The sequence below is a fragment of the Tamandua tetradactyla genome, chromosome 16 (assembly GCF_023851605.1).
Source record: "Tamandua tetradactyla isolate mTamTet1 chromosome 16, mTamTet1.pri, whole genome shotgun sequence".
Taxonomy (NCBI): domain Eukaryota; kingdom Metazoa; phylum Chordata; class Mammalia; order Pilosa; family Myrmecophagidae; genus Tamandua; species Tamandua tetradactyla.
Window position 1 is genome coordinate 83,095,173 of NC_135342.1, and position 66,057 is coordinate 83,161,229.

General features: G+C 64.6%; 5 protein-coding genes across 9 annotated transcripts; 2 read left to right on the forward strand and 3 right to left on the reverse strand.

The window, feature by feature from the left end:
* Positions 1-7,149: 7,149 nt before the first annotated feature.
* On the forward strand, positions 7,150-16,617 carry CDT1 (chromatin licensing and DNA replication factor 1). Its single transcript, XM_077130497.1, has 15 exons — positions 7,150-7,280; positions 7,654-7,717; positions 8,319-8,470; positions 10,940-11,084; positions 11,787-12,137; positions 12,181-12,379; positions 12,578-12,807; positions 12,881-13,035; positions 13,159-13,356; positions 13,444-13,589; positions 13,753-13,853; positions 14,303-14,491; positions 14,659-14,793; positions 14,879-15,080; positions 15,735-16,617. Exons 1-15 carry the CDS (start codon positions 7,150-7,152, stop codon positions 15,896-15,898), a joined length of 2,562 nt encoding a protein of 853 aa, XP_076986612.1. The 3' UTR covers positions 15,899-16,617.
* Positions 16,618-16,772: 155 nt separating this feature from the next.
* On the reverse strand, positions 16,773-19,381 carry APRT (adenine phosphoribosyltransferase). 2 transcript variants are annotated; one of them, XM_077133671.1, is made up of 5 exons: positions 19,222-19,381; positions 18,769-18,875; positions 17,584-17,717; positions 17,309-17,387; positions 16,773-17,170 (listed from the first exon to the last, which is right to left on the reverse strand). In XM_077133671.1, the coding sequence occupies exons 1-5, from the start codon at positions 19,299-19,301 to the stop codon at positions 17,028-17,030; spliced, it is 543 nt and encodes a 180-aa protein (XP_076989786.1). In that variant the 5' UTR covers positions 19,302-19,381; the 3' UTR covers positions 16,773-17,027. The 2 variants fall into 2 exon arrangements, with proteins under 2 accessions (XP_076989786.1, XP_076989787.1); XM_077133672.1 differs by having other exon boundaries at positions 16,773-17,036; positions 19,222-19,380.
* Positions 19,382-20,187: 806 nt separating this feature from the next.
* On the reverse strand, positions 20,188-41,677 carry GALNS (galactosamine (N-acetyl)-6-sulfatase). Of its 4 annotated transcripts, none has more exons than XM_077133281.1 (14): positions 41,514-41,675; positions 33,751-33,874; positions 33,426-33,500; positions 32,753-32,855; positions 29,927-30,070; positions 29,417-29,483; positions 29,212-29,339; positions 28,973-29,112; positions 28,518-28,621; positions 27,102-27,118; positions 26,159-26,261; positions 23,130-23,251; positions 21,513-21,630; positions 20,188-20,675 (listed from the first exon to the last, which is right to left on the reverse strand). In XM_077133281.1, the coding sequence occupies exons 1-14, from the start codon at positions 41,628-41,630 to the stop codon at positions 20,589-20,591; spliced, it is 1,449 nt and encodes a 482-aa protein (XP_076989396.1). In that variant the 5' UTR covers positions 41,631-41,675; the 3' UTR covers positions 20,188-20,588. The 4 variants fall into 4 exon arrangements, with proteins under 4 accessions (XP_076989396.1, XP_076989395.1, XP_076989397.1 ...); XM_077133280.1 differs by having other exon boundaries at positions 27,102-27,238; XM_077133282.1 differs by lacking the exon at positions 29,927-30,070 and having other exon boundaries at positions 27,102-27,238; positions 41,514-41,676.
* A 58-nt stretch (positions 41,678-41,735) lies between these two features.
* On the forward strand, positions 41,736-46,017 carry TRAPPC2L (trafficking protein particle complex subunit 2L). The gene is made up of 5 exons (XM_077133284.1): positions 41,736-41,826; positions 43,538-43,710; positions 44,666-44,753; positions 44,899-44,978; positions 45,868-46,017. Exons 1-5 carry the CDS (start codon positions 41,794-41,796, stop codon positions 45,911-45,913), a joined length of 420 nt encoding a protein of 139 aa, XP_076989399.1. The 5' UTR covers positions 41,736-41,793; the 3' UTR covers positions 45,914-46,017.
* Positions 46,018-47,048: 1,031 nt separating this feature from the next.
* PABPN1L (PABPN1 like, cytoplasmic) lies at positions 47,049-49,758 on the reverse strand. The gene is made up of 7 exons (XM_077133673.1): positions 49,455-49,758; positions 49,088-49,223; positions 48,869-48,933; positions 48,363-48,469; positions 48,145-48,232; positions 47,477-47,625; positions 47,049-47,149 (listed from the first exon to the last, which is right to left on the reverse strand). Exons 1-7 carry the CDS (start codon positions 49,683-49,685, stop codon positions 47,110-47,112), a joined length of 816 nt encoding a protein of 271 aa, XP_076989788.1. The 5' UTR covers positions 49,686-49,758; the 3' UTR covers positions 47,049-47,109.
* Between the last annotated feature and the right edge of the window lie 16,299 nt (positions 49,759-66,057).

The window sequence follows — 66,057 nt, forward strand, 5'->3', positions numbered from 1 at the left end:
GCCTCCAGGCCGGGTCACTTGGGCTTTTCACCCACCCTTGAAGTGGGCTCTGAGGGAGGCAGAGGAGCTCCCCAGGTGGACGCAGGGACCCCACCCAGGGGGCAGACGGGAGGTGTGAGCCTGGCGGGGAGGGAAGACACCACCCCAGGTCCAGGTGCCAAACGGCCCGTCCAGCCCTCCGCCCTCCTGCTGCACGGGTCCCTGGTTAACATCTGGTCCCCCTAGAAGTCTACGCCCCCCAGGACAGGCAGCCCAGGCTTCCTCCCGGACGGCAGACGGCGGAAGGAGCCCAGGGACCCTGGGCAAGCTGACTTGGGGTGCTGGCGCAGAGACAGCTGGAGGCAGCGTCCAGGTGAGGCCGGGTCTGCTGTCCTTGGACCACTCCTTGGAAGCAGCAGGCCCAGGGTCCCCAGCATCCTGGCCATGCTGGGCGGCACCCAGGGGCCATCTCCCCTCGCTGAGCCTCGGCCCACACGGTGCCATGGAGTGGCACCCCTACGCTGTGGGGGCCCAGGACCCAGAGGGGGCTGCCCCCGCCCCCAGGGGCTCCCCTGGTCCTTTCCTGACTCAGGCCATGGGCCGGGTGGGGAGGGAGGAAAGCCTCAGCAGTGGGAAGACGGCAGATAGGGCCAGTCCTGAGGGCCCCTCCCCTCCCCGGCTGTGCCTGCCCTCGGGGTCGCCCGCGGCACCTTCTCAGGGGCTCCCCTCTGGGGAGGGGACACCCCGCCGTACTGGGACCTGTGAAAGAACAGTGCCCGGGGCCCAAAACCCCAGTCCCAACCCCAACCTCCCCCTCACCTGCCCAGGACGGTGCCTCACCCTACCCCAGGGACAAAGCACCCAAGGGCAGCCGGGGAGCAGGCACCTCTGCTGGAGGAGCTCCAGAGAATCCCTGCCCTCGGGGGGGAACGGGGGTGCTGGCCTCAGTGACCTCCACACTGACATTAGAGGCTTCTATGGGAATTTCAAATCGGGTACAGGGGAGAAGGAAAACCAAGAGTTCCCACCCCCAGCAGCTCCAGCATCAGGGTTGTTTAAATAAAGTTCCCCAGGCAAGAAAGTTTGAAAAACGTTTGTAGCAGGCTGGACAGTGGCCCCAAAAGACATGTCCACATCCGACCCTCAGGCTGGCTGCGGCCTTATTTGGGAAAAGGGTCTTTGCAGATGGAATTGAGTGAAAATCCCATGATTCAAGAGAGGGGATCGGAGACCCTGAGGCCCACAGTGGGGAGGCCATGCAACCTGGAGGCAGACCCTGGGGCAGGGGTCCACAGGCAAGGGACGCCAAGGACAGGGCCACCGGAGGCTGGATCAGGCAGGGTGAAGATTCCAGGCCCTGCCCTGCCCACACCGGGCTTCCCTTCCTGACTTCCAGACGCCAAGAGGGGCCCCGGCTGCTGTGGGAAGCGGTCTAGGAAAACCCACCCTTCCTTTCAGCTAAGTCCTTCCATGCGTGGGGAGGGAAAAGCCCCCCAAGTGTGCAGGCCCTCTCCAAAGAGCAGGGTACAAGAGGGAAAAAGCAAGATGACTCAGGGCCTGAGTTGGCAGGCGGGTCCCAAAGCGGGCAGCCCGCGGGAACCCGCTAGCTTACAGTCAAGGCACCACTAAGAGATGGGGACGCCTTCTCGGGACTTGCTGACAGGTGAGATGTGTGTCCAGGAGTCGTTAGAGTAGCAGAAGACCTGGAGAGAAAACTGCGGGTGGGTTAAATAAGCCACTGTACCCCCGGGCGAGGGAACGCCTTGCGGCCGAGGGAAAGGCCACCCTGGGTCAGCGTGGACAGCCTTAGAGATCCATTGTCCCGACTGGACAGAGGCAGCAGCACGCCTGGCCGCCTGGGGCCTGAGCCCACTCCCAAGGCTGGGACAGGCCCTGGGCGGACAAAAGACCCTGTCACAGGGACTGCTGGCCCGAGCGCAGCAGAGAAACATGTTCACTGAAATACCGTTTTGTGCTGTGTGAGGTTTTTACTGTATGCATGTATCACTTACTTATAAAATAAACTAGAACCTAGCACAATGGGGGCGGAGCCTCCGAGAAAGAACTCCCTGCGCGGTTGGGGAGGGGCAGCCCTGCCAGCGCCCAGGTAAGGACTCCCACAGGCGGGGCGGGGGGCACTTTCCCAGAGGCCAGGCCCCCCTGGGCCCCGCGGCTCAGCCTGTGCTTTGAAACTTGCATTGGGGACACGGTGACCGGGTGTCAGGGGGGCAGGCTTTGGGGGGGGGGGGCCCAGACACTGCTGCGGCCTGTGCAATGCCCGTGTTCTCCCCAAGGCCACACAGTCACCCTTACTTGTGGGTACTTAAAATGTAAGACGTGTGCATGTAGTTCAAGGCCTTTCAACCTATTTCCGGAAAGTCTCCCTCCCCCAAGCCCCGAGGCACCCACGGACGCCCGCTCATCTGTTTCTCCGGCGCAGTTTCTTGACTCCTGGCCAGACACTCTGAGATTCAGGGGCGCTCCTGTTTATGTCACTGAGCCCCTCCTTTTGAGTTTCCCAGGCCCCTTTCCTGGAAACGAAGAACAGGAATGGAACCAGGGGAGGATGAGTGGGCCCAGTGTTTTCCTGGGTGCTCCACCCAGCCCCTGCGGGCACAAACCCCTTCCTCTCAGGCTGGGGGAAGGCTGCCCCCCACCCCCAACAGTGTCCTTCCTTCCTTCCTCCATCCTCAGGAAGCAGCCCGGGGCCCCAGAGGCCTGAGCGCACCCCAGCAGGCAGGGGAGGGGGCGGCCGGCAGGTCATCGGCCCTGCCCCCAGCTGCCCCCCGGGAGCAGGCCCTGGCAGGACTCAGGCAGAAGGGGTGCCCACTGTGCCCTCCAGAGTCCTGGCACAGCCCCTGCTATGCAGACTTTGTCTGGAAAACAGGGAACCCACGACAGAGTGGTTGGGAGAACGCATCTGCTCGCTGCGGCTCATCCGTCAAGGGCCACCCACGTGACAGCGTCCCCATGCAAGGTCCCGGCAGACGCAGCAAGCTAGCAAGCGGCACACGATTCCAGGACCATCCTCCCTCGTGCAGCTGGCCCGTGTGGGCCGGGGACCTCTGTCCTCTCCAGCCCTCTGCCCACCTGAGGCTGGCCCAGGCCCAGCTTCCCTGCTGACCGAAGCCGGCACGCGACACATGTGTGCTCAAGACGGCACTGGCGAGTCGCAAGTGGCTCCTGGCTCAGCACCCTCGGTTCAAAGCTGGGCTGAAATGGCCTGCAGCCTCGCTGGCTGGTTGGGAGTCAGCCGGTCAGCAGGTCGGGCCCCCCCAAACTGCCACCAGGAGCCAGTGGGCACTGCCCCCAGGCCCGAGGCCCGAGAAGTCCCCGGCGTTTCCCAAACGAACCAGGCCTACACGCGCGTGTGTGACTGCCTGCCCCATCTGGCCCTGAAACTGGAGCCCGGCCAGTGGGGTCGGGGGCAGAAGGGGGCTGGACCCCAAGTCCCACTGTCCGCATGAGCGATGTCCCCTCTGCATAGTGCTGGCACCCAGCAGACCAACGGGACACCGAGCCTCTGAGAGACTGCTGCCCCCGGGCCCTGACCAGCATCTCCTGAAGCCCCCCTCCCCGGGACGATGCAGGGGGCCTGGCTGGCGGTCAGGGGCTGCCCTGCAGCGGGACCTGGCGTTGCTCAGCTCGATGGCTGCAGCGCCTCTCTGGCAAAGCGCTGTCGTCTCTGTCACTCAGGTCATTTTCACGATTATCTGGTGAAAAACTGGAGAATGTCCAGCACCGAAACCTGTACAAAGCAGGTGAATGAAAGAACAGAGGAGACAGGCCGAGTTTGGAGGTAGGGCACAGGGTCCCCTCGTCCTGGGAGAGCGGGGAGTGGCTTCTCCCCCATGGCTGTTTCCCGGGCAGGCTGGCTTCCGGTCACCTCCGCCGCAGGACAGGGCCCAGTGCATGAGGAAGGACAGCTGCCCTCGGGGAGGAGGCAGGCCCTGTGGCAGGGGCCGGGGGCGAGAACTCCTGGGATGGCTCTGTGGAAAGACCATTCGCAGCCCAGGCGGCACTGACCAGCCCAGCGTGCCAGGCTCCTGGGGACGAGACGCAGCTGTGTTTGTCCCCTGGGCACTCAACGGCTGGGCCTAGCTGCCCGTCTCATCTGGTGGATTCAGGGAACTCTGGGGTCTCACCCACCCGGCGACACACTGGAAGGGCCCCACCTCAAGGACCATAGCTCCCCGGAGGCCCCTCCTCCTGCCCGGACAGCAGCAGGCTCCAGGGCAGGCCTGCGAGGCGAGGACATGGCAGGCACCCTCTCAGGATGCAGGAGGAAGTGGCGCCCACAGCACACTCTCGGCCCACCCACCCCAGTCTGGCCTGAGCCCACCCTCCGCTGAGCTGCCCGCCCGCCGGTCAGGGCTGGACAGGGGAGTGGCCTGGCTGTGTGCCAGCGCTCCTGAGTACCGCCCTCTCCCACCCACATGGCTGGCCCGACTGACCAGGTCAGCTCCAGGGTGGAGCAGCGTGACCTTGCGCATTCCTCCCCAGGCGGGAATTTGTTTACCAAACACATCAGGGAGCTGATGTGCCCAGTGGAACCAGTGACCTCCAGCCAGGCCCTTTTCAGGTCCCCACTTGTCACACATCCTGGCCCTGAATGCTCCTGGGCACATCAGCTCCCCTGACTCCTGCCCCTCAAAGGGAGCCCTGCTGAAAGGGGGGCATGTGGCCTCCGGGGGGAGGGCGCAGCGAGCAGGGTGCTGCTGGAAGAGGGCGGCCATCTTCAAAGACCACGCTGGGGGGTGCAGTGTCCTTGGGCCCTGGACTTTGGCCTGGGATGGAGGCGGCAGATGGAGGGGGTTTGCGAGCCAACCAGACTCAAGAGCAAACAAGAAGCCGCCTCACTCCTCTCCTGGCCCCCTCCCACCCCAGCTGAAGCCCTCCTCTGCCTCCTGGCCCCCAGGACTGCAGGATTACTGAGATTCCCCAGATCCCTGGCCCCAGCCACACCTCTGCTTGGAATGCTGAGGCCCCGGGCTGGCAGGTCCTCCTCCACTTCCAGGGCCCTGAGAGACCACGTCTGGCTGACCACGTCCCTCCCAGCCCTGACCGCCCTGGTGTGGTCACCTGCAGCCACGCACCGGGGGGGCTCTCTGGGGCTCTGTCCCGGCGGGGTTCGCACCCCGGGGCAGCACAGCGCCGGCACAGAGAAGGGTCCCACGTGTCTGGGTTTGATGCGTGGCGGTTGCCCAGATCAGCGCCCCCCACTGACCACGCCCGCTGAAGCCGCCGCTTGGCCTGGTAGGCATCTGGGCATCCTGCACAGGCACCCCAACGCCAGCCACCCCTCTCGGGCCCTGGCCCACGCTCCTACCTCCCGCCTCCCGCCCGAAGCCTCAGCGTGGGACGCCTCGTGCCCCTCCCCCGCCCACACATGCAAACCAGAAGGGTAGCGTGGCTGACCTTTGGCCTCAGGGACAAATTCTTCTCTCCCCCCCCCCCCCACCCCGGACTAACTATTCTGAGATGCCGTTTGTGTGGCCTTTGGAGGGCAGTCATGTGCGACAGGGCGGTCAGCCAGGCGCAAAGGCCAGCTCAGGCGCTCCTGCCCCCCACCCTTCTCGCCCCTTGTCACTCACACCTTCCCCCCCCCGGGAGACCCCACAGCCGGCACAGAGGCTTCCTGTGCACCCAGGGGAGGGCCCGGGTCCTGTGTCCCTGCGGTCCGGCGGCAGCTGCTTAGGGAAGGCTGGGAGGCTGCAGCTGGACCTGGGCCACCGCCGCCCCTCCCCCCAGGAAGGGCGGCCTTCCCCCATTCGGGGCCAACAGTGCTCCCTGGCCCCTGCCCACAGGTTCGGATCTAGACCGGGAGGAAGGAGCTGAGAGCAGGGGCTCCTGACGGCTTCCTGCAGGGGAGCGTTCACAGGAGCCTCTGCAGACCGGCAGGAAGGCAGAAGCAAGCGTCCCTCCGAGCTAGATGCGGCACCTCAAAACCACGGCGCCCTAGGCGTAGGAAGGACAGAGGGACCCCGGCTACGCCCAACTCTCATTAGAGAGCCCGGAGCCGGGTGGATGAAGCCGCCCACTAAAGGACCCGTGGCGTGTGGCCCCCCTTAGCCGGGGCCCCCCCAGAGCAGGCGCGCAGAGACAGAGAGAGCTCCAGGTAACGAGCACCAGGGCAGGAGCACCGGCGAGTCATTCCCTCAGGGGTGCAGAGTCTCCTTTCGGGGTCCTGAAAAACTTCTGGTAGTTAGTATCACTGGGTTGTACACTTAAAAATGGTTAAAATAGGAAATTTTGTTTTACGTTATCACTCAGGAACACCGGCTGTCTGCTTAACCCAAAGTCAGCCAACTGGCACCTGAGCTGTACCTGCAGACGGCCTCATCTCTGCCACGCACTGAGACCCAGTCCCCGGGAGACGCCCTGGCCTAGGCACCCCCTCAGGGGTAGGGGACCATACAGGGCATGCACCCTGGGGACGGGAATTCGGGGGCTCCTCCTGCAAAGACACAGGTCTGGCTGAGGCCTCAAAGGCCGAACACTCCTTCTTCCACTTTCCTTCCAGAAGCCCCTCCCCTGGGTCTGGCCTTTCTCACCTGTAGCTCTGCCCCGCTGCCAGTCCGGGCTTTGGCTCCCTCCGCTGCTGCTGTGTGCAGCCCCCTGCCCACGGGCTCAGGGCTCGGAGGAGCTGGCATCTGCCCCTGTGAGCCCACCCACCCTCTAATACAGCCCCCCCACCTAGGGCCCCCGTGGCTGCACCAGCCCCCCCTTGGCCCCCAGGCCCACCCAGGCTTCCCTCCCAGCCAGGACCATCTCCTAATGTGGGAACCCCGGCTCTCCTCTCCTGGGGCGAACGTTCCCGGCGCCCTTAGAGGACGCAAAGCCTCCACCCACTGCACCAGCCTCAGCGTCCACTCCCAGCGCCCCGGCCTGCAGCCAGCTGCCCTTCCCACACGCTGCCCTCTGCCTACAACACCGCCCCTAGGGCTTGGCGGCCAACGGCCTGCACCACCAGGTCCCAGCAGAAATGCCCCTTCCTCCGCAATGGTCCAGTGGAGCGATGCTCTCTCCCCCGCATTTCTCATGGGTCACAGGTACAAATGTGCATGCTCGTCTGCCTAACGCCTGTGCCCCCTGAAAACCTGCTGCGACGCCCTGGGCTCCGGGCGGGCAGCCGCACACAGCAGATGCTCAGTTAGCACTACTGTGGGAATGGGCACCCTGGCACTCCTAAGCACCGCGCCAGCCTTCGCCCTTGCCCAGGGATGGCCCCCTCGAAGGCAGGAGCACACTGAGTGCACCAGCCCAGCCCTGGCTCAAGGCAGGACCTCTGCAAGTGTTAGGTGAGCGCCGCTCTGCCCTGAGCAGCACCTGGTGGCAGGTGGCACATGGCCCCTGATCGGGAGGAAGCAGCAGGACCCGACTGGCTTTGGAAGAGCCCCGGGGGCAGCCTATGTCCTGGAATAAGAACAACCATTTTCAGAAGTGATCGAGGGAAGTGCCAAGCATCTTCCTTCAGTTACTCGCATACTTCCGAGCACTCTCCCTTGTGCCTTAGGAAGAATTCAGGGTACCTGGTCAAGGCCAAGGGTGACTTCTGGGGACAAACATCCCTTGTAGGCTAGGCAGGTGCCACATAGGTCGGCTTTGTGCCCTACCCTGGCCGGCCCTCTCCTCTGCGGGCTGCACTTCCCCTCGGGACGGCTGTCCTTACAGGTGGCCCCAGGACACCCCGTGCCCAGGCTCTACAGGGATCCACGCACAGGCTGAGTGCCTGCAGGTGCGGCCCTAAAGCCCTGGGGACTCCAGGCGTGGTCAGGGTCCCACTGGTAGGTGGGACAGGCCAGCAGCTGGGCCAGCCTCCTGGGTCCCTACAGGGCTTCACAGGCCGGTTGCTCCCACCAGAGCAAGAGCTGCCCCCTGGGCTGGGCCACCTGCTCCCGCCCCAGGGTTCCACTTGCCTGTTTGGGGGGCCAGGACTCCAGGGTCTGTGGAAACATCCCAGCTCCCTGTCATAGGGGTGGGACCCCCCCAAAGACCAACAGTCAGCAGACATCCAGGGCAGGCCCCACACATGAACCCGACACTCAGGTGGGCACTCAGCGCCTTGCAGGGACGCATATGGAAACCCCGTGGCCCCTGCAGACCCCCACGTGGATACCCACGCACAACATGCTTGCTTGGGCCATGGCCCAGCCGCGCTGATAGCGGCTCCCACCTAGCGCAGGGTGACACGCCCCGCCCTAGGTGTCCCGAGCCCCGCCCCCAACCCTACCCACCCCTTACACCCCACACGCAGACGCGCCTCAGCTTCCGCTAGGCCGCCCCGCTGGGGCCAAGCCCTACCCCTGCAGCACAGAGCTCCGCCCCTCCAGCTCTAGGCCCCGCCCCAGCCCTACAAAAGCCCCGCCCCGCTGCTTGCGCCCCCCTCGCGCCTCCTGGCCGCCTCCCAGGCGTCCTCCTCGGCTCCGGGCACCTGGCCTGTCTCCCCGGCAGCCCCTCCCGGGGTCAGGGCGTCCCGCAGGCACTTGCGGTGTGACAAGGACACTGGGGGAACCGGATTTTACATTTTATTTCTTTTAATTAATTTTAATTTTAAAAACCCACACAATTCAATTATTGAGAAACCTTTAAGTATGTTGCAAACAGCTTGGGGACGCAGATCCCTTCTTCCAACCGTAAATTTTATAAAATCTAAATAAACATCAAGTCTGTCTTGAAAATTTAGCATCCAAATTGAGATGTGCTGAAATTGTAAAGTACACGCAGGATTTAGAAAACTTATGAGGAGGAAAAGGTAAACGTCCCAACTTTGATATGTCGATTTGATATTGAAATGGTAACATTTTTGATATAATAAGTAAAATAAAGTATATTATTAAAACAAGCTCACCCGTTTCTTTCTACTTTTTTAACATGGTAGTTAGACAATTGAAGCTTCCTTCCTGCCAGCCAGCTGGGATGGAAGTGCCTGTGGCAGAGCTCTTGGTCTCCAGGTCAGACAGAGACCCTGCCTCCAGCCTCTGGGCCCTTCCCTCTCCTGCTCAGGGCAGCTCCCAGGGCCTTCCAGGTGGAGCTCCACCGTGGGGGCAGGCAAGGAACCCACACCATGGGGAGGGGCTGCTTGGCCTGAGGAGGAGCTGCTGGGTTGAGGAGGGGCCGGCCTGCCTGCAGCAGCAGGTTCTCAGGCCCCCCCCCCCCCCACTTCTCTCACCCCATGTGGGCTCCAGGGGGTCTGGTGGGCAGGAAGCCCCATGCACACAGGCTGAGACACAAATGAAGGTGGCTGCAGGCCTCGCCATCTAGGCTGAGACCATGTCGCCGAGCAGGGCGGTTTCCTGAAAAGGGGCCTCCTAGACTGAAATCACCCCCAAAAGATCTACTCTCCGGGAGGGATGTTTAGCCAGTGGTGGCCACATCCTGAGGTGGTCTCCCAGGATTTCCTGTGCCCCCCGGGCCTGCCTCTGACATCCGCACAGCTCTGGGAAGACTGGTGGGTGGGCAGGTGGTAGGAGGGATGACGGCCCGTGGCCCTGGGAGGCCTGCCAGCTCCAGCCCGCAGGTCAGCTTATCTGCTGAGGGCAGGGGCTTGGCCAAATGGCCAGATATTGAAGAGTCTCAGTGGTGAAGTCCCCTGCCTATTCCTGTCTCACACCAGACGTTTTCTTTTCTCTAATATGAAAGAGAGAGGGGGAGGCACCGTGTCTCTAGGTGTGGAGACCGCGCTCCCTGCAGTGTGTTCCACTGAGCCAGAGGTCCATTTACCGCAGTCACTCTTTATTTTTTTTTCTTTTACATGGGCAGGCACCGGGAATCGAACCTGGGTCCTCTGGCTACTGCAGTCACTCTTGAGAAGGGGCTCTGCTTTTGATTTATGGTCCGACGGCAGCCCTAAAAATTCTATAATTCTACAAGCTTTCCTTCTGTAATGCAATGCAGTCTGAAATTTAGAGTGTGTTCCATTCTGACCCCCAGGTCACTTTGTTATTGTTGAGAAAAGCCAGGTCGTCCCATCTTAATTAGAACACAACAATACTACAGCTGGAAGGAACCCCAAACGCTGCCCTGCAGAGCGGTGCAAGCTGAGCCCTGCACTAGGTCACCTGGCTGAGTCAGGGAGCAGGGGCTGAACACCTGCTCTGCTTGTGAGCCCTGCCTGCTGAGGGCGCTGGGTCCTTTTTCTAATTTGCACAAAGGTGCTTTACAGGCTAACTGTGCCCCGGTTTCGAACTTTCTTGTCTCTAATTCACAATAAGAAATACATTTTCCATTATTTTATTTTGAAAAAATTCAAACATACAGAAAAATCGAAAGACTTTTACAGTGAACACCCACTAACCAACTTCCCTGGCTTCCATAGCTGACGTTTTCCCACGTTGGTTTTGTCATTCATCTATCTGTATGTCAGTCTCTCCATCTGTCTTATTATTATTTTTTTTATCACATCAGCAGAGCTCACCCCTGCACGCTCTTGCATGTATATCTTGGACCAGAGCTCAGTATTTGTTTCTAATTATTTTTTTTAGATAAATTAACATGCAGCAAAATGTTCTTATCAGAAACCATAAGTTCTGATAATGTGACCCAGATGCCTGTCAAGATATAACTCATTTCCACCAGCCCCGAAAGTTCCCTCCTGCCTCTCACCCGTGGACTCCTGCTCTAAGCCCCAAAGGCAACCCGTTTTGATTAAGAAATACGTTTTACCCGAGAGCCCAGAGCACACATACCAGGGCAAGCCTTAAGGAGATGAGCCTTCAAAATGCCAGTCAGGTCGTCTACCCTGGTTTCCTCACCCACCAGAAACTTGCCCCCGGCTGTTTGCAAAACAAGCGTCCATTTACGAACCCCTTTTCACAGAAGGAAGGGCACCCCAGGGAACGCAGTGCCTTGGCCCCCACCCCCGACTTCTCACTTGGGGTTTTTGCACCAATAGCACTCAACTGATGGCCGGTCCCTATTTGGCTTTGTTTGCTGGCACACCGGATTCCGGCTCTTTCAGGAAAGGTGTAACCTTGGAAGACCAGCTGCTGCGGCCCCCCTCCTTCCTGCCCCGACCCGAGGTGGGGGGCGGCCACTGCCCGGACTGGCCTGGCCGCATTCTTCTGTGGCAGAACGTCACCTTACCCGGGTTCTCACATTTCCCAGTAACCCAGACTTGAGAGCGTGAGTGCCGCGCGCTGCCCCTTTTCTCATCCCAGCCCTTCCTTTCCATCAGGTTCAGGGAAGGAATCCCCAGGCCCTCAGCTCGGGCGGCGTGGCGTGGCCCAGACCCCTCCCCCACGGACGCCCGGCTCCCGTGTCGTTTGGAGGCCCCGGGGCCGAAGCCACCCCTCCCCGCCGCAGCTCCCCCTCCCCACGGCGCAGCTCCCCCTCCGCACGGTGCAGCTCCCCTTCCCCACGGCGCAGCTCCCCTCCCCTCGGTGCAGCTCCCCTCCCCACGGTGCAGCTCCCCCTCCGCACGGTGCAGCTCCCCTTCCCCACGGCGCAGCTCCCCCTCCGCACGGTGCAGCTCCCCTTCCCCACGGCGCAGCTCCCCTCCCCACGGTGCAGTTCCCCCTCCCCTCGGTGCAGCTCCCCCTCCCCTCGGTGCAGCTCCCCCTCCGCACGGTGCAGCTCCCCTTCCCCACGGCGCAGCTTCCCCTCCCCGACGCAGCTCCCCCTCCCCAGGGCGCAGTTCCCCCTCCCCGACGCAGCTCCCCTTCCCCACGGTGCAGTGTACCCTCCCCTCGGTGCAGTTCCTCCCCACGGGGCAGCTTCCTCCGCCTCGCCCGTTTCGCGCCGAGGCCTGGGCCGTGGCACCAGCGCGCATGCGCCCGGGCGCGTCCATTTCCCACCCCCCGTCTTAGTCCCAATGGTTCAGCCCGGCGCGGGGCGGGGCCCGGCGGGGCGCGAAAAGCGGCGGGAAGCGCGGGAAGCCTCCAGTTCCGGCCGCCATGGCGCAGCGCCGCCTCACCGACTTCTTCGCGCGCCGCCGCCTTCGCGACCCCCAAGCCGGGCCCCTGCGGGCCAAGCCGGCCTGGCGCACCCCGAGCCCCGCCAAGCCGGGCGCCGCGACCCCGACGCCCACCCGGAGTGGCAGCCGCAAGCGCGCTCGCCCGGACCCCGACCCCGACCCCGCGCGCGACGAGGCCGCGCCCCCCGCGCGCCGGAGACTGCGGCTGCCCCCCGCGTGCGGAGCCCGGGAGCCGACCGGCGCGGTGAGGGCGCGCGGGGGAAACTGAGGCCAGAAGGGGGTGGCAGGCGGGGGAGGAGCCCAGGGAGACTGAGGCTGGGCGGGAGGGGCCGGGCCGCAGGACGCTCAGCGGGGAAAGGAGGAGGGGTGCGGCCGGAGCCGAGATCACAGCCGGGGTCGGGTGCGGAGAGGAGGCCGGCGAAGATCCTGGAGCCGGGTCGGGGCCGGGGTGTGGGCCCCAGGGGGATGGGGAGAGGCCCCTGCGCGGTGCTGAGCAGGGCTGGGGCGGCCCTGCCTGCCGGAGCCCAGAGAAGGGCCTGGCCTGAGCGGGCTGGCCAAAGCCCGTCTTATCTGCAAGGCTGGGTTAGCGGCAGTGCAGCTGCCCTTCTGGTGGCTTTCCAGAGAGCATGTGCCTTTGGGCAGGCAGACCTGGAGCCGCACAACGCTAACGGACCTGGCCCTGAGGGGTTGCATGTCCAGTTAACCGAGCAAGCGGAGCATTCGGGCCCCTTTCCACAGAACCAGACGTGCTCCAGGGTCCTGTCACTTGGTCACCTTTGGTCCTTCCCACCCAGGGCACCAGCTCCAGCTGCCTGCCTGCCATTGGCCCCCTAGCCTGCTCGTCTCCAGAGAAGATAAAGAATGCTCCCCTGTCTGCAAGTCCACGGCCCCGCCTTGCCGCCCAGGAGGACAAGGTAGAGGGTGGCCTGAGGGCAGTGTGGGGGTGACCTGGGATAATGGGCTGGGCTGACAGCCTCCTCTGCCCAGGTCCCCTCGAAGGATGCCACCTCTGAGCTCAGGTCGTGCCTCAAGCGGGCCCGGGAGCTGGGGGCACGGGTCCAGGAGCTGAGGGCAAGTGCCCAGAAGAAGGATGCTGGGGATCCGGGCATGCCCAAGGCTGAGGGGCACCTGGTGGAGCCATGGTGAGTTGGTGTGTGTGTGTATGTGTGTGTGTGTCGGGGAGAGACTGGCAGTTGGCCCCCAGGAAAGAGCCTGCTGTGGTACATTGTGCGGCTTCTCTCGCTGCTCGGCCCCGTCCCTCTCAGCCGCGAGAAGGCACCTGCCTATCAGCGCTTCCACGCCCTGGCCCAGCCCGGACCCCCAGGCCTCGTCCTGCCCTACAAGTACCAGGTGCTGGCCGAGATGTTCCGCAGCATGGACACCATCGTGAGCCTGCTCTACAACCGGTCCGAGACTGTGACCTTCGCCAAGGTCAAGCAAGGTGTCCAGGACATGATGCACAAGTGAGAGGGCTGTGGCGGGGGCCCTGTCCCTGGGGTCTGCTGTGCGCCCTGCCTGCCTCTTTCTGATCTGTGCACTCTCCTCCCCAGGCGCTTTGAGACGCACAACATGGGCCAGATCAAAACCGTGTATCCCACATCCTACCGTTTCCGCCAGGAGCGCAACGTCCCTACCTTCAAAGACAACATCAAGAGGTCCGATTATCAGCTCACCATTGAGCCACTGCTGGAGCAAGGTCAGTGGCCTGGTATGGCCAAGCCCCGACTCCCTGTCCTGGGACACAGCACAGCTCCAGGGTGGACATGAGGCTGCTCCACTGCAGGGGCTGAGCTCCCTGGGGACGGAGTGGTGGGCCTGGGCAGGTCTGGCCCTGGGGCTCAAGCCTGGGCTCTCCACAGAGGCTGATGGAGCGGCCCCCCAGCTCACAGCGTCGCGTCTCCTGCAGCGGCGGCACATCTTCAGCCAGAACCTGGTGGAGCGGGTCAGGGAGCACCACAAGGTGAGGAGGTGGGTGGGGTGCAGGGGCCTGTTCTCAGCAAGGCCAAGGCCCCAGGGCAGTGTCCAGCCAGATGAGCTCAGAGCTGCTGGTGGTATTATCTCCTGCAGGCCACACAGCAACCTTGCGAGGGTGTCATCTAATCGAGCAGGACACGGGTCCAGAGAGGCTGAATGAGCCTCATCCTGGGCTGTGCAGGTGGGGGGCCTGGGCCTGGAGTCCTGGCTTCAAATTCCCAGCTGAGGGTGGGTCTCCCTGACCCTTGACCCTTGGCCTCAGGCCCTGGTGACTGCCCTAGGCGATGGACATTCTTCCAGCAAAGCCTCGGCACTCGGGGTGCTGGCTGGCTGGGGCACAGGGAGGGTTCACTGCCTTGCCTGAGGCCATGCATCTGGGGAGTCTGAGACCTGTACCCCAGGTCACCCAGTGGGACCCCTCCCCTTCTCCCTCAGGCTTTCCTGGCTGCCCTGACACCCCCCATGGTGGTACCCGAGGACCAACTGACCCGTTGGCACCCACGCTTCAATGTGGACGAAGTGCCTGACATCGAGCCAGCTGAGCTGCCCCAGCCGCCCACCCCCGAGAAGCCCAGCACAGCCCAGGAGGTGCTGGCACGGGCCCGTGGCCTGATGTCGCCCCAGGTGAGGCAGGGCTCCGGTTGGCCCCTTCTCTCCTGGGGTGGACCTGGCCAAAGAGCTGGGGAAGGCAGGGCCCAGCAGACCCCCACGTGGCTCCCCTCCTCAGGCCACAGGCGAGGCCCTGGGTGGCCCCCCTGCTGCTCTGTGACCTTTCTTGGCCTGTCCGCCAGATGGAGAAGGCTTTGAATGACCTGGCGCTGCGCACAGCTGAGCCCAGCAGCCCTGGGCCCCCCACACCCAACCTCACCCCACCAGTCTCCTTGCCCAGCGCACTGAAGGGGGTGTCCCAGGCCCTCCTGGAGAGGGTGAGTCTGCATGACCACTGTGGGTGGTGTGTGTGGGGCCCATCCCCCATCTGACCCCCTCTGACCCATCCCCTATAACCCCCAGGTGCGGGCCAAGGAGGCGCAGAAGCACCTGGTGCAGATGACTCGACGGCCGGAGCAGGAGCAGCGCCTGCAGCAGCTGGAGCAGCTGCCCGAGCTGGCCCGCGTGCTGCGCGGCATCTTCGTGTCCGAGCGGAAGCCAGCGCTGCTCCTGGAGGAGACCTGTGCCAGGATGGTGGGCAGCTGCCGCGCCTCCATGAGCACTGGTATGCACCCACGGGGGCTGACCCCGGGTTCCTGCTGAGGGTGGCCAGCCACTGATCATTCTAGGCATCTGCATGCATTGAGTACCTGCTGTGTGTGCTGGGCAGACACCTGGCAGAGATGAGGCCACATAGTTCCTGGTGGTCTCGTTTTTCCCTTGTAGTCATGGTCAGAACCAAATTCCAGTCTGCTGCCATTTGGCCATGTCCTCTGAGGTCTCTATGCACCAGGCTGCAGGACGCCTCCTACCGTTGGCTGTCCCGTCCCAAAGATGCCCTCTGCCCTTCCACAGCTTCCTCCAAGTGCCCTCCCTGATGAGGCCAGCGTTCTCACAGCCCTTGTTTGCTCTGTTGGAGGACCCATATGGGGTCCAGCCCAGGCCTGGCTCAGCCTGCACAGAGGAGGGGCACAGGGGCTGGCCCCAGGGCCTGCAGGAGACAGGAGAGCCAGGGCTGCCCAGGGCGTCTGCCCTCTGGCCGAGCCCTGAGGAAGGCGGCCAGGGAAGCTGGCAAGGTCCTCATACCCACCCTTGCAGGCAGGACCAGAGGTTCAGGTCCCCCAGCCAAGGTTACAGAACTGGCCTTGGCCCTGCGTGTGTGCGCATCCTGCTTGGCCTTTGCTGGGTGTTGGGCCCGGCCTTACGCCTCTCTCTGCAGGTGAGATGGAGAAACACGTGCGCCTCCTCTCCGAGCTGCTGCCCGACTGGCTCAGCCTGCACCGCATCCGCACCGACACCTACGTCAAGCTGGACAAGGCCGCGGACCTCACAGGCATTGCCGCCCGGCTGGTCCAGCTCGCCCGCGCTGAGGAGGGGCTGTGAGTGTGGCTGCCATTGCGGGCACCTCTAGGACAGGCTCACTGGCCTGGGCATGGCCTACTCCTGTTTATTCCTCTCTGAGCACGCACACCTGGCTGTCCGTTCTCAAGTGCCCGGGAGGCTTGGAGGCAGGACGCAGGGCCCAGGCCTCTACACCTGTGGGTGGTGGTCCCCATCAGCTTCCGCCCAGCAGTTCCTGCTGGTGGCTGTGGTCTCTGTTGCCATGAGACGGGCTGGGTCCAGCACCCAGTGGGGGCTTGAGGGAAGCAGGGCTGGGGGGAGCTGCTTTGCTGCCAGGTCAGGTTTAGGGCATGCAACTGGCAGGATGACGGCCCCTCGAGATGGCTTGTGCTGTCCCTGGAGCCATGACTGCCTTTCAGTGGCAAAAAGGCCCTGCAGTTAGGGTGGAGGGCTTTGAGGGGAGAGCACCGTGGGCCCAGCACCTGTAAGGAAAGAGGCAGGAGCCTGCAGGATGTGATGGAAGAGGTCAGCGCTGAGACTGCTGCTGGTCGAAGGTGGAGGAAGGGGCCACAAGCAGAGAGATGCAGGCCGGTCTGGAAAGGGGGTCTCCCCTGGAGCCTTCGAGGAGGAACCAGTCCTGCCGACACCTTCATTTTAGGACTGTCAGAATAAACCTGTTCGGACAGCTGCCGAGTCTGTGGTAGTCTTTTAGGGGCCCGTCCTGGCTGTGTGCGCACTTCCCCCAGCCGGCTGCCCTGCTCACCTGCCCACGTTGGCCAGGTTTTGGGGAGGGCAGATGCTGCCCAGTCAAGTCCCAGTACTGCTGTCCCCTGCTCTGGGGAGTTGTACCCCCACCCTGCTGCCACCACCCCAGGGCCCAGATGGCCTCCTGGCAACACATGACAGGAAACCATGCTTATAGCAAAAGTGTTTATTCACGTTTATCCTGAGTGTGAGGCTACCTGCAGTGGTCTGGGTGCAGCCCGGCCTGGGCCTCCAGTTTCAGGCCTTGGCACTTCCAGAACCTGCAGGAACGGCTGGGCTAGGTGGCCAGGTGGTTGCTGTACCCAAATGGTGAAAAAAGTCCCAAGTGGGCAGCCAGGAAGGAGGTTACTGCAGCACTTGAGGCAGAGACAGCGTCTCCTCGGGCTGGGGCTGCAGCAGTTGACGGTCACTCATACTGCAGGAGGGAGAAAAAGGGCACTGGCCCCAGCCTCTCGCGCCCCTTCAGCGAGGTCAGCTCCACCAGGCTCACACACTCTAGCACCTCGGCCTGCAGCTGGCCCAGCAGCTCGCAGGCAGCATGCATGGTTCCTGGGCAAAGAGGGGACGGGACGCTGGCATGGCAACCAAGGTTCCCACCTGGCCAGACACTGGCCAACTGTTGAGTGCTGGGTTCCTGCCCATCTGGTGCACAGCAAGGCACCTCCTCCCAGCCCAGCACCCCCTCACCTCCGGTGGCAAGCAAGTCGTCCACCACCACGACCTTCTGCCCGGGCTCCAGGGCATCCCTCTGGATCTCCAGCTCAGCCTGCGGGTAGAAAGTGGGCATTGGGATTCTCATGCTGCCCCTTGAAAGCCATCTGTACCTGTCCCACACCCTGCTGCAGGCGAGACCACGAGCCAAGCCATAACTCCTCCACTTGGCCCCCAAACCTTGCCTGTGAGGGAGGGTCTGCTCCCCACTAGCTCCTGGCCACAGGCCTGGCCCTGCTCCCCACCCTCACCTTTCCATACTCCAGGGCATAGGAGGTGGACACGGTAGGGCCCGGCAGCTTCCCACGCTTTCGGATGAGCACGCAGCCCAGGCCAAGCGCCTGGGCCAGGGAGGGGCCAAACAGGAAGCCACGCGAGTCTATGCCTGCGGGGGCAGAAGCCAAGCTGTGGGCAGCAGCTGTATGGCTAGCAGACAAGGTCTCCCAGGGCAGGACTGGACCATGTGACAAATGGATACCCCAAGTCCAAGGAACTGCTGGCCTTGTTGGCTCCAAAAAAGACAGGTGACACTGATCTACCTCATGACATTCCTGCAAGGACTCCCGGGTGCTGGGGAGCCAGGAGTGAGCTGCCAGGGGTCAGGGCCCAGATGGACCCCATAGGGTGGCTGTGGGAAACCATCCTGGGGCTTGTCGCTTTTTAAATGAACATCTCATGAAGGGGCTGCAGCCAGTGGGTACCAACCAGTCTGCATGGTGGTTTGTGAAAGAAGCTCAGTCCCGGAAGTATGGTCAGGGTGGGCTTCCTGTAGGAAGAATCACCAGGGCAGGGCAAGGAAGGAGGGAGGGGCTGGTCTGTGAATGGCTGGTGTGTGGTGGCTGTGCTTCCCCTGGGGTGGCAGGGCCTATGCCGGGGATGGAGTTCCTGGTCACTCATGGGGACAGAGCTGCTAGGAATGCCTGACTCTCCCCCTCGCCCTGTCTCTGGGTCTCTTCCTGCCTCTCTACTGAAAACCCCAGTTCATGCTGCCTCCCAGGTCCTGAAGTCTGGCAAAGGGCCGGGGATGCAGCAGGAACTCAAGACATGGCAGACCTGGAAGAAGACAAGCTGAGCTCAGCAGGTTCAGGTCACACCTGCCCCCGAGCTAACTGCCAACCTGGTTCGCACTCTGGCAGTGTAGCTGGGAACCTGGGGAGGGACTTTGTCTCTTGGCCCTGTGGTACCCACCCAGAGGTGGGCCGGAGAGGTCTGCCACCCTCAGGGTGCAGAGTTAGAAGTGGGCAGGGGGCACCTCCAGGCCTGCCCATTCCCTCAGGGAAGGGAGGGTGCAGGTCAGCCCTAGGCAGGCCAGGGAGGGAGGGCGCCCGGGTGGAGAGCCGAGTCAGGCCTGCAGACAGCCCAGGGTCCTCCCAGAGCGGTGTGGCAGCAGGCAGGGGGCAGGGCTCTCCTGACAGCCGCGCGGGACATGCCCTTGCCTGCGATGTAGTCCATCTTGCCGCCGTGCGCGTTTTTCAGGTGCTGGGCCAGGAGGTTGATGGAGGCACGGAAGGAGTCGGGGTCCTTCAGGACGGGCGAGATGTCCCTGCGCGCAGAGGACAGGCCTGCTGGGCCCAGGCGCTCCGGCCAGAAGCTTCCCGCGCTCCCCGACCCAGGGCGAGGCGGGGGGCGGCGGGGCCCAGTCCCGGGCCTGCGGGTGGGAGGCTGACAGGGGGCTGACACGCGGCACCGTCAGAGGCAAAGGGCTGGCGCGGCCCGGGCGGACCCGCTGTGCGCGGATGCGGGGCCCGTCGCTGCCGGCCCGGAAATCGGGGATCATGGGTGGGTCCGCGGCACAGGAGCCCCACTGGCCCGCGCACAAGGAGGTCGCGCCGGGGCCCGTCTGTCCGCGCGTCCGCACATGGCCCGCCCACCCGGGCCGCGCTGCCCACCTGAACAGTACGCCCGGGATCGGGAAGTCCGGAAAGCTGCGGATCCGCCGCGCCACCAGCTGCAGCTCCAAGTCCGCCATCTCCCGGTAGGCGCGCGCGGGGCCAGAACCACAGAACCGGCCGGGCTGGGCGACTCCGCGCCTGCGCGGGAAGGGATGGCCCTGCGCGCGGTCGGGGCGGGACTCCCGGAGGGCGAGTCTCCCGGAGGGCGGGGCTCCAATGAGGGGCGGGACTCCCGGAGGGCGGGGCTCCACGGAGGGCGGGACTCCCGGAGGGCGGGGCTCCAATGAGGGGCGGGACTCCCGGAGGGCGGGGCTCCACGGGGGGCGAGGCTCCCGGAGGGCGGGGCTCCACGGAGGGCGGGACTCCCGGAGGGCGAGGCTCCCGGAGGGCGAGGCTCCCGGAGGGCGGGACTGCCGGAGGGCGGGGCCCGCCGCTTCTTCCCTGCGGCCCGCAGTTCAGTCTGAGGTGCTGGCGCTTTTAGAGCGCTCTCTGGGTTTTGTGCCACAGAAGAGTCGCGGCCCCGCCGTCCAGCGCTGAGCGCCCCGCCTCAGGGACGTCCGGGCAGCGCCCCTCGCCCGCGCGCGGCGCCCCCCCTCTGGCCACCTCGGCCGCGCGCCCTCTGGGTGGGGTCCCCAGCGGCCCATTGGTCCTCGTGCGCGCCTCTCCGGCCCCGCCGCCGTCCCCCCCCTAGCCCGGAACCTGGACGCCCGGACCTAGGCCGATAGCCGGGGGGCGACGGCGGCCCCTCGGGCTGTCTCCGGAGAGGGGGCATCCCGCGCTGGCGCCAGCGCTGGAAGGACAGGCCGTGCGCGCTCTGCGGGCGGGGGTGGCTGGTGGGGCCACGCGGGGCCTCTGCGCCCTTCAGCCAGGCTGTAGGGAGCCTTGGGGGACGCGGGGAGGGAGGGGCTCTGGGAGGAAGCTGGTGGAAGTCCCCAAAAGTTTTAAGACACCAACACCACAAACTTAAAATGCCACAAGTGATTTTATTCTGAAACTTTTTCTTCATAATTTCCCAATTTCCTAACAATTCAACTTTGGTGGGCCAAGCCCAGCACCACGTGACAGCAGCACTTCCACCTGCCCGCAGGCTCTGCTGGGGCACCCGGCCTTGGATCCTGCCAGCCGGGCGGGGGGGAGGAAGGGGCCCATGCAATCACGGCCCGTGGGCAGAGCTGGCCGTTTGGGGAGTGACCACAGGGCCCGGGGACTGAGGGACAAGCAGGGAGGGCCGGGGTGGCCTTGAGGCTGGCGGTGGAGCCCCCTGGGGGCCTGAGGCGCCTTCTGGGGTCAGGACCAGGTCCCTGAGCCACGTGGGTCCGGTGGCTGGCCGTGGTGTCCTCCGGGCCAGGAATGCCCACGCGGTGCTAGTGGGGCCAGGAGCACTTCTCGGGGGCAGACGGTGGGGGCGGCAGGCACTTACCCAACTTTTCACAGCCCGGGGGCGCCCAGTTCTGGGAACAAGAGTTCCAAGGACATCGGGTCAGCGGAGGCCCTTCAGCCCCCACAGCTCTGAGGCCCAGTCCAGTGACAGCTGGCCACCCCAGACAGTCATGGGGACGTGAGGACCCTGAAGAGGGTGGCTTCGCCTTGGCTGGGAATTCAGACCAGTGGGGACACCCCCAGGACGAGACAAGGGTTTTCGGGGTGAAGCTGCGCCCTCCCCACCCTCCCCTCCCCTACAACCCAGCCACCCCCCCACCCCCCTGGCGCTTCCAGGAACCCAGAGCCCAGTATCCAGCCCGTACAGCCTCAGAGGTCATGGGGTTGCCAGCCTCCACCAGCCCGGGGGCCCTCCCCTCAGAGCTCCATACCCAAGCCCACTCTCCCCTCTTTTGAAATCTCCCCGCCAGGTGGGGATCAGGGAGGGCAGGGGAGGGCGCGGGCACTCGAGGCCTCCCACATACACGTGCACACACACACACATACACACACGTGCACACTCCTGCCGTGCAAATCCCTGCCCATCTCGAGCAGAGGACTGACCACTCCTTGCTGTTCCCAATCTGCAGTCAGGGCATTGGTGCCTGTCCGAGGGCAGGTGCCCAGCGCCCACTGACCCCCTGCTCACCCTGTGCCGCTGGGTGAGGCCAGGCCGGGCACCATGCCCGAAGTAGCAGGGCAAGCATAGCCCACCCACGAGGCGAAGCAGGGCAGGGCTGGACAAACCGTGGGCCCACGTGGGAGCCGCACCAGGGGCTGTCCTGGGTGGGTGGGTGGGGGGAGCAGGTTTGCCTCGCCCACGTGGCCTCCCCCCGGCCCCAGTGCCCAGGGCCCAGCTGGGCACTCACCATCACTGCCACGTTGCACACGTTGAGCTGGGGCTGTCCGGGCTGCAGGGTGGCCTGATGCTGCTGGACGGCGGGACCAAGCCTGCGCAGGGCCTCTTGGTACTCGGCACTCGCAAAGCTGGAACCAGAGATGTGGCCGTGGGCCGAGGATGGCAGGTGCTGAGTACACGCACGCTGAGACCACTGCCATCCACCCAGGCCGGAGATGGGACGCCCTGCTCCTGCCACACTCCTGCCCCAGCCCTGCCCCCACAGCCCTCGGTGCAGCATGAACGCCTTTCACACGACAGGCCACTGTTGCTGTCACCCCAGCGCAAAGCCTCTGAAAACTGCCATCTGTGCCAAAATCAAATGCTGAGAGTAATGCAAGTACTCTCAGCATTTGATTTTGATTCCTTCCATTTTTTCCTAAGACATTTTGAACGGCTCTGAGGCACGTGCTGCAGCTGACACGTTTGCGTGACCACGGTGCCGTCCCAGGGATGGGGTGATGCCTCCAGGTGGTTTCCAAGGTAGCAAATGTGCCACGGAGAGATGCTTAACATCGTTCGTCATCAAGGAAATGCACAGTAATACCGGACGAGAGGCCACCGCACCCCCCTGCGAGCCTGAGGGGCCACACAGTGAGGCCGGCTGCAGCAGGGGCTGACCCTGACCGCAGGCGAGTTTGCAAGGAAGACAGTGAGCCCCACGTGGCCTCTAGGCCCGGCGTCCTGGAGGCATGTGGCCTCTCTGCACCCTGGCTGTGCAGGCCTCAGCAGGCCCCATCCATGCCCAGCTCTGCCAGACCAGCAGGCCCTGGAACCTTCCTCACAGAGGACTTCATTGCCACCCCACCCCGGCCCAGCCCCCAGCCCCTGCCCCCCGTACCGCCCCACACCCCCACTCTACCCCCTCATGCCTCTGTGATGCGTCACAAGCAGAGACGCTGCTGTAGCCTCTCCGGACGCTGCTGGGCCCGGGCTCTGAGTGTGGGCAGGTCACGTGAGTACCCCATTTTTCAGATGAAGACACCAAGGGTCCAGGAGGCCAGGCCAGCCCAGGGAACTCCTGCTCCCTCTCGGCTCCTCCTGACACTCATCCTGCTGGCCAGTGCTGGGCTCCAGGGCACGGCCTCCCAGCTGCTGACCAGGCCTGGGGGTGGCCATGGCCTCCCTTCTGCCTGCTCCTGGAACCCCTGCTCACTCCTCTCCTGTCCCGTCCATGATCACAGCGACATGGGCTTCCCAGCCACTCCGCACGTGGACCCCTCTCCCTGCACCCCTGTGCTGTCCTGAAGGCGGCTCGGGCCATGCTGCTGGGCAGGAGGCGGACGGGAAGTGGGGAGACCCGTGAGGGCAGGCGGAGGGCACAGCCAGGAGGCCCAACCAGGAGGCCCGAGCCGAAAAAAGTGGCACAAGGGGCAGCGTGGAGGGTGACGTGGCAGAGTGGCGGGCGCGGTGTGGGAGGCCCACAGGACGCAGCCCGCTTCGCGGTTCCCATGGTGCGCGCCACCCTGGAGCCACAGGGTCTCCTCGGCCTGCTGCGCCCGTCGGCCCGGCACTACCGAGGTGCCCTGCACCCCGACTCGGCGCCCTCGGGGGCTGCTGCGCCCACGCTCAGGCGGGCCTGGCTCACCTGAGGGGGAACCTCTCCCCGGGGTCCCGTCCCAGGTGGAAGATCAGGGGCAGCGCTGTGTGCTCCTCCTGCGTGTGGGTCGTGACGCCTGAGACGTTCTGCCCGGGGCAGAAGTCCACACCCTGCGAGAGAGGCAGGCCAGGGCTGCGGGCGGCCACGTCCAGTGCTGCCCATGCCGTCCATGCCGGCATGAGACCAGACCCACACCCCGCGCTCATCTCCCACGGCATCTGCAGTGCGCCGCAGGTGCTGGGACGCTCGATAAACACGCCACAGGACATGAGCCCGGAGGGGGAGGGGCGCACACCATGGCCGTGTGTGGGGGGGAGGATGACCTCCCTCCTACCGCCAGCCCGAGCTGCTCAGGGTCGCGCTCGTGCAAACCAGTCCCCCACACCCCCTCCTCTTGGTGTGGCTGTAAATATTTTGGCAGTCCCACATCTTGACTCGCACAACCTCACAGGAAAGCTTGTCTTTAATGCTCTACTGCCGGGTAGTGGGGTGCTGGAGGATGATAATCGAAATACACAGCAGTCACTCAGGAATCTTTAGACAGGACAGAAGGGACGACAGGACTCACAGTCGAGAGCAGACAAGGACAACAAAGCAAATGCACAGACGGCGAGGACTGGAGGGCTCAGGGCCCTCACGAAGGCTCAGGTGAGTGCCTGCGGCCCCACACGCAGGACGGGGCCACGGGGCACCAGGCCCCACGACTTCCTCACCCGGCTCAGCCTCTGGGCGGGGTGAGAACAGGCTCCACGGATGCCGACGCTCTGGGCTTTCTGCCAGACCCCGGGATGGCCTGAGGCCCCATGCCACCCTTCTCCGGTCCACTTCTGGCTGGGAGCTCCCTCGAGAGGCCAGGTTGTCACAACCTGGGACTCTGCCTCCCAAGGAGTGGTGGCCGCCCCTGACCCGGCGTGACCAGAACCTGGAGAGGCAGCCGTGACAAAAGGCAATGCTCAGCGTGAGGCGGGACGGGCGTGGAGGCCGCGCTGGGCCACCTGCTCCGGACACGCCGATGGGCAGGCGCCCTGCTAGACTTCGTGTGATGCGACTGGCAAACCATTTTCCAAACTACCCTGTGTGTCTGTGGTGGGCAGTGGCTCAGCGGGGCAGTGAGCATGGGCATTTCTGTAGGCACAAAGCAAGAAGCCCAGGAACTTCTACTTCTCTGCACGGAGCTAGAGGTTCTGAGTCAGCTGGACAAATAAGGGGCTGCCAAATAAGTTGTACGGGGCAGCCCACAGTGGACACAAAAAAACTAGTAAAAAGAGAGGGAGACTCTCAAGCGCCTGGGACAGGCCTGCTGGGGAACAGACCAGGAGGAAACAGCTGGAGAGCAGGCATATCTAGCACAGGGCTGCTGAGCAGATGACAGCGTCACATCCAAACTGCACAGACAACACGGTTAGAACCTAGACGCAGACCAAACACACTGCCTGAGACCCCGCTGGGTGGCCTTGGCACGTGCCGACACCGCTGCGGCCAGGCACAGGGGCCGGGGTGAAGGATTCGGTTAGGCTGACGCAGGCCAGCAGGGGCCCCGAGACAGGCCGCTCGGCCCTCTTCCAACCTGGCTCCCGGGGCTCCTCCTAGGCCCAGGAGAGAACATCGCTGCCCGGCAACTGCAGGCATCACGCAGAGCCGTCTGTGTGTCTGTCCAGCCAAGGGGGGCCAAGTGTGGTGACTGCCCTGCCCTGCCCTGCCCCGGCCTGCTCACTCCCTCATTCCCCACCCAGCAGCAAATCACTGTGTGGGCGAAAGGGCAGACTGTGAGGGCCCCTAGAGTTACATGCAGACCCTGCCGGGCACTGGGGTGGCGAAAGGGTGGCAGGAGGAGCTGAGGCTAGACAGTGGGCCCAGTGGGGTGAGTTGACCAGGGCAGCTGAGACCCCTGAAAGGGCCCAGAAAGGGTTGCGGTGGGCTGGACTTTGACGGGGGCAAGGCCTGGGCTGAGGGGGGGGGCTGCCAGGGGGCTGCCTGAAAACAGCCAGGAGGAGTGGACCCCAAGGGCTCCATACCTGAGAGGACAGGCTTGGCAGGGCATCTGACGGCCGAGCACCCTATGGGGACAGCAGGGCTGGGCCAGGGCCAGGGGGATGGGACAGTGGGGCTAGGGGAATGGGACAACGGCCTAGAGAGAAGGGACAGCAGGGCCAGGGGGAAAGGACAACAGGGCTGGTGGGGTGTGACAGCCAGGTTGGAGGGACGGGACAGGGGTTGGCCACAGCCCAGCGCTCCCCAGGTGGTGTGGGGAAAGGGCAGGTGGGGGCTGCACAGGTCTCAGTGTCGCCTGGACAGGGGCCGGGCGTGGGCTCCTCTCAGCGCCCTCACAACTGTCCTACTGGGTCGTCAGTGTACCCTAGGAAGGGATGTGCCCCCCAGGCCGGTGTCTGGAAACAGGGGCCATGGAGGGTCGGGCGCTCGGCCTTCCTGGGATGCCCCAAAGAGCCCTCCCTGGTCCTGGGCAGCTGGGCCAGGAGGGACTGAAGTGGGAGACCACAGAGCACCTCGTGGGAGAAAGGGGGCCGCCGAGGGCTTGGGTGGTGGGCAGGGCCCACGGGGTGACGCTGGACCAGGGCAGGCATGTGGGGTGGGGGGTTCTGGGGCGCTGAGGAGGAGGATGGGGAGCCCAGGTGACACAGGCACAGTGGGGAGACGGGCCATGACCTGTGGCCCTCAGTGCCCCACAGGGCACCCCCTGCATGCCAGGCTGGTCAATGCCCTGTGGCTGTCCACGCTGGGGGGCGGGGCGGTGGGTATGACACATGGGAAGCCACAGGGTGAGGGGACAGCGGGGCAGGGACCCACCACGACAGCGTGGGGTGTGTGGTCCCGAAAGGACTGCACTGAGCCGCTTGCAGCTTCTGTTCCAGCCGCTCAGGAGCCCCTTCCCTGCTGGGTCTGCAGAGGGGCCTGGTGCTGCATCCCAGACACCCATCACCTGTCACCCCTCCAGGTGCCGCGGCCCAGACACCCATCACCCGTCACCCCTCCAGGTACTGCGGCCCGAGTGCCCTTACCTGCTGGAACTCCTCCCAGGAGTTGGTCCAGGTCCAGAAGTGAGCCTTGTGCTGCCCGGCAGTGGCAGCCATCAGCGTGTTGCCACGGTAATAGAATATTGGCCTGTGGGGGGGACGGTCAGTGTCCGAGACCCCCGAGGGGAGGACGAGGCTCTGGGCCGTGCAAGGAAGTGCAGGCAGCTGCTGTGCGCATTCTCTCGGGAGGCGGTGGGCCACCCGGCCGCTGGGCCTGTCCCTTGGGTATGGCGGCCCCGGTCCCTTGGGTGCTGGCTACGCAGGGAGGCAGCACCAGGAGGGGGCCAGACGGGAGAGAAAAGCCTCGTAACCCGCAGCCCACAGCCGGGGTCCTGTGGCTGCATGCTGGGAGCAACGGGCCCCTGTCCTCTCAGCCACTTCCTCAGGGTCCCTGGCCCCCTAGCGCCCAGCCTCTCGGTCTCTGCACGAGCAAAATGACTGCGGGCTCTCACCGTCCCACAGGAGATGCAACTCAGGACACACGAGGGCTGGGACCCCAAAGAGGGCTGGCAGGCAGGGCTGCAGCATTTGGGGGGCTGGAGACCTTCGCCTAAGCCCACCCTGATGGACAGATGACAGATGAGGCACAGACGATGAGAGTGAGAGACCGAGAAAGACAAGGGGTGCAGATGTCCAGGCCAGGGGCCCCGCTGCCCTGTGAGCTCCCACCCATCCAGCTGCAGGGATGCCTGCGGGGAGCAGCCACCCCTGACCCACCATATGGCTGTGCCCACCCTGCAGGGGCCACGCCCACTCCATGGGGGCCACCTCCTCCCTGCCTGGGGCCTGTCCTTGGAGCAAATCTTGCAGCTCCCTGATTCCCCCACCCCAGAACAGCCCTTATGTCAGGAGGTCCTGAAGAGCACCCCATACTCGCCTGCCCCGCCCCACACCTGCCTGGTGGGCAGGAGGCGTCGCCCTCACCCACCTATTGATGAGCTGGCCCTGCAGGAGGACAGGCAGGAGGTTGAGGCCGTCGATCTCCCTGTCGCTGGGCGGCTGCAAGCCTGCGAGGGCCAGGCTGGTGGTGAACAGGTCCATCACGCTGCCCAGCTGGCGGCTCACCTGCAAGGCACAAGTGGGTACATGGCTCAGGCCCTGAGGAGCGGGTATACTGGGGCTGCACAAGGGCGCACACACTGCACAACCCACACTGCACATGGTATATGTTGCACACAGGGACACAGGCTGCACATGGGCAAACCTCTTGCGCACGCTGGATGTAGGCACACAGGCTACATGCGGGCACCCACATTTGGGCACATGCTGCACACAGGCACACAGACTCGTGCACTCAGTGCACATGGGTACACGCCACACATGGGCACAAGGTTACACATGGCACACTACACATGGGGTCATGCTGACATAGGCACAGGCACAAACGAGCACACAGGCTTGTGCACACACACCCTGCACACACTCAATGCTTATACACACACTGCACACGAGCACTCACACTGCATGTGCTGCACGTGCACACCCCTGTAGGCTCTACCCCTCCCCAGCCCCCCATGCCCTGGACCTGGAGGAACTTGGCGCTGTGGGGACCCAGGTGCTTGGCACGTGTGACTTGCACACGCCTTGGGAGCCCGACCCCCCGACTCTCACAGGGAGGGCACAGGGAGGTCAGGAGCCAGTCATGGGGCCCCAGCCCACCCCAAATCCCCAAGCCCTGCTCTGCCTCCCAGGGGGACGTGTGCCTGCCTGCCGGGGCCTGTCTGGGGCTTGAGGTGGCACAGCAGGGGCCCCCTGACTGGTCAGGTGGAAGGAGGACCTGGGCTGGCGGCTCTGCAAGCCCATGCGGCTGAGGCCCAGGCACGGCTCCTACAGCACGGGGCCGGAGTGTGTGTGTGTGTGTGTGTGTGGGCGAGCCCCACGTGGCAGGAGCAGCAGGGTGAGCCATCTGGGGCAGACCAGAACCCCGTGCTGGTGGCCAGTGGTGCACTTGAGGTGCCCCCTACTCGCAGCCATGGGCACTCGGCTCTGCAGCTCCGGGGAGCCCACAGCTTCTGTACGGGCTCCTCAGGCCGGCTGCTGCATACTCACAGCTGGGGACTCGTGTCCAAGGCTCCCTCGCCTACAACAGACAGCCACGGTCAGCCTGACCCGTGCCAGGGAGGGAGGAGGAGACGCCCACAGGCCTCAGAGGCACAGAAAGCTGCAAGGCGGGGTACCGGTGGGTGGTAGGAGCAGGGGCAGGAGCAGGAGGTGACCATGGGCGGCTGAGCCCCTTCACCTTTGGTTTGCCAATTCTGAAGGCATCGAGAGTCCTGAGCATGGCAAATCATGGCCAAGCCCAGGCGTTTGCAGATCCAGCTGTGATGGGCACATGACAACATACCTGGCCTGCAGGGACATGCCCTGGCCACCACGCGATCGCTGGCTCCCGCATCCCGCCCTCAAACGTAGTCTCCTTCCCGCACAGAAAGGGGCCGTTGCTGCCACCTGCAGGGAGGGAGCACGTCACCCCATTGGCCCCTGGCTGTGAGGTCCCGTACTCCAATAGCAACACCACGGGTACCTGGGTGCAGCTCTCCTCACCAGTGATGGCTGGGGTGGGCCTGGGGCTCATCACAGGAGCTCCCCTGCCCCCCAGCCTGGCCCCCACCCCCGGGGCCTTGCCTTATGCCCTCTGATGATGAGCTCCCGGCTCCTTGGGAGCCACCTCCCCCCTCCCTGGGCAGCGCGGCACAGAGGAGCCCCGGCAGCCTCAGTGGTCCCAGAGGGGCATGGCCCTCCGAACGCAGCCTCGTTTGCGGGTGTGAGGGCCGGGGGGAAACAGCCACGGACACGCGCCTTGTTTGGGGGCAGAGATGAGGGCAGCCCCGTTATCCGAGGTGAAGAACACGAACGTGCTGTCCTGGAGGCCCAGGTCCCGGAGCAGGGCCAGGATTCTCCCCACGCTGTCGTCGATCTCCCTGACCGCGTCCCCGTACCTACCGCAGGAGGGAGGGGCCGCGTCAGGCTCGGTGTCCTGTGACCCCGGGCGCCGCGGGGCGGGTGCGGAGTGGCGGAGCGCAGGCCGCGGGACTCACCGCCCCCGCTGGCTGCTCCCCAGGAAGGGCCGCGAGGCGTACACGGGCGCGTGCGTGGCGTCCACCGCCCAGTAGAGGAAGAAGGGGCGCCGGAGGGACCGCTGCCTCCTGATGAAGTCCAGGGCTTCCTGCGGGACGGCGCGATCACCGCGGCCCCGCCCCTCCCCGCAGGCCCCGCCCTCCGCCTCGCCCCGGCCCCGCCTACCCCCAAGTAGAGCTGGGTGAGGTTGGCTTCTCCCGTCTTCAGGTTAATCGGAAATTCCTCGTAGTACCTGCACACGGCAGACGCCAGGGTTCAGGGCCCCGCGGGAGGTGTCAGCTGATGGAGCGACTCGGCCCAAGCCGGCGCTGCCCGGTGCGGGGAAGGCCTGGGCAGCGGGACCGCGAGTTCCGCCCACCCCAGCTGCTGCCCGAGCCGGCGCCTTGCGGTCAGGGGCGCCACGAGGAAGGAGCAGGCGACCAGACCGAGCCGGGGGAAGGAAGGGGAAGTGGCCCCCCCGCCCCACCTCCCCACGCGCCCAACCTCAGCCACGCGAAGGAGCCCGCGCGTGGGGGGAGCCCTCAATCCAGTTCCACAGGGACCCCACCCAGCAAAGGCCTCACCAGGCACCCACGGCTGTACACCCACGGTGTACAGGGCCTGGGCAGACAGAGGGTGGGGCCAGGAGTGGGCAGGGACGGGCCAGTGGGGGGCAGGGTGCCGGATGGGCCTCACCTGCCCACCATCTCCCAGTCCCTGTACACCGGGATGTTGGGCCTGGCTCTGTTGTCGTAAGGTCCGAAATGGCAGTTGGGCGATCCAAACCACTCGTCAAATCCGTGTCTCAGGGGGTGGAACTGGGGCCTGTGGCCCAGGTGCCTGGAGGGGAGCCCGGACACTTCAGGGTCCCCAGCACAGAACCCCCCAGCCCCGTCCCCACAGTGCATAGAGGAGAGCAAACACCTGCAAGGCGCTGGACCACCCACCTGGGCAGACCAGGGGTGCCACGTGCAAACGCTGGACCCAGCCCCACCCCACCCCCCACCCCCCCGCCCCTCCTGCCCTCCCCCAACCCCCGCCCCCTCCTGTTCTCCCCCAACCTCCAGAAAACCCCCACAGGGCGCATCTGGAGGCACCGGCACCTTCCCTCTGCATTTGGGAAGGAGGAAACTTTTCTGCCTGGTAATTCCTACGTCTCCACATTCAAGTCTGTGGTGGTTTGAAGTGCCCTGCACCCCAGAAGAGCCGCGCTCTTCAACCCCGTCGTGGGGGTGCAGACTGTGGGTGAGGCCCTTCAATGAGGCGGTTTCCACAGACACACGACCCCCGCCCCCGCATTCAAGGTGGGCCTTCATTACTTCACTGGACTCCTTAAAGGAGCTCACGTGGAAGGACTGAGCTGGCAAAGCAGAGATGAAGCCAGGACGCGGTGTGGGGAGGTGCGGGAGGCACACGCTCAGAGAAGGACCACCAGGGCGAGTCACTGGCACAGCAGGACCAGGAGCGGAGGCCAGATGTCACCGTGCCCCTCACATGCCGGGGGGGCCCCCACGCTCATGGCCGTTCCCGGTGAGGGCACCCGCTGGCTGTTGCCTTCATCTGGACCTTTTCGTGACTTAAACTTAATAAATCCTCTGTGCAGAAGCCCACCCGCTTCTGGCAGGCTGCATCCCAGCAGTTTTAGCAAACCGAAACAAAGTGCCCAAGTCTCCTCTCCCGGGAAAGCTCATCAGTGTCCAAAAGCCAGTCCTCGGGGGATAGCAGCCCAAGTGACTGCAGGACGCTGGGGCAGGCGGGACCAGCACAGGGTCCACTGACAATGCCCCTCCCCAGCGCCCCAAAGCAGGGACAGGGTCAGGTGACTAGAAGAGAATCAGCAAAGAGCTGCACTGGTGACACCCCGAAAACTCTCCTGAGAGCAAGGCTCAGCCCATGTGCCCCCCTGACCAGGCCCCCTGTCCAGCCACCACTGGATGGTCCCCTGCGTCCCACCTCCCCAAGGCCCACCTCACTGGGCTCCAGGGGTCACCCAACTTTCTCATCTGAGAGGGTGCTTCCCTGAGCCCGGAAGGGGGCGGGCCTGTCATCCTGTCCCCACTGATTGCCTTAGAGGTGGGGGACCCAGGCAGGGCTCCCCGGCAGGCCACCAGGGCCATGGCAGACCCAGGCCAGAGGAGTGGCTCAGCGGCCCCCACTCAGGCCAGCTGGGAGGAGTGGGGGGCAGGAGCAGGGGACAGGTGCTCACACCAGAGGCCTGGGTGGGCTCGACCTCCTGCGGGCCCCAGAATGCCCCAGGGGCAGTGCCTCGACCCTCTTGGCCTTCCCGAGCAAGGCTCACATACAGGGGCTTTGCGGCGACTTCAAGGGCTCCATATAAACCCACCACTCGCCAAGTCCACGTGCTGTGTGTTTCCTCTACTTCTCATGAGCTCTCTGGGCCTCTGCACAGAGCTGGTGCTTCTAAATGTCCTACAGAGGCCCCGCGTGGCAGAGGAGCAGTCCCGGCAGTCCCGGCAGCTGCCGTGCACTGAGTCCCAGGGCAAGGCTGGGAGAGCCGCAGGGCTGCTGCACTGCTGGCCAGGTTGTGGCAGTGACCCCACCAATGAGCGAGCTGCCCCCAGCTCCCAGGCCTGCCCCAACACTGCTCCCCTGGGAAGGGTCCGAGCAGAGCCCCCTGTGCAGCCTCCTTTTCCAGCTCTCTGCACCCACATGCCTATCACTAAGCCATGACAGCCTTGTCCCCTGCAGTCCACCCATCCAAGCCAAGGCTGTGACCCAGGGCGCAGCCTGCCAGGCCCCACGAACTCCGGCTACCCTCCTGAGCCCTGGGTGCACCTCTCGAAGGCCCCAGGGCCTGGTGTGTACCCCGCAGCCCAGCCCAGCCATCACCGTCCCCCCGAGCTCCTTGCAGGGCAGGGATTCCTGCGTGGCCCGAGCACACACAGCGCGGGTTGCCACGAGCCGTCAGGGGTCTCCGCCGGCATTGCCAGAACCATCTGTGCTCAGAGCTGCCGCCCTGACGAGGCGCTGGCCCCAGTAGGCGGGGCGCAGGAAGGACCCGCGGCCCTCCCCGACGCCCTAGAGGCCGCGCACCTGGCCTTCCCGACAACGAAGAGGAACAAAACGTTTAACCTGCTCAGAGCAGCGCGGATGTGGCACCAGTCGGGGCAGGTGGGCTTCCACCGCAAGCCCGTCCCCACCCCAGCAGCTGAACCTCCGCTCCCTGCTGCTTCCCACGGCTCGGAGGGAAAGTGTCCCCTCCTCGCCCCAGATAAAAACATCTGGGCCACGTGCGAGGGGCTCCTTGTGGGGGGAGGGGGGCTGCAGGGCCCGGAGCGTGGTGGGGGCGGTGCTGGGAGAGGCCCCGGGCTCAGACACCACGGCCTCGTGACCCCGACGAGCTCAAGGGAAAGCCGGGAACGCCGGGACGCCTGAGCGGATGTGAGTTAGAATGCAGACATTTCCCACGTCCTACAGGCCTGCCTGTCAGAAACACTGACTGGTGGGTCCCTGCAGAGGGGAGCAGGGCACAGGGTCCCGGGTGGGTGGCCGGAGACTCACCACTTGCCGACAATCTTGCTGGCGTAGCCGGCCTTCTTGAGAAGTGCAGGTAGGAGGCGCTCTGAGTCGGGGATGCCGCCCACGACCTCCTGGGGTGTGTAGGCTGGAAGGGGCACCCAGGGCTGAGTGCACAGGGGCCTGGGGTGGGGGGCACAGCCGAGCCCATGTTCTGCCGGCCTGGGCCCCCCAAGCCTCCTGGCCTTTCTGTCCCCGTGTCCGCCCACCCACCCCTCCGCTCCGGCGGTACTGTCCCAGCCCCTCTAGGGACTTTCCTTTCTTCAAGATACACCTGGAGCCCAGCTCCTCTTCGACCTGTCCCTGGAGATGCCCCCAAGCCCCGGGGCTCCTCTTCTGGTACATTCCTCGGGTGCGGACCCAATACCCAAGCTGACTTTTCCTTCTGGGGTTGCCTCCCCGGGGGTGTGGCTCCCCGAGAGCCTGCAGAGCTGGACCCACAGGCCTCTGCTGGCCCAGGGCAGGTCAGGGCAGTTGCACAGCAGCCCCAGACCGGGCCACACGCCATCCTGCTTGCCAGCTGCCCTGGGCCCTTGGATTCTGGTGGGAGCGCCACGGTCAGCTTGTAAACACTGCACTCGGCAAATGGAGGCGCCTGGCTCAGGGGACGAACCTCGGCCACCTGGGCCTTGCCAAGGGTGCGCGGGGCGGGGCCTACCGTTCCTGGCGCGCGCGTTGCTGGTGTAGAAACCACTGCGGATGGGCAGCCGTCCGGTCAGCAGAGCTGCCCTGGCTACGGAACACACGGAGGGGCAGGCTGAGCTCACGGCCAGGGTTGGACACACGGGGCCGGCGGGAACAGTGTGAGGCATGTCCCACGCGCACAGGCCTCTGGCTCAGGCCAGTCGCTTCCCGGGCCACCGCGGGACCGAGTGACCTCCACCCGACCCCTGGGCACCCCAGTCCCCCTGAAGGGCCGGGGCATGGCGGCGAACAGCCGGACCGAGGGATGGACAGAGGGAAGGAAGGACGGGTGGACTCACACGGCGAGCATAGCGGGCTGGCGGCGTAGAAGTTCGGGAAAAGCATCCCCTCGGCGGCCATCCGGTCCAAGTTCGGGGTCTCTCTGGAAGGCTCTCCATTGACCCCAAGGTCACCCCAGCCCATCTGCAGGAGAGAGCCCAGAGAGACGGGGTGAAGTTCCCTTTGCAGGCACGCAGGAGACACCATACGGGAGGCACAGTGGCCCCTGGCCGGGTGTGCTCGGCTGCACAGGCCCCCACAGGTCCCCGCCCTGTCTGCACAACTCGTGGGCTCAGGCCCTCCCACCCGGGGCCTGCAGGGAGCCCCAGACCCACCCGCTCAGCCCGCAGGGCAAAACCAGACTTAGACAGCAAGAAGCAGGGCTGTCAGCAGGTGGCGGCTCGGGGGGTCCAGAACAGGCAGGCCCGAGATGGAGGTGGGGGGCACTGGGGCTGTGCAGGGGGTGAGGCTTCCCTTTGGGGGCTGAAGGCGCCCCAACTGGACAGAGCGATGCCACGGCTCTCTCTCACTTTAAATCAGCTAAAATGGCAAATTCCACACTTTGTGTATTTTACCACAATTGAAAAAAATACGGTCAGCAGATGGACCGAGGGATGGACAGAGAGGAGGAAAGCTAGGCAGACGAGTGGCAGGTGTGTGTGGGACACGTGGACAGCAGGGGCTAAGTGGGGGCAACAGGTGGGGCTGTCAGTCCCCCGACTCTGCCATATGTCTGAGAACCTGCAGCCAATGCTGGAAAATAACCGGCCCTCTGGGAGCGTCCCACACTCCTCGGGCCACAGACACTGGCCTCAGTGCCCTCATTGGTGTGGCGGCCACAAGGGGCTGGCTGGAGGACTTCCTGTGGGCTCTCCCCCAGCAAGGGTAACTGGCCATCCCACGGCAGCTAAGCAATGCTGTGCAGCCTGCCACAGCCAGCACTCCACGCCTCACCATGTCCCCCCAGCACTCCACACCTCACCCTGTCCCCAGCACCCCACGCCTCACCGTGTCCCCCTAGCACCCCACGCCTCACCGTGTCCCCCTAGCACCCCACGCCTCACCGTGTCCCCAGCACCCCACACCTCACCCTGTCCCCAGCACCCCACGCCTCACCGTGTCCCCCTAGCACCCCACGCCTCACCGTGTCCCCAGCACCCCACGCCTCACCCTGTCCCCAGCACCCCATGCCTCACTGTGTCCAGCACCCCACGCCTCACCCTGTCCCCAGCACCCCACGCCTCAGCGTGTCCCCCCAGCACCCCACGCCTCACCGTGTCCAGCACTCCACGCCTCACCCTGTCCCCAGCACCCCACACCTCACCGTGTCCCCCTAGCACCCCACGCCTCACCCTGTCCCCAGCACCCCACACCTCACTGTGTCCACCCAGCACCCCACACCTCACCGTGTCCAGCACTCCACGCCTCACCCTGTCCCCAGCACCCCACGCCTCACCCTGTCCCCACATCCCATGCCTCACCCTGTCCCCAGCACCCCACGCCTCACCGTGTCCCCCCAGCACCCCACGCCTCACCGTGTCCCCCCAGCACCCCACGCCTCACCATGTCCAGCACTCCACGCCTCACCCTGTCCCCAGCACCCCACGCCTCACCCTGTCCCCAGCACCCCACGCCTCACTGTGTCCCCCCAGCACCCCACACCTCACCGTGTCCCCCTAGCACCCCACGCCTCACCCTGTCCCCAGCACCCCACACCTCACTGTGTCCCCCCAGCACCCCACACCTCACCGTGTCCAGCACTCCACGCCTCACCCTGTCCCAGCACCCCACGCCTCACCCTGTCCCCAGCACCCCACGCCTCACCGTGTCCCCCTAGCACCCCACGCCTCACCGTGTCCCCAGCACCCCACGCCTCACTGTGTCCCCCTAGCACCCCACGCCTCACTGTGTCCCCCTAGCACCCCACGCCTCACTGTGTCCCCCTAGCACCCCACGCCTCACCGTGTCCCCCTAGCACCCCACGCCTCACCCTGTCCCCAGCACCCCACGCCTCACTGTGTCCCCCTAGCACCCCACGCCTCACCGTGTCCCCCTAGCACCCCACGCCTCACCCTGTCCCCAGCACCCCACGCCTCACTGTGTCCCCCTAGCACCCCACACCTCACCCTGTCCCCAGCACCCCACGCCTCACTGTGTCCCCCTAGCACCCCACGCCTCACTGTGTCCCCCTAGCACCCCACGCCTCACTGTGTCCCCCTAGCACCCCACGCCTCACCCTGTCCCCAGCACCCCACGCCTCACCCTGTCCCCAGCACCCCACGCCTCACCCTGTCCCCAGCACCCCACGCCTCACTGTGTCCCCCTAGCACCCCACGCCTCACTGTGTCCCCCTAGCACCCCACGCCTCACCCTGTCCCCAGCACCCCACGCCTCACTGTGTCCCCCTAGCACCCCACGCCTCACTGTGTCCCCCTAGCACCCCACGCCTCACTGTGTCCCCCTAGCACCCCACGCCTCACTGTGTCCCCCTAGCACCCCACGCCTCACCCTGTCCCCAGCACCCCACGCCTCACCCTGTCCCCAGCACCCCACGCCTCACCCTGTCCCCAGCACCCCACGCCTCACTGTGTCCCCCTAGCACCCCACGCCTCACTGTGTCCCCCTAGCACCCCACGCCTCACCCTGTCCCCAGCACCCCACGCCTCACTGTGTCCCCCTAGCACCCCACGCCTCACTGTGTCCCCCTAGCACCCCACGCCTCACTGTGTCCCCCTAGCACCCCACGCCTCACCCTGTCCCCAGCACCCCACGCCTCACTGTGTCCCCCCAGCACCCCACACCTCACCATGTCCAGCACACCACGCCTCACACTGTCCCCAGCACCCCCTTCTCCTAGGGAAGGAGCAGGCAGTGGGGCAAGAAAAAGATAGAAAAGACATCCAAGCTGGAAAGGAAGGAGTCAGACTATCTTTGTTTGACTGACATGACCCTATATGTAGAAATCCCAAAGAATCCATTAGAAAACTATGAGGGCTAATAAATGCAGCACCTAGAATAAAATACTTACAGATAAATTGAACCAAAGAGGAAGAAGAATTATGCACTGCAAACTACAAAACGTTGCTGAGAGGACTCACAGTTTCCTATGTGAACAGCAGGACACACTGTGCCCATGGGTTGGAAAGTCAGAAAGCTGAGATGTCAGCTGCCAAAGAGACCACGTACAGCCCGGCAGCCTTTCTCGCAGGATCAGGAAAGCTGACCCTCAAATTCATGTGGAATTTCCAGAGGTCTGTGTTCTAGTTTGCTAGTTGCCGGAACGCAATATACCAGAAACGGAACAGTTTTTAACAAGGGGAATTTAATAAGTTGCTAGTTTACAGTTTTAAGGCCAAGAAAATGTCCCAATTAAAACAAGTCTACAGAAATGTCCGATCTAAGGCATCCAGGAAAGATATCTTGGTTCAAGAAGGCCGATGAAGTTCAGAGTTTCTCTCTCATCTGAAAAAGCACATGGCAAACACAGCGTCATCTGCTGGCTTTCTCTCTTGGCTTCCTTTCATGAAGCTCCCCAGGAGGCGTTTTCCTTCTTCATCTCCAAAGGTCGCTGGCTGGTGGACTCTCTGCTTCGTGGTGCGGCAGCATTCTCTGCTCTCTCTGAGTCTCTTTCTGAATCTCACAGTGCGTGGCCAGGAGAGGACAGCGCTGCTGCCCAGGGGCCACAGCTGCCCAGGGGATGAAGCTCTGGGGGGGTAAACCTAACCGTGCGGTGGAATGTGCTCCCCACCGTGCCCCCGGACCCTGCCCCCCACCGGCAGTTCCAGAGTCAGCAGCTTGGCCTCGGCCGCCACTTCTAAAGTACGCATCCACCGGGCACCAAGCAGCCCCCCGGGCAGTGTGGGGGTCGGGGACTCGCCCCCAGGCAGGGTCACTGGCCACCGGGACAGGAGGGCCATCCCACGTGATCCCGTCCCCACCCCCCACCCCCCGGCCTCAGCCACCCGACACACTCCTGGGGCCTGTGCTGGTTTGAAAGGATGCATGTACCTAGAAAAGCCATGTTTTAATCCTAATCCCATTTTGTAAAGGCAGCCGTTTCTTCTAATCCCTATTCAATACTGTATGTTTGAAACTGTAATCAGATCCTCTCCCTGAGATGTGATTTAATCAAGAGTGGTTGTTAAGCTGGATTAGGTGACGACATGTCTCCACACATCTGGGTGGGTCTTGATTAGTTTCTGGAGTCCTATAAAAGAGGAGACATTTTGGAGAAAGAAGGAGATTCGGAGAGAGCAGAGAATGCTGCAGCACCACGAAGAAGAGAGTCCACCAGCCAGTGACCTTTGGAGATGAAGAAAGAAAACGCCTCCCGGGGAGCTTCATGAAACAGGAAGCCAGGAGAAGAAGCTAGCAGATGACGCCGTGTTCGCCATGTGACTTTCCAGATGAGAGAGGAACCCTGACCGTGTTCACCATGTGCCCTTCTACTTGAGAAGGAAACCCTGAACTTCATCGGCCTTCTTGAACCAAAGTATCTTTCCCTGGATGCCTTAGATCGGACATTTCTATAGACTTGTTGTAATTGGGACATTTTTTTGGCCTTATAACTGTAAACTAGCAATTTATTAAGTTCCCCTTTTAAAAGCCACTCTGTTTCTATTATCTTGCATCCCGGCAGCCAGCAGACTAGCACAGGGCCCCTGGGCACAGGGCAGGGAGGGACACGGAGGTGGTCAAAGCTCCCATCAGGTTAAGTCAAGTGTGCAGTGCTGGAAAGGGGACCTCGGCCCGAGCTGGGGGACGGGGGGTGGGAGGTGGGCAGGGTGCAGAGGCTGCACCTGGGGCGCCCGGACAGCCCAAGTCTCCCGCGCGCATCCATACCACGCGCCCGTAGCATCCATGGCACCAGAGGCCAAGGTGGCTCCCACGTGTAACTTAAGGGATGATGCAGACGAATCCTGGAGACAACAGAGCGTGCGCAGCCGGATGCCAAGGCAGGTGGGTGCTGGGTGTGGACAGAGTGGGGTGGCCGGGTCGGGTGGGGCTGACGCTGGGGCCGGGGCCTCTACCGGTCGTGGTGGCCATGCCCACGTCGGCAGACACGCTAAGCCCACGACCTTCCCATAATCATTGGCTACACCTCCCCAAAGGGGCTGCCACGAATGAACAGTGACACGCGGGCTCCCTGGCGACGCCTCGGGACCCCCAGCGGCCCCCTCTCTTGGGGTCTCCAAGGTGCTGGTTCTCTGGGGCTCGGGTCAGTGAAGGAATGAGAGTGTGTTTCCTCTGGGGAGGAGGCCCGGCTGGGCTGGAGCAGATGGCGTGCAGGCATCAGGAGCTGGGCCCTGGTGACCCAACACGGAGAACTGGCCACCCAGGCTGCCGGGCATCCAGCCCTGCTGTCCAGTGCATCAGCAGCACCCTGTCCCTCCTGGGGGCTGTGCTTTGGGTAGCAAGCGACATGGCCACCTCCCTGGATAGGCTGGCCTGGAGGTCACTGCTAACCCCCTTGCTGCCTGCCCTGTCCCCTCCTGTTGAGCTGGAGACCCCAACACAGGGCAGGACCCGGGGCCATTAGGGTGGGACACTTAGACCCTGGCCTCTGCAGCTGGCTCTCAGGGGTTCCCCTGGCCATACAACTCAGTGGGAAGTGACTTGGCTTGGCTGTTTCAGTGGCCACAGAGGTGTGGACGAGCACGGCAGCGCACTCCAAGGCCCCCTGTTCTCTGCCTCGGGTCCCACTCCATCCTCATGGTCTCAGCTTGGCTGTGGTCCTCTGGGCACTGAGTCCATGCTCCCCATGGGAAGAGAGAGGCCACGGGCTCAGGCACCATCCTGGGCTCCATCCTCGTGGTCTCAGCTGGGCTGCTGTGCTTCCAGGTGTCGCTTCCACACTCCCCGTGGGAAGAGAGAGGCCAAGGGCTCAGGCATGTACAAATCATGACAAACCAGGGTGGAGACGACGGAAATGCAGTCTCTGCGGCTCTGGAGAGCAAAGTCCCGGGACCAAGGCGCTGCAAGGTGTGCCCCCCACCCTACCCCACCCCACCCCCGAAGGCTCTCGGGGAGGCGCCTTCTTGTCTGTCCCTACTCTGGGCAGCTCCGGCCATCCTCGGCGCTCCTGGGCCAGCAGCTCCATCACTGCAGCCTCCGCCTCGTGCCTCGTCCACGCCCCAGTTGCCTCTTCTCATCAAGACACCAGTTGCTCATCTCAACTTGATGACATCTGCCAAGACCCATGTCCAGACAAGGCACCTCCACTGTGCTGGTGGAAGCGCACTGAGGGGATGATTCGACCCTGGCAGGCGCAAAGGGGCCTCTGAGGGCCTGAGGCTGAGAGACACGCCTGCCCACCCCCGCAGGGCACGAGGCCGCCCTGGCTGCCTGGGAGTCCAGGGAGGGGCGGCGTGAGCTGGGAGTTGGGGCGAGGAGCAGGCCCAGCTCTCTGCTGGCCGCAGGGACAGTGCATCTGAGGACGGCGCTGCAGGGCCGAGGCTGCTGCTAAGCGGGGGCCGGGTGGCAGGGTTATGCCCGTGGGTCCATGCTCACCCAAGAGGACTTTTCCCCTTGGGCCCAGGCCTCCGAGGATGAGACCCTGGAGCAGACGTGACGCAGGAGGGGTCCAACGGCACCAGCAGGGGCATGATCCATGGGGGGACCCCAGGGCAAGGTCAGCAGAGGGGACAGCGCACAGGATAAATCCTGGAGGGCCAAGTGCAGGTCACCCGGAGGGTGCTGAAGTCCCCGCCAAAGCCCTGAGACCCCACTGAGGGCTGCCACCCACCTCGGGGCGCACAGAAGGGCCCATGTCTGTCTGCCTGCACACCCTTGGGGGTCAGAGCCCGACCTTACAATCCAACTTTGCAAAGAAGGAAGTGAGGCGCAGGGCACTGAGCCAGCTTCCCAGGGGGCGGTGGGGGAGGGGGAGGTGTGTGTGTGTGTGGGGTGGACAGGTGTGGGTGTGGGTGTGGGGGAGGTGGGGGTGGGGTGAACAGGGGGGTGGGAGGGGGGTGGGGGTAGGGGGTGGGGCTCCCTCACGTGGCCGCCCAGCCGGGCATGGGAGTGCAGGAGCCCAGCACCTCCACAGGTTTCTCTAAACTCGCCCATCCAGAGCCTGCTGGCGGGACCTAACGGAACCTGAGGGTCTCGGCTGCCAACACCAAGCACAGCATGCTCGGGACCCTGCCCGGAGTGGCCGGTCCTGCTCAGCAAGCTGACCCCTGCTATCCTTTAAAGTCAACCCGACCTGCAGGGTGGGGGTGGGGGGCTCCAAGAGCTGCCACAACTGCCCCAGCTCTGGGGAATGAGGGATTCGAACCCGGGTCTCCTGGGTTTCCACTTTATCCCAATGTAGTATCTCCATTAGCCTCAGGCAAAAGCGCAAAGTAAAATACTCAGGTAAGGACGCCCGGGGCTACCTGACTGCGAAGCGGCCACGGGACGCCCCGCGACCCCCACGGCCCTGCCCTCGGCCCACTAGGGGCGGCACATCTCGGGCACCTCGGAGCCGCCCTGCCCCCGGGCCTTGCACCGAGTCCCGTGAGGACTGGGGCTGCTGCTCCAGAAGGCGGGGAGCCCTGGGGCTGGGGCGCTTGGGTACGCAAGGTCAAGCCCCTCCCTTGCCGGACGCCAGGGCAGGGGAGCTGAGGGCTGCGCCAGGGTGCAGCGGTGCAGGAAGCGGGAGTCCCAGAAGGAAAGTCCGCGCCCCCCACCCCCGCCGCTAGCCAAGTTGCGGACCGACAGCCCCGCGGGGTTGGGGGGTGTCCGGGCAGGGCAGGGCGCACCGACCCCGGGCCCTCTCGCCGCGCGGCCCCGCACTCACGTCGTCCATCAGCAGGAGCAGGATGTTGGGGGGCTGCGGGGCGCCCACGGCCCCCAGCCCCGCGGCGCACAGCAGCAGCAGGAGCCGCCATCCCGTCGCCGCGACAGCCAGGGACATGGCACGCACGCCGCCAACTCCGGCCGGGGCGCGCACCCCGGGGCCCCGCGGGGGGCCCTTCCGGACCCGGCTGCGGGGCGGGGCCACGACGGGGGCGGGGCCCGGGCGTCCGCGTGACCCGGCGGGGTCACGTGACGCGGCGCCAGGCCGCCGGCCTCCCAAGATGGCGGTGTGCATCGCTGTGATCGCCAAGGAGGTGCGTACGGCGGGGCCCGGCGGGCCCGCGGGCTCCTCCCGCCCCGGCTCCTCCTGCCCCGGCTCTTGCGCTTGCCCGGGGCCCGCGGCAGGCTGCGGAAGTCGGGAGGCCGGGCCTGCGGGCCCCTTTCCCCGGCCCGCCTTTCCTCCTTCCCCGGCGATGGAGGGATCCTCGAGAAGCGGGCCCGGAGGTGGGCTGCGCCGAGCTGAGGCTCCGAGGAGGCGGCCCCATGTGCCGCCCAGCAGACCCTACGCCCCCCGGCTGCCGACCCGCATGCCCAGCTGTCTGAATGCCACTCCGCGGGAGCCCCGGGCACCGCGCCCGCCTCCCGGTCTTCCTTCGGTGAACCGGCCGGAAGCCCTCAAGTCGGCCCGCGCCGTCCCTCGGCGGGCGCTGTGGCTTCTCCCTCCCGACCGCACGGCCTCTCTCCCTTATCCCCCCGCACACCTTGGCCCCGGCCGTCTCTCACCTGAAGACTGCCCCCCCCTCGGGGTGCCCACTGCCACGCCCTCCTGCCGGTGTCTTCCCTACACGGTAGCCACCGCGATGTTTTAAAAACAAATCGATCGTGGCACCCTCCTGCCTGAAGTACCTCCAGGGGCTTCTCGCTGCCTCGGAATACGTCTGAATAACCTCGATCACAGGATCCCGGGAGACCGGGGGTGGGTCTCCTTTGCCCTGGCAGCCTCATACCTTACACCTGTCCTCGCACACACGGGATTCCTTGCAGTCCCCACAGGCTGTGCTCTGTCCTTTCTGGGACTTCGCAGCTGGAAATCCCTCCATTGGCTGAAGTATTTCATTTCTAGAAAGCGTCTCTGAAACCCTACTGAGCCAGGCAGCCATCCACCTGCTCCCACAGCACAAAGCTTTGGTGGGCCTTCTTGCATCCTCCACAAGAGTAGACCGTAGGAGGCAGGACCTGTCATGTCACTGCTCTGAAGTGCTGCTCGAACACAGCTGCTCGAACACACCTTCTGAGCATGTCCTCTGACTTGTCATTATTTATTTGTTTTTGAGTTTATTGGCTGTTCTTTTCACCAGACTGTAAGCTCTGTTAGGGAACGGACAGGGTCCTGTGTACCCTCCTCTCTTCATTGCTTCATGCTGGACAGAGTCAATGGGAATTGTGGTGTCTGGGGCAGCAGAGGGAAGAAATGACTGTGCAGAGACAAATGAAGTCTGAGCTGAGCTGTGAGGGGTTCAGTAAAAGGGCCTGCTAGCACTTTTGCAAAGGAAAAGAGATTGGCAGGGGTGGCGAGTTGAGAAACAGCAAATGTTTACAGTGGCAGGAGGAGATTGTGTGCTGGGTCTGGGTCCCACACAAAGCGAGTGAGGAGGGTTGCGGCAGAGTGGACCCCAGATCATGTCTGTTGCTGACAGGGTGATCTGTAGGGCTACCCAGACCCTGTTCACAGTCACCTTTTTCCTGCCCACCCTACTGATACCCCTTTGCAGACCCTACATAGACCTACTTTTAGGTTTGGGTCACATGGGGAGGAGTCTCCTGCAGGAAATGCCCCCAGAAGTTTGGAGAAATAAGTAAACGATTTTGGAGAACCAGAGCACATTTCCTGTGGCTAAATCCAAGACACAAGGGAAGGTGATTGGGAGGCTCTGGTCATCCCTGTGAACGCCCCATGTTTTGCCTTCAGTCTGGGCGCGGGGGGCAGGTTTTGGTCATTTCAGCTGCCACTGTTCTTTTTTGCAGAATTACCCCCTTTACACGCGCAGCGTCCCCACCGAGAGTGAGCTCAAGTTCCACTACATGGTGCACACGTCCCTGGACGTGGTGGACGAGAAGATCTCAGCCATGGGCAAGGCGCTCGTGGACCAGCGGGAGCTCTACCTGGGCCTGCTGTACCCCACGGAAGACTACAAGGTGTATCTTTCAGAGGCCGATGGGTGAGGGCAGATCCCTGCGCCCTGCAGGGTTTTGTACCTGGGGGCTCTGCCCACAGTTGGAGGCAGAGAAGACATTGCATGAATAGAAAGAAAGGCGAGGTTTTCCTAGGGAGTTAGGGCAATTTGGGGTTAAGGAGGTCCTCAGACCTGTCTTTTCCCTTAATTGGGAGAATAATTTGGAAGAAAGCAAGCTTGAATCACCTGCTGAAGTGTGATTGTGTACACTTGTCCCTTAAACTACTTTGTAGAAGAACTGGACTCTCCTGCCTGCTTCCTTCCTACAGGGATTCCTTTCTGTGTTTTCTCAGCCAGGTCAACACCTTTAAGCAAGCAGTAATTATGTCATCCATTTCTAATGTTAGGTCCAGCTCTGCAATTCATTGTATAATCTCCACAAGTCCCTTGGGACGAATTGCTTGAAACCCACGGAGCTCAGCGTAGGTGTTCCCACAGGCTGTGACGCAGCTTGCCTATGATGATATGTTGGGAGCGGCTATGTTACGATGGAAAGTAGTTTTGAGAAGTGGGGCTACCTTAAGCAGGGTTCTGTCTGTGAAACCACTGGGTTTGCAGGTCAAGTCCCCAGGCCAGATCTGACTCGGGGAGACCAAGAGGAGGTCCAGGTGCCCAGGCAGAGTGAAGGCCTTGGTGAGTTAGTCCCCCGGGCTAGGCTTTCTCTTCTTCATTAGGAAGCGGCTGCAGGCTTCTACCGCCCGGTCCGCGTGGCCGTCCTGTGCCATCGCAGGCCCAGCCAGCCTGCGACACTGTCTGTGATTTCACAGTTGTCATGTGTTCCCAAAGAAGCTTTGCCTCGGGGCCCGGGGAGTGGAGCAGATGGCTCTCCTTCGTGCGCTCCTGCTGTTGGGGCTTTGCCGTCTTGCTCGCTGTCACGGGGTCCCCGGGTTGAAAGCGTGTTCCCTGAGCAGCTGCACAGATACGGCTACGTGACCAACTCCAAGGTGAAGTTCGTCATGGTGGTAGACTCCTCCAACACCGCGCTCCGCGACAACGAGATCCGCAGCGTGAGCTCGGGTGGGGGCAGTCCTGGGTGGTTCGTTTATTTGTTTTGTTGTTTCTCTTTTTCACTTTGTTTTAAAATGCTGAGAAGCCAGACATCTGGCAGTAGCTGCCTGTCCGTGCTAATGGAAGATGTTGTCTGGCCTTCAGATGTTCCGAAAGCTGCACAGCTCGTACACGGACGTCATGTGCAACCCCTTCTATAACCCCGGGGACTGCATTCACTCCAGGTGGGCCGAGTGGGTGCTGCATTCACTCCAAAGTGGGCACTCCAGGGTGCTTTCTTTGGTTTGCCTAAAAAAACAAATTCTTTAGGACCTGTCTTGCTATTCTGAAAAAGAAGGGAGGAAAAGTCTTTTAAAAAAAAGCTTTGAACACTGTTTCCCTCAAGCAGTGATTTTAAGGCAGCAGAAGCCCGTTTTTCCAAACAAACTGACTCAGAATTTCCTGGGATAAAGCAGATAAAAGGATCGAAGGAGAGAGGGGCAGAGTCTGCCCTCTGTCCATTCTGTGGCCTGGGAGGACCCAGCAGCTGCCAGGGTGCCCCCCAGACGCGAGTGAGTCTATGCATTTGGGTGTCGGCCTCCCAGAAGAAAACATCCCCTTGCCTATGACCCCTGTGCCTGGTTCTCTCTTTACATTGAACCAGCTCTGTCAGAAAACCGAATTGCAGCCTTTTCCAAATAGTTCTCACACATACAGCCCTGACATCTGAGGAGCATGGAGGTGCCTTATGGGGTGACTTGGGGTCTGTCACACCCAGACCTGCTCCTGGAAAGTCCCTCCATCCCTAGGCACAGTTCCCAAGGGGCCCTTATAGCCAGAGCGGCCCCAGCCACACTCTGTCCTCAGTGCCTTCCCCAGCCGTGGCCCTCCCAGGTGCCCTGCTGCACCCTGCCTGCCCACACCTCCACCCTGTCTGGGACCCTTCGGGTGAGAACGCCGGGAGTCCCAAATGAGGAGTGGAAACAAGCAGCAGGGTGGCTGGCACTGCCCGTCAGCCTGGAGGACAGGACACATCCCAGCCTCAGCCGTGTCACCTTCCTTGAGTCCCGGAACGTGCCTTGAGCATCCCGGAGGTCTTGTGCTTTCCCTCACTGACTGCGTCTCCCTCTGCAGGGCCTTCGACAACATGGTGGCGTCCATGATGACCCAGCTGTGCTGAGCAGGAGCAGCATCGGGGACGGGGTTGTGCCTCTGCCCCGCGTGATGGGCGGTCTTGGGCCAAGGCCTTTGTGCGTGGGGTCCACTAAAGTTCTTGCCTGTTGAGCTTGGGCTTTCTCCTTTCGTGACTGCAGGGGCTAGGGGCCCCTACGTGCCTGTCCCCTGCCTTCCCAGCCCCCCACCCAAGGCTGGTCTGTGGCCCCTCCGCTCTCACTGGGGTGGCTGTCCCCTCCCCAGGCACCCCTTTTCCTTCTGCCCTGTGCCCAAGAGAGCAAAGGAACATTGCATTCCTCCCACCTCTCCTGGCCGCAACCCTGGGGCCTTCTCGGTGGCCACTGAGCCCTTGCTGGATGCCCCACGCCCTAGTGGAGGCCTACCCAGGCAGACAGGAATCCAGGGGCTTCTCCATTTAGTGGGAGTCAGGGCAAAAATGCTCCCTAACAAAATCAAGCCATTTTGGCCAGAAGGCTGCCCAGGAACACTGGCCACTACGAGGGCTGGGACATGAGCCTGGGGTGCAGTGTCCTGTGGTGGGGTCCTCCGGGGCCACTCTGCCAGCTGCTAGGACAGAGGCGCAGTGAACTCTTCCATTAGCGCTCCCGCCAGGATGGAGGGAGCGGAGCCCGCGGGGGTGGCGTGCAGTTCCTTGGCCACGTAAGGCTGCAGGGGGCCCCCGGGAGCCCGGACGGAGCCCACCCTGGGCGGGTGGCATGGTGGGCGGGCGGGCTGCTCTCCTGGAAGCCTGAAGCCAGTGCCAGGGCCTAACCCACCCCCCACCCCCACCCCCCCCGCCCCAGCTCAGCAGCCCCCCCACCCCACCCACCTCCCCAGGGCGTGGGGACACGGTGTTCCTGCTCTGAGCCTGAGCCCTGAAATCACTGCTGGCCCAGCGAGAACGGGGGTGGGGTACACCCCGCCTCCATAGAGCCCGCCTCGGAGACAGAGACAAAGGAACACATCTGCACACCTGTCCTCACCTGCGTTTAAAAGTGTTCAAATTTAATAGTTTATCCTTTACCGTTAAGACACACACATTTCCGTTTTTCTTTAAAACAATCCCGTTTAAAATTGAGCTGCTCAGACCCCGGCCCTCCTGTGCGCAGGCCCCAGGCCTGTAGCTCCCACTCCCACCCCCCTCCAGGACAAGCGCCCCTGGGGGCCGCGCCTCTCCTATGCGGGCCCCGGCCCACTCCTCCTTCAATAGGGCCAAATCCAGGGCGAGAGCCTTCCGCGCACCCTGCACAGGGAGAACCGAAGGCAAGGGCTGTGGGGACAGGGCCTCCCGGACCTCCTGGTCAGCTGCTGGGATGGGGGGAGGGGAGGGAATGAGCGGGGAGGGGAGGAGGGCAGGAGAGGGGAAGGGAGGGGAGGGGGGAGGAGATGGGGTGCCCCACGCACCAGCTCCACCCCTGGACCTCCTGGTCAGCCGCTGGGATGGGGGGAGGGGAGGGGACACCCCACGCACCGGCTCCACCCCTGGACCTCCTGGTCAGCCACTGGGATGGAGGGAGGGGAGGGAATGAGGGGGGAGGGGAGGGGGGAGGAGATGGGGTGCCCCACGCACCGGTTCCGTCCCCGGCCCCAGGCCCTGAGCCTGGGCCCGGTCTTGCGGCTGCTGTGCAGAAACAACCCTGCCCTGGGGCCTGGGCGTCCTCTCAGACCCCCGCGGTCGGTGGAGCTGATCCCCGGCAGGTTGGTCCTTTTGGGCAGTACCTAGGACAGCAGGCTGAGCTGGAGGAGTCACAACCCAGGGGTAGTCCCTGCCAAGTTCTCGGGCCCCAGGAATTGACCCCCTGACCTTCCCCTTCCTGCCAGCTCAGCCGAAGTCCAGCCTATGCCGAGCCGTGGGTTAGAGCTGCCTCCACAAAGCTCTCCTGGGTTTCTTCCCGGGCCCCAGTCCCCCCCTCCTGGGCTTGGCTGAAGCCTTACCTGGGGTCCCAAGCTCCCACCCATCCAGTCAGAGTCACCTGGTGTGCCCCACTCACTGTCCGCATCTCCCTGTGCAGGGGGAGCCCGGCTCGAGGGCATGGGGCACCCCTCCAGGTGCGATGCCAGGTCACAGTGCTGAACCCCAGGTTCATGTCCTCCAAGACACCATGGCACAGCAGCTGGTCTGTGCCTGGGTAGCTGTGTGTCCCTGGACATATCCCTCAACCTCTCTGTGCCACCTCCTCACCTTGTGGGTGCTGACAAGCTTGGGGCACCAAGATGTGGGGCTGGAGGGACACCCACCTTGATGACCCGGCCCCGGAAAATGCTCTCATCCAGCTCCATGGCAGCCCTGGCGGAGCTCTCCGCGGCAAACTCGATGTAGGCATAGCTGGAGGAGGTGCAGGGCTGGGTGTGGGGCTGGGGGCAGCAGGGGCTCCAGGGGCACCCACGCCCCAACAGGCCCGCCCCAGGCAGTGATGAGGTGCTGGGCCCCTGTGCCTCCGCCGCCCCCCACTGACCCCTTCGGGTGTCCGGAGAACTTGTCACACAGTATGGTGACGCGGTGGACGTCGCCGCAGGGGTGGAAGTGGGCCTCCAGCTCCTCGGCTGTGCCCCCGTAGTCCACCTGGCATAGGCACAGTCTCTTTCCAGCCTTGGGGCCTCTGGATTTCTCAGCAGCCCTGGACAGAGCCCAGGGTCCAGGGGGCAGCCCAAGGCCCTGCCCCGGCAGAGGAGACCCGAGGGCAGTCGGCTTTGCCCATTCCCTGCGTGCTCGGGAGTGCTCCTGTCCGCTTTCAGCTGCGAGCTCATTGCAGACCCTCAAGCAGGGGAAATACTACGTGGAACCCCCCAGCTCTGCGTGGGGACATCAGCGGGTGAGCTGCCCTGGCCCCCCTGGCCCCTCGGGACCCCCCGCCCCCCGCCTGCTCCCGGGGCATCTGCTCAGCGCCCTGATGCTTGAGCTTTCAAGGAGGCTGAGCCCCGCCGTGGAAAGGTGCACTGGGGACCCAGCCGCTCCACTCACGTTGCCCACATAGACGGATCTGTGGTCAGCCTCCACGCTCTCAGGGGTCCCCGGGAAGAGGCGGCCTGTGGGCAAGGGGGTTCTGTTCACACAGCTCTCCCCTCAACGTGCCAGAAGCCCTGCAGAGCCGGCTCTGGGGGCTCTCCTGGCCACGCTGATCCCGCAGGACGCGCAGCCCCCACCCCGCTTAGAGAGGCCCTGCCCCACCCGCGGCCCTACCTGGCTCGGGACTCAGCAGCTGCCCTTTGGGTGTGGCCCCGGGGGCCTCCTCTTCCTCCCAGGCAGAGTCGGGCTCCCCGGGCAGCCACTGGGCCTGCTCCATGGCCCGCAGCCTCAGCTTGATGGCCTCCAGCTCCTGTGCACACCAGTCCCACAGATGGGCGGGGGGGGGGGGGTGCTCCCCTCCCCCAGCCCGCAGGCCCAGCTCGGCTGCCAAGGCCCCAGCCCTCCCCGGCGGCCGCAGGAGCTGTGTCTGTCCTGCCCCCATGAGGCAGGGGGCTACAGACCACCGCCTTCTGGGCTGGAGGTGCTCCGGGTGGGGGCGCTGCCCATGCCCCCTACTGTGGGCCTGCTTTGCTGCTGCTACCTCATCTGGCCCGGGACCCTCGGCCAGGGTCTCCCTCTCCAGGAGAGAAAGAGGGAAGCCTGCGTCTCCATCCTCCTCCTCCTCTTCCTCCTCCTGGTCTCCAGCCCCCAGAGGAGTCTTTTCAGCCCTGTTGCAGGCCCCCCAGCCCTGGGCCTCAGGGTCCGAGGACACGCTCTGGAGCCAGGCCTCCGTGGGGGGCGGGAAAAGGGTGCGGCTGAGGAAGGGCCACATAGGGCCAGGGGCAAGGGGCCACGGCTCAGCGGGTGCTGCTTACCTCCGCCCTCTCACCTCCACCGCCTGCACCTGCCAGCCCCTCCCGGATTTTAAGCTTCCCTGAGGCCAGCTGCACCCACTTGTGCGTCCGGGGCGCAGCTAAGCCTCCAGCCTCGGTCCCTGGGCCCAGAAGGGTCCCAGCCCAGCCACCCCGCTGCCCTGGCACCCCCAGGATGCTGTGGTGGAGAGACCCGAGCGGCCAAGTGGCTCCCCTGCCACAGTGCGACTGGGCCCCGGGACCACCATGCATTAGCGGGTGGGAGCTCAGGGAGCTCGATGCCCCTCGGCCAGTGCATTGAGATGGCTGTTTATGGGCTGCAGTGATCACAGCAAGGGCACCAACAGGTTATCTGAGTGTCCCAGGGTAGAGCAACGTTGTCTGCATAAAGTCAAGGCGGGCTTCCTGGAGGAGGCGGCATCAGGGCTGGCCAGGTAGAGACGAAGCTTCTGGGCGTCCAGGCCAGCGCTGGGTGGTTGCCAGGAGGGTGAAGGTGAGTCAAGAGCCCTGGGGACTGGACAACTTCTGTCCGTCCATTCTGACACCTCAGAGCCCCTTGCCCACCCCACCTGTGTTAGGGGTTCCTCCAAGGGCAGAGGGAAGCTGCTGGGGACGAGGCAGCCACCTACCTGCCCGAGGACAGTTGGAGTGAAGAAAGTCAGACTTCTGTGCTCTGTTCCCACCCCCGACCGTGCTGTCATTCGTCCCTCCCCTGGACAGTGACATCAGGGGCCCTGACGTCTGTTCCCTCCATGCCATCCTGGCCAGGGGTCATGTCCTCCTGCCGTCCTGTCTGCACTCAGCACAAGCCCAAGCCTACCGGGTGGGCAGGGGCCTGTGCCATGCACCCAGCCCTGCCCCGGGGAGACGCGGTCCCTTGCCCATCCTGCTTCTCAACTCCAACGCAGCCAGGCCCAAAAGCGCCTCGTTGTGCCCCCAGACCTGTGAGGGGAGGAGCCCCAGGGCAGAGTCCATGGCTGGGCACTGCTCCCAACTGGAAAGGGGTCCGGTTTTCCGTGTGAGCCCTGGGTTCCCCATTTCCACCCTCCTGCACGGACTTATGCTGCACAACACCAGAGGGTGCTGTTCCCGTTGTGGTCTCTGCCGCTGCCTCTGTGAGGTTCCCTTGGGTTGCTCCCCCTCCCTGGGGTGGCCATGGTGTCCCTGGCCTGACCACTAGCACAACCCCCTGAAAACCAGCCTGCCTTAAGGGTGAGTCGGTGGTGGCACCAGCTAGCAGGATGAAGCCCACCTCGCGGTGGTCAGGGCAGGGCAGCCCCTCTCCCTCCCATGGGTGCATGGAAGGCACTGGCTGGGGCGTGACCCCTGCTGCCTGTGGGACACAGTGGCCGGCCATATCCAGGCCTGCCGCCAGCCCACCCCCTCTGAGCACTGCCCTGGGTAAACCTGGTCGTGTCCGCCCTGTCCCAGGGTTGCTGACCCTGGGTCCTGCTGGGCTCCATCCCTGGCAGGGGACAGCCCAGCCCTTGAATGGCGTCTTTAAGACCCCATGCTCCGAGGCTGGGGGTGGTGGTAATGACCGCCTCGGCCCCTGGACCCTGGGCGGGAACAGGGCGGCCTCCGGGAGCCGAGGTCCTTCCTGTGTGGTCACCCTCAGGGTGTGGCGGCCCGTGGGGGCTGTCCCCACGCTGGGGCAGTGCATGCAGAGCTGGAGGCTGAGCAGCCCCTGAGGGCCTGGTGGCCCCTCTCCCTGCAGGGCGGCTGCCTCTCTCCCCTGGTGGGCCCCTCTCCCTGCAGGGCAGCTGCCTCTCTCCCCTGGTGGGCCCCTCTCCCTGCAGGGCGGCTGCCTCTCTCCCCTGGTGGGCAGGAAGAGAGGCGGCAGAAGCCAGTGACACCAGTGCGGCAGCCCAGCCTGGGCAGAGCCGCATGGCAGATCATTTTCTTACAGGGACGCGGGGCGCAGCCCTTCAGGTGGGCCAGGATGGAGCTGAGACGTGGCCGTGCAGGGGCCTCCACAGATGCAGGGACAGTCCCCGGAGCTGGGCCACCTGCGTTGGGGTAGTTTTTTAAAAGGAGGAATTGGGAAATGAATCCCCGCTGGGTGCCCCAGCCACAGAGTGATGTGGCCAGCAGAGGCCTGTGGCCAGGGCCCTGGTCCAGGCGGGGCTGGTTCTGGCTGCAGGGACTGAACGCACCAGGCCAGCTCCGTGGACGCGGAGGCAGAGAAGGTTTGCAGTTTTCTGTGCCAGCTTGTGGAATTTTCTGGAACTTTGGGGGAAGAGCAGATGATGATTACACAGACGCTGGCTTCACCTGGACGTCTCCCGGGGGGCAGGCAGACACCCTGAGAGCGCAGCTCCCCTCGCCTCTCCTGATCTGCCTCCTCTCCTCTCTTCTAGGAGGGGCGGAACCAGGAGGGACCTGTCAGGGCGCAGCACGGGGTGGGGTCAGGCACAGCAGGGGCCTGTGGCTGCTCCCCGGGGGTCCCGGAATTCTGTTCCCACACCCACCCGGCCTCCAGCCTGTGGAACTCAACTCGGAGCTGGGGGCCACCGGGGGGGGGAGCTGGGTCTGGGCCGGACACACCTCCCGGGTCAGAAGGGAAGGGCAGGCAGGGCTGCTCAGTGCCCAGAGTCTCCTGCCCAGGATTGTCTGCCCAGGGCCCAGCAGGAGTGGGGGAGGCCCTCAGGTCAGCACCTGTTCACCTGCACCGTGCTTGCTGCTGGCAGACCCTCTAGCACTGCAGTGGCAGTCTGTCTATCCCTGGGTGTGTTGGGAGCAGCCTGGGCCAGGCTCTCAGGGCAGCTGAGGCCATGGGGTGGCCAGGGTGCCCCTGCAGCCTTGGCACACGGGAAGCTGGTGCTGCTCACCAGAGGTCACTGGAGGGAGAGTTGCGTGGGCTGGATTGCAGGACAGACAGACACACACCTGACCGGCTCAATGGCTAGGTGGACCCAGAGATGGGTGGTGGGAGGTGGGAAGATGGAAAAGGACAGATGGGACAGGTAACAGGTGAAATAGAGCAGTGGGGAGGGTGGAGTGGGTGAGTACAAGGGTGGACAAACGGCTGGATAGGTGGACATACGGACATGCAGATGGGTGGATGGGTGGGTGGACAGATGGCTGGATGGGTCAGGAGTGCACTGCGGGGATGGGCAGTGTCTGTGGGCAGATGTGGGGGCAGCGAGGGGGTGGGGTGGAAGAAACCAAAGCCGAAAGGCCTGGCTTCCTGCCTGCCTGCTCCCAGCCTCTGACACGGGCTCCCGGCAGGGTCCCCGGTCACCCGCCCGTGGGGCCCTTAGAGCCTTCCCCACTTTCCTCTTGGCCCCTGGGTACCCAGCTCCCCTCTGCCCCAATAGGGGCAGTGAGAGCCAGCCGGATGTGGCCTGGACCCCACACCTGCCCCCCGGGGAGTGGGCAGCCCTGGTCCTTGCCAGGTCTGAGCAGTGGCCGGAAGGGACTTCTGCTGGGTCAGGGGACCAGTTCCCCCACACCTCATGGCTGGGTCCGCAGGAGTCCACCCAGACACGCTGGGGTCCATGGCAACCCGAGGAGAGGGGCCGAGATCCCAGACAAGAAAGGATGGGGGGAGACAGGAGGGAGCAACCCCCCCTCCCAGGGAATTCACCCTGGTGGGGTGGGGGGCATGAAAGAGTGGGCCTGGGGGCCAGTGTTTGTCCTGCTGTCTCCCCCATCTGTCTACTCTCCTACACTCCTTGGGCCTGGTCTTCTGGGGGAGGTGCCGGCTGCACCCCGACTTTGGCCCCAGCTGTGGCCCCAGAGGATGGGTGAAGTTGCCCTTGGCCTTGGGATTTGGGGAGGGGCCTACTGGTCTCTCCCAGAGCTTTCAGGGCCACATGGAAGACTGGGCTGGGGTGGAGGGGCAGGACCTTGGCCTGTGCCCCTGCGTCAGAGGTCTGCGAGCTCCTGGGGGGCTCCACCAGAAAGATGCTGTGGAGACAGGCCACGGGAGGGGTGGCTGCGGGGGCAGCTCATGATGTAGCACCTGAGAGGGTCCTGCCCCAGGCACTGATGCCTTGTGTGGGTCAGGGGCCTCTGGCCAAAGGGGCCTGGGCACTGTGGGGACAGAACAGGGTCTGACCAGTGGGGGCCCAGCACCTTCGCATAGGCCCTGCTTCATCCACACCAGCCACCCCCTGCCTGAGGACCGCCAACGAGCCCCTCTCGCCACTGCCCTGATTCTTGCAGTGGCCGCCTCAGCAGCTGGCCCCCGTGGGTCGCAAGCCGGACGCTCGGCTACGCTGTCCCCCACGCCCCCAGCAGACCCCTCAGACCCTGCCAGCTCACTGGCTCATCTTCCTTTGTGAACTTGTTACCTCGCCCTTTGCTGGCCCAGGCGAGGGGTGCAGGACGAGGGCAGGATGGCAGAGCTGCTCAGGGTGGAGGGAGGCAGGGGCACCCCACACTGGTCTCACTTTCCTGCTGCTGGTGAGAGTGACCCGAAAATGGACAAGGGACAGTGGGCGTGGGGTGGCTGGCTCGTCTCGGGGCAGCCCATGGCATGGACCCTACTCAAATCCCCCCTCCAATGCCCGAGAAATGGATTCTTACGACTCTGTACAAAGAGCCACAAGCGAGCCAGTGCCCCGCCACGAGGCCCCAGGGCAGACTCTCGACCATTTCCTGAACGGGGGTTTCTATGAATTACTTTTTATTTGGCAAACATCTCTTGTTTCGCATCCTCATCGTCGTGAGTCTCGTTTTTGGGCCTCTGCGAAGACTATGTACATTCACATCACCCCGCAGTCCCCGCGCCGCACCCGGCTCCACCCTCCCCATTGCACTCTCTGCCCTGCGCCGCCGGCCCCTCCGGGGAGCGCCAGCAGGACTTGCCTTCTTCCTTGATTTCCTCCTTGAAATCGTGGGGGGCGCAGAGGGGGCTGCAGGGGAGGGGGTGTGGGGCCTTCTACAGGAGCCCCCCCCCGCCACGGCAGGCTGCGCAGACTTCAGGAGCAGTGGAGGGTTATATACAGCCGGCCGCAGGCACCGCAGGGTGCGGCTTTGTGTGTACGTCTCTTGTGTTCTGCAAAAATCGAGGAGGGGAGAGTGGCCGCGGGGACGCTGCATCACAGGAGCCGCCCCGGGAAGATCACATCAGCACTTCTTTTCACAGTGGGAAAAAGCAAATGTGATGAAAAGCGTGAGGGCGGGAGCCAATGCACATGGGGGCGGCCGGCAGGCTGAAGAGAAAACCCTTCACACCCGGATACCCAACACCCCAAAAGCAAGAGGAAAAAGGGACCGACAGCCAAACAAACCCAAGAGTGGAGTCAAACAGTGAAAAAAAACCCGAAACTTTGGCAGTGACAACATTTTGGATCTTGATTTCTCGTGTTTGCTTTTTGGGTTTCCTTTGGAGCAGAGGTGGGTCTGGTATCCTTGGCTGGCTAGCTGGCAGGTAGTTCACAAGGGTTCTTCCTTGACTTTTAAAAAATTTTTTGGATTTTCACTTAAAGCCAAAGAGTTTGATATCAAAGGAGACAGAAAAAATCCCAACACCCGAAACCAAAAATGCTTCTTGTGTCGGAACCTGAAATCCTTTTCAGTGCCTATTCTGGGATTTCGGTTATACAGTAGCTCAGCTCTCAGGCTACAAAATGAGTTTTCTTCTTTTCCCCTTTTTAATAGGGAGGGGAAAAAAACCCCACAGTTTTCTTTGTCCATTTCTGAGTACCTCTTTTGCCTACAAAACAAACCCAAAACCCCCAAAATTCTTTGCTGAAAATATAAGTCACCAAACAATTAGACCTTTTCCATTAAAGAGGAGGTGTGGGAGAGCCACAAGGACAGGAAAACGAGACAGAGAAAGAGGAGGGAAAAGAGAGCAGGACAGGCGGAGCTCGGGCAGCGTCCACTCCCGTGGCGTGTCTACTCCCGTGGCATCCGTCCACCGACGCGGGCCCAGTCGAGGTTCCTGAGGACGCTCGAGGAGGGTGTGCTTGTCGGGGGGGCTGGCAGCGTGGTGGCCAGTAGCTGAGGCAGGTGTGCGGGTGCAGTCTCGTGGGGTCTGTGTTTTCTTTTGGAGAGAAGCAGTAGCAGCAGTGACTCCATCGGCAGGGGTGGCGTCCGCGGGCCGGGGCCTAGGCGAGGTCGGTGGGGCACAGTGTCCCGAGGTCTGGCATCAGGGTCCGGGAGGGGTCGGCGGGGCGTGGCGTCCGGCGGGCCGGGGTTCAGGGTCCGGGAGGGGTCGGCGGGGAGCGGCGTCCGGCGGGCCGGGGGAGCCAGGCCGAGAGGGCCCCGTGGAGCTGGCCTCGCTGGGGCTGGCGGCGCCCGTGGGCAGTGAGGGGCCCGGGCGGGCGGCCTCGGTGGCCGGGCTGTGCAGGCTCTGGCCACACACGTGGTGGTGCCGCTCCCAGTCCTTGTGCTGGCAGAAGGAGCCGCAGTAGCGTGCAGCGTTGCAGCCGCTGCAGGTCTCACTCGCCTTGCGCCCACAGTTCCAGCAGCTCTGGGGGTGAGGGAAGGGTGGGGGGCAGAGGGAGGATCAAGGGTGGGCCAGGTCTGCCCCCCTGAACTCTCCAAGTACCCAGATCCTCTGGACCCGGCAGCTCTGCAGCCCTCCCAGCTCCGCACCTCTGCATTCCAGCTGCCCAAAGTGGGTTTTCCCGGCAGCTGCAGGGCCCTGCAGCCCTCAGGACGGACGGGCACCTCGGCCCTTCCCTCTCCTCCAGGAAGCCCTCCCGGCCTCGCCGGGCTCTAGGACCACATGTGGCCCCAGAGAAGGGAGATGGCCGAGCCCCGCGTCCTGCCCGTCACATCTCTCAGTGGTGTGGGCGGTACCCGCGGAAAGGGCTGAGGACAGCAGGGGCCCGTCATGACCTTGTGTCCCCCTCGGCACCCCAGGTGCTTCCAGGGCTGGGGCAGCTCTCGTTGGCCCCCCGCGCCTCGGGAGTAGATAAAAGCCCCAGAGCCTCTGGGAGCCGGGCCCCACCTGCCCCCAGCCGCACGCGGCTCCAGCCCTCCTCGCTGGTGTACAGGTCGCCCCAGGGCCCTTGCTGGGAGCTCCCCTCTTCCAGGACCCAGCTCGGAGCTTCCTGCTTGCAGAGACTCTTCCTGACGCCCCCCGGCCCTGTGCCCGGCCCTTTCCCACACGTCCCCTGCACCTGAAACTCACACGCTGACCCCGCATTCACTTGGCTGTGTCCCCCAGCAGGCCACCCCCCACTTGTCCACTCAGGTCTAGTCCATGTCTCCAGGGCTCAGGTAAGGAGCGGAGGGCGGTGGCCACGCTGGGCAGAGGCTCGCCAGGGCCGTTCTGGGAGGGGTCTCCCACCCCCTGGCTTCCTGGGCCACGTTGCAGCCCCCCACCCCCACCCCACGCAGACCCACCCTGGCCCCCTGCACCCCCGGCCCCCTGCTGCACTCAGCGTCTGGTGTCCTGCCCCCATCATGGCCCTGCCACCTCCCGCAGGCCCCATCCCCACCGGCCGGCTTGCACCGCTGAGCTGGAAGGAGGGTGCAGGGTGGCATACCTCGCTGGAGTCCTCCTGCCGGTTCACCGCGGTCAGGGCATCCTCTGAGGCCCGTCTCCTGGCCTCTGCCACAGCCCGCTCCATCTTGGCTCGCTCCGAGCTGACCAGCTCGTGGGCCTTGCGCTCGGCGTCGGACACGGCCCTCTGCAGCTCGGACACAGCCTGCCTCCTCACCGCGTCCACCGCCTCCTCTGCAGAGACCCCATGGCCAGCAGGTCCCATAACCTGGCTGGAGTCGCCCAGACTCCGCGCCCACCCCACGGGACGCTGCGCGTGCCACAACCCCCCACCAGCTGGCAGACATGTGCGTGCACGTGGCACATGCCCTCGGCCTCGGGGTAGGGGGGTGCAGGGCATGGGTGACGGCTCCAAAGCCCACCCCCCACTGGGGCCTCAGCTTGAGCAGGCACCGGCTTCATGACCTGGGGATGTGGGCACTGCGGCCTTGCTCTGGGGGCCAAGGCTCGATCGATTGTCCCACAGTCTGCCTTTGCCTCCAGCCCCCTTGGGAGTGGGCAGGAAACCCCCTCACCCAGTGCCTCCCCCTCACCCCGTCATCACCCCCAGACCTGTCCTGTCCCCTGGGATCGAGCAGCTGTTTCTGTGGCCGTTGGCTCTGGCCTGTGTGAGCTCAGGTGCAGGTGGTGCCAGCCAAAGAGCCAACCGCTTGGCCCACGGCTGGGGGAACCCTGCGCCCACCTTGGGGACCCTGCCACCCCCTGGCTGTACCCTATGAGGAGAAGTTGGGACTGCCGAGGGGACCCACCTGCTCCAGATGGGATGGTGTGGCCGCATGGCAGCGTCACACCAACCCCCACCCCAGCCCGCCTGCATACGTGGGCCAGGGGACCACAGGGCTGACCAGGGGGCTGGCGGAGGTGAGGGGACAGGGTCCGGACCCAGCCCCCGAACCTCCCACTGGGCAGCTATGTGTGCACCCCTGCTGCCGCTCAGGCAGGGACCCTGCCCTCCCCTTGCTTTCCAGAAGCTGAGCTCTCTCTCCCCCTTGTTTCCCATCGAATCCATCTGCGAACCCAGATACACAGTCTCGCCACTTCCCCACCCACTCCACACCGATGACCCCCCACGCCATGTGCAACCGCATACCCAGAACGCCATGCTGGCCTTAAGCGCCCGAGGAGACCAGTTTCCTGTGTGTGTGCGGGTGCACATGTGTGCGAGTGCCCTGTGCATGTGTGTGTGTGCATGTGTGTGTGTGCACGTGGGTGGAGTGTGAGTGAGGCCCCCACAGTTCCTCCGAGCACCTGGCCCGAGTGGCTCCCTCACTTCCTAGTGCATGTTGGGGTGCAGGGTCCCCCAAACCAGGAATGCTGTCAGCCTCTCCGGGAACTCCATGTCATGGGGTTTGCAAAGGGCCCTGGCCCTGCTACCTCCGGAGCCCTCCGAGGCCCCAGCTCCAGGCGGAGCGACTGCGCCCTGGCCACTCACCAGCCTTCCTCCAGATCTCCTCAGGCATGCAGCCGGAGAAGGTCCTGGGCACCAGCTCCTGGCGGGCATCTGGAAGGCAGGCAGGGGCAGGGTCACCCCGACAGCCTGCTGTCGGCCCCGGGGCTGGGGGCGCCCACTCCACCCTGACTGGTTCCAGGGACCCCAGACTCAAGGGGGGCCCGCATGGGGGACTTGGCGCGGCAGGTGCCCCCAGCCCCAGTGTTGGGGTGCTGTGTGCCAAGCAGAAGGGCCCCCTGTCGGGTGAGCGCCCGCACCTGCGGGGGGACCCTCGGGGCTGGGCCGGGGCCCCTTCTTCAGATCCTGGGTTTCTCCGCAGCGCCGGCTCCAGCGGGCCAGCTCCTGGCGGTCGGCCTCCTGGCAGCGCCGCAACACGGTCAGGGAGCGCCGCGTCTTGCCCACCATGTCCATGATGCAGTTGAGGAGCTGCGGGCGGCAGCGGGCTCCCCTGAGGGCCGACGGGGACTCGGGTGCGGGAGAGGGGCGCTCCCAACCCGCCGGGGCCAGCTCTGCACTGTCGGCTCCCCGACCCCCCAAGGAAGCCCGCTGAGGGGCATCTGGAGACAGCCGGGACCACCCAGGTGCGTGGGGCAGGGCGGGACAGTCCGGCTCAGGCCCCCCCCCCCGCCCCCGCGCCCGGCCCCGCCCCACAGTCCTGCCCTGTGCCTGGCCCCACCCCACAGGACCCTCCCCCGCAGCCCAGTCCCTCCAGGACACTCACGTGGTTGAGATGTTTCCACTCCTCGGCCCACTCGCGCTCCGTGAGTCTGTGGTCGATCACCTCTTCCTGCCGGGACCCTGGCATGGCTGCAGGGACGAGAGCGCACACTGAGCCCCAGGACCCACCGGCCTGAGCTCCCGACCCCCTGCGTGGGCTATGCCCACCTCGGGGAAGACGGGGCGGGGTAGAGACCCAGGCACTGGCCCGGGGTAAAAGCGGTAGCCCCAGCCTGCCATAAACCTCGCAGCAGGCAACAGGGCTGGTGGACGTGGTTATACTTCGGCCCCTCTCTGCCACTCCCTGTCTCCAAATCGCCCCCTTCCCACTCTGCTGGGCTGCTGTTGGAAGTTCTCAGACCTCACATGGGGCCTCACTACTGCTCAGAGCCTTCAGTGTCTTCAGGCGACACTGCTACCTACTCGTCAGCCAACTGGACTCCTATACATCCCTCAAAGCCCAATCACAGTGCCCCCTCTCCACCCAGCAGCCCAGAACTCTCAACATTCCTCTCTCCTGTGTTCCCGCTTGTTCACTAACTGCAGTGAGCTTCCCTGTTTCTCTTCCATCCTCTGAGCTGGCTGGTCAGCCCCCCGGGGCTGGGCTGGCAGACAGGAGGGGCTGAGCATATCCAAGCTCCACAGGGAGGGGGTCAGACAAAGCTGAAGCCCAGATGCCCAGTTCTTGTACTCAGTACCTCAGTTTCCCTGAGCTGCCCACCTCAGGGGCTGCGAAAGGACTTCCGGGATCACATGTGCAGGGAGAAGGCGGGAAGAAGTGGTGGCTGTGCACCGCTGCGTTAGGGTCTCTCCTGGTTCCCGTGTCATGGAAGAGTGAGAGGGTGGCTAAGAGGATGGGGTGACCCAAGGCCCCTGGACAGGCCATGAGAGATGCCAGCCTCCTCCAGCTCTGTGCCCAGGCCACGAGCTTGTAAAGACTGAAAAATGGGGGTGCCCGCCCCCAACACCCCACTGGGAACCAAAAACAAAACCTCTCTAAAACTGAGAAATAAGCGTGAGTCCAAAATGCCGGGTCTCCCCATTCAGACCCCTTCCGTGCTTTTTTCTTTTGAAATAACAAATGCCCTCCCCCCAGCTCCTCTCCTGCCACACACTATGGGGAAGCCAGAGCAGACCCCATGTTTCCTGGGGGCCAGGGCTCCTCTCCTTTTAGGTAGCCCTCAGCCCTTAGTGGTCTTTGGCCCCAAACCTGAGATGCCCCCGTGGGCGAGGGGTGGGGAGGGGCCGCCCGCCGCCCACGGAGCTGCAGCCTGGGCCAGCGCCCTGACCAAAATAGCGCCGAGGTCTGCCCGGACAGCTGGCATTTATTTTTGTATTTGCAGAGCGGGGTGGTGGGGGGAGGTCAGCACCTGCCTGACCCTGGGCTGCAGCAGGCCAGACACTGTCACCTGCCGCCTGGGCTGGGGCCCGGAAGCGTCCTCCGGGCGGGGCGGGGAGGCGGATCTCACTCTGGGCCGGGCCTCTGCTGACCGTGCCTGGGCCCCTGCACCCGGGCTGCCTCCCCTATGGGCGGGCCCCAGGCACAGGAGGGGTCACAGGCGGCCCAGAATTGGGGGTCGGGGCTCATGTCGGGGCCTTGGCCTCCCCTGGCAGGCAGGAGGGTGCACTCACGCAAGCCAGCTGTCGTCACACTTAACAGTGGGCACATTTCACCATTGAGTGCTCAAGTCTAATGCCACCCAATGGCCTGAGACCCCGGGGCGTCTGAGGGCAGCATGGGGGAGCTGGGGTACGGGGCTGAGGAAGGGAAGCCTCCCTGACTCCCCTGCTGCCACAGACACCAGGGGTCCTGGCTGCGTCGACCCCTGACAGCTCAGACACTTGCTGCCCCCAGGGGAAACTGAAGCACAGAGGCTCTGAGGCTGGCCCCCGGGGGGCATGGTGATGGTGGCAGAGCTTGGGTGAGGAGGGGGCGCTCAGCTGTGAGCTCACCAGCCTGGCCGCGTGGACAGCAGCTCGTCGGTCTCAAAGGGGCGGCGGGTCTCCTGTGACTTCGGGCCCCTCCCTGGCTGGGGGCCTGCCACCCGCTCGTCCCACCCCTGGGCCCTGCGTCCTCCCGTCCCCGGCTGTGCCCAGCCCTGGGCCAGGACACATGTGGACACCTGGGCCAGGACACACGTGCTCACACATACAGGCCCACGTGCACTCACATGCGGGCACGTGTTCACACACTCACATGTTCACACATGCAGATTCACACACACAGACACCCCCATGTTCACGCCCCCACGGTGCACACGCTTGCACACGCACTCACAGAGGCGTGCGTGCCTCCCCCACGTGCAGCTCACCGACTTGCCGATGGTGCCCCCGCAGCTCGCGGTAGGGGTCGTGGTAGGGGTCACGGAGGGCGTGGGCCATGGCCGTGTCCTCGAGGGGGTGGGTCGGGGGCGGCAGGGGGTGGGGCAGCCCGTGGCTGGGGCTGAAGCGCTGGGCAGGGCTCAGGGTGCGTGGCCGCTTGCCGACGTGGTCAGGGGTCAGGTCATGGTCTGACCCGTTCTCTTTGGTCCTAGGTAGAGGCAGGCCAGGGTCAGGAGTCACGGGGCCTGAACCATGGACAGACAGAGGCGAGAGGGCGGGGAGGAAGAGCCCGTGGCCGAGGATGGGGAGGCAGAGTGGGGGCCGCAGAAACCCAGCGTGAGGGGCTCGGCCTGCCAGGGCAGCCCAGCCTGGCCCCTGCTCCTCCCTCTGCCCTGGGGCCCCGGGCCGGGCATGTGGGCTTCTGGGCCCAGAACTCTAGAAGCCGGGCCATTCCCTGCTTGATGACCTGGGCGGGAGCAGCAACGTCCACCCAGCAGCCAGGAGCCTCGGCCCCGGGGCCCGTGTCCAGTGCCAAGTGCAGGAGCGGACAGCGCCTGCCAGACCGGGCCCCGCCTGCCCCCGGGGCTCCAGTCGCCGTGGCCTGGCAGGTAAGCCTGGCCCTGACCCCTGCCGGCCGGCCTCCTGGACCGCAGCAGGTGCCAGCCGCCTTCTCCCGGCCAAGCGGGGCGCCTAGTAGGGGCTGGAGCCCTGGCCCGTGTCCCTGCCCCTGGGCAGCCCCCAGGCCTGTGTGCACCTGTCGGGCGTCCTCCGCTTGGTGCTCTCGTTCACTTCCAGCAGGAGCTCGGAGGAGTCGGCGGGGGAGGAGGCGCTGGCGTCCAGCAGGAGCTGCTCGTGCTGGGCCAGATACTGGGCAGGGGTCTGCTTGGCCAGGCGGGCGCAGTGCAGGAGCTCGCGCTGCAGCAGGGGCAGGTTCGCCTGCAGGGGTGGGGAGCAGGCGGGGTGCTGCGGGCAGGGCCGGCGGGGGCGTCTCCTCCCTGGGCAGGGCCAGCCCTGCATTCCTCACCCCCCACAGTGCCCCAGGGGATGGAAGGGAAGTGAGGGGGAACAGCCACCTGCCCGGGGGTGGGTGCAGGGGGGCCCAGCCTCCCAGGCCAGGGCGTCCCCTCTTCACGCTCCCCTGGGCATTCCCAGGCTGCACCTGCAAAGGGGGAGGACTGCAGCCGAGAGGGGACGGCCACTCCGCACACAGCGGGCTGGGGATGACTGAGCTGGGACAGGGCGAGTGTGCTGGCGACGGGCAGATGCAGCAGCCCCGTGTTGACCCCACTGCCCATGCCCGGCCTGGGTGACGGGGGGCCTCTGGACCCTGACCTTGGTGAGCGCTTTCCTCGCCGCAACGCCCTGGACATGGGTGCTTGTGGCTAACGCACCGCTCATGGCCGCCCAGGGAAGGGACTCTGGTCAGGTGCATGGGGGGCTGGCCAGAGACCCCACGGCAGAGACGACCCAGGGCGCGCCCGGGCACGGCAGGATTTGAACGCAGCTCCAGGCTGTGCCGCCCGCGCTCGGCCCCGCACCCTGCTGGCCCATGGCTCCCAGCGCGGGCTGCTCATGCCTTCCCAAGGCTCCCCAGGGCCTGTGCGGGAGGTCGGCTGGACGGAGGCCGAGCAGAAGCCGCCTGGGAGAGTGCGGGCCTGGGGATTTGTAAACAGACGCGGTTCCCCAGCTTTCCCACGGCGTTTCCCAGCTGCCTCAGCCGCCATCCTGGCTCCACTGGCGCAGGGGCCCGGCCGCGAGCAGCTGGCTGCCAGGCCTGTCTCTGCCTGGACGGCTGAGCAAGGGCTGGGAAGTGCGGCCCAGGGAGGTTTGAGGGAGCCAGACAGCCCCTCCACCACCACCCAAACCTGCTCCCCTGAGGCCGCCCCGGGATGTGGCGGGGAGGAGATGCTTGGCTGGTGTCCATCCGCCGAGCAAGAGCACCGGCTGGGTGTTGTTAGGGTGGTGGAAACATCTGGATCCCAGCCGGCTGGGGCCAGCTGGGAGCTGGCCGTGGGTGGAGGGCTGGCTGGGGGCTGGGAGGGGGCCTGGGTGGGGGGCCGCCCCTCCCTGCTTCTGGAAGGGCCGGTCACTCGGTGATGACCTGGGGGCGGGGGCTGGTCTCAGGGCGCAGGGAACCAGGGACGGGACAGCTTGGCTGCACAGGGTCTTGCCTTGGACCCCCACTCCCCATTTCACCCAAACAACTAGGGTACCCTAACACACTGGCAAACCTGGCTGAACCCCGGACCCTCGGGTCTGCCTTTGGACGCAGCAGAAAACCCTGAGATGACTCTGTGCAGCCAGGAACTCAGGCCAGAAGGAAACCAGGATTCACTGACCAGTGACAACCATGGCGCCTCCCTCTGAGGGGGCTGCCTGGCCGCCGGCCCAGCCAACGCCCTATCCCGCGGGCAACCTGCTGTGTGACCTCGGGCTGGTTACCCCACCTCTCTGACTTTGGCCTGACCCACCGTGGGGGAACCAACGCCCCGCAGCGGCCTGAGCACACCTGAGACCCACTCATGCAGTTTCTAGCACGATGGCCCCGGGCTTGAAGCAGTGCCCCTAGCGCACAGATGGAGAGGGCAGGGCAGGCACGAAGCTGCCGCTGGCGAGATGGGAGCCACCTACCGCCCTAGGGCCTCGAAAGGTTCAGCCCCTCCCTCGGGGCTCCTCACAGCGTGGCTCCGACCCGGACCTGGCTGCCACGCTCCTAGGCTTGTATTTTTTCTTTTGGGCTCTCCAGGCGTCCCCCAGAGCTCCACGCCAGGAACCGACTTGCCCTGCTCCCACCAACATCCCCTCGGCTGTGCCCCGCATCGGGGGTGGGCAGGCGGGCGCCCTCCCCCTGGCCGGCCTGAGTTTCCTTGGCACTGGTGAGACAGTGGCTGGGGGTGTCCTCTGATGTGGGGTGCAGGGGTGAGCCTGGGCAAGAGGAGCCTGGCCTGGGGGTGCCCTCAGAGCCCGGCTCCTCGGACAAACAAGGGCAGCTGGCGCCCCGGCACATCTGCTGTGAATATCTGATTGGGCAGAGCAGGCAGCGCACAGCGGCCCCAGTGATGGGGTGGGGTGGGGGCGGCGGTCGCGGCCACAGCTGACACCCAGATGGGCTCGTCACTGATGGGTGCGGGCAGGAAGCAGGCAGCGGGCAGCGAGGCTGGGGGCGCCAGGGGCCCTTGGTGCACGGGCAGACAGGGTGCTGGCCCTGCCAAGGCGGGGGGTTCGCGGCCTCGGGACCCAAGTTCAAGCCCCAGCCTGACACTGCAACTTTTGTGTTTCCCGCCTTGGTTTCCCCGCCTGCTGACCAGGCACCGTCATGCAGCCAATGTGGCGCCTGCGGCAGCACATCATCAAGGATCCTTCGTCTGAAGAACCCGTTTAAAGGTTGCGGCTTCCCCTGCGGCTAAGGGCCCGGGAGCGGCAGTCAGGATGCATAATTGGCCCTGGGCCTCACCGCCTGCTGGTCCTTGGGACGGGGCAGAGCCAGCCGGGAAAACGCCCGGACCCCGGGCCTGGGCGGATGCAGGCATGGAGGGGGCACCAGCCAGGGGAGCCCTAGGGACCCCTGCCCTAGAGAGGGTCCAGGAAGGGCCCCCTGCCCTCCCTTCCAGGGCCACAGGACGGTGATGGGAGTGGAGGCCATGCCCAAGAGGGTGAAGTGTGAAGGGTCAGGGGGCTCCGGCCAACTGAGCGCCACTGGGAGCCCAGGGGGCCCCGTTTTCGTGCTGCGCACACACCTGACACACAGCTCTCAACCTGCCTGCTGCTGATCCACCTGCCTGTGCGTCCACCTGGCAGCTGACCTATCTGACCACCTGCCTGTGCGTCCTTCCACCTGCCCACTGCCTCGCTGTCCTCACCTCCTGCTCTCCCCCTTGAGGGTCCTTGGCCAGCGTGGGGTCTCCTGCCCGGGGCTTCTGCCCCCACCGTCCCCACAGCCCCAGCAAAGCCCCTCCCCACGGGGCTCCCCAGCCTTCCTGCACCTGCACCCCTGCACAGCCTCCCCGAGTGTGGGTGGCCGCCTCCCCAGGGCTCTGGGGGTTCACTCCGCCCCCCCAGGCCAACACTGATGCACCCTGGGCCGGGGCTCGGCCCTGGTAACCGGCCTTAGCAGGTGGGAATCGGTGCCGGCTGGTCAGCGGGCTGCAGGCACAGGGCAGCCAGGGTGCATGGGGCGCAATGCCTCACCTTCAGGAAGGGGACGACGAATGGCCGCAGCGGGAAGTTGGTGGCCTCCTGGAGCCTGGAGTGGAACTCCTCGATGGTCAGCGTGGCGTTCTGAGGCCGAGGTACAAGGCGTCAGGGCCCCGGCACCAGCCCGGCCCGCCTCCCACCCTCACCGGCCGCCACGCACCACGAGCCCCAGCACCAGGGA

Bases quoted from the DNA above. Each gene is read 5' to 3' on its own strand.
- CDT1 (XM_077130497.1), top strand. From the start codon at position 7,150: ATGGGCACCCTGGCACTCCTAAGCACCGCGCCAGCCTTCGCCCTTGCC. The intron at 11,085-11,786 runs GTAACCCAGACT...CCCCCGTCTTAG, and splicing joins CCGGGTTCTCACATTTCCCA to TCCCAATGGTTCAGCCCGGC. The intron at 14,794-14,878 runs GTGAGTCTGCAT...TATAACCCCCAG, and splicing joins CCCAGGCCCTCCTGGAGAGG to GTGCGGGCCAAGGAGGCGCA.
- APRT (XM_077133671.1), bottom strand. From the start codon at position 19,301: ATGGCGGACTTGGAGCTGCAGCTGGTGGCGCGGCGGATCCGCAGCTTT. The intron at 17,718-18,768 runs GCAAGGGCATGT...CTGCCCCCGCAG, and splicing joins CAAGATGGACTACATCGCAG to GCATAGACTCGCGTGGCTTC. The intron at 17,171-17,308 runs GTGAGGGGGTGC...CTCTTTGCCCAG, and splicing joins CGACTTGCTTGCCACCGGAG to GAACCATGCATGCTGCCTGC.
- TRAPPC2L (XM_077133284.1), top strand. From the start codon at position 41,794: ATGGCGGTGTGCATCGCTGTGATCGCCAAGGAG. The intron at 41,827-43,537 runs GTGCGTACGGCG...TCTTTTTTGCAG, and splicing joins TCGCTGTGATCGCCAAGGAG to AATTACCCCCTTTACACGCG. The intron at 43,711-44,665 runs GTATCTTTCAGA...GCAGCTGCACAG, and splicing joins CCCACGGAAGACTACAAGGT to ATACGGCTACGTGACCAACT.
- PABPN1L (XM_077133673.1), bottom strand. From the start codon at position 49,685: ATGTGGCCCTTCCTCAGCCGCACCCTTTTCCCGCCCCCCACGGAGGCC. The intron at 48,470-48,868 runs GTGAGTGGAGCG...TGCCTATGCCAG, and splicing joins GATCCGTCTATGTGGGCAAC to GTGGACTACGGGGGCACAGC. The intron at 47,150-47,476 runs GTGCGTGGGGCA...CTCCCTGTGCAG, and splicing joins TGGGGCCGGGGACGGAACCG to GGTGCGCGGAAGGCTCTCGC.
- GALNS (XM_077133280.1), bottom strand. From the start codon at position 41,630: ATGTCCCTGGCTGTCGCGGCGACGGGATGGCGGCTCCTGCTGCTGCTG. The intron at 23,252-26,158 runs GTAAGGGCACTC...CCTCTCTCGCAG, and splicing joins CCTGGGAGGAGTTCCAGCAG to GGTGTGGACTTCTGCCCCGG. The intron at 21,631-23,129 runs GTGAGCCAGGCC...CTCTGGTTCCAG, and splicing joins GGGGAGAGGTTCCCCCTCAG to CTTTGCGAGTGCCGAGTACC.